The following is a 60,948-nucleotide window of genomic DNA, read 5'->3' as shown; positions in this document are numbered from 1 at the left end:
ATTTCAAGGTGGGAAAAATAGGAGGTGGCGTTTTGTGGGCTCCTGTGGTGGTTAGGTAGTTCTCAGAAGACAGTACTGGAAATTAGATAATTGCTGATGTCATATTTTTTACCAAAAAAATGTGTGTTTTGGGGGCTATAAAAGCAGCAACTTCTGCCTTCCCCTCACAAGCAGAATCATCGGAACAGGTAAGTGTTTCAGCAAACTTGCTAAGATGGGTTCGTTTGATGTGATATACTTCTTGATACCTAATGGTTTGCCTTTATGTTTTTGCTTCTTGTTCTCTTGATACCAGGTTCTCCTTTTCTAGTCACCATTTGCTCCAGTTAGAGTTGTCTGCGATGGCTGCCCTGCAGAAATGTGTGGACTCTTCCCTTATGGGGACTCTGGCCTCCAGCTGCCTCCTTCTCCTTGCCCTGTGGGTGCAGGGAGGAGCAGCTGTGCCCATCGGCTCTCACTGCAGGCTTGACAACTCCGACTTCCAGCAGCCCTATATAACCAACCGCACCTTCATGCTGGCTGAGGAGGTACTCATCTCAGTCTCTCTCTCTCTTTCGCATCTTCTCTACTTGAAACCTGATGATAGTTCCTAAAAATTTCTCCAGAGCGCTACTAAGATCCTCTTTAAGAACCCATCATCTATCCTCACTGGCAGACCAGAGATTATTTCCTATGTCTCTTTAGAGACTCTTTGGAGATTGGGCTTTACCAGAAGACCTTCCATTTTGGCCTTGATGATATGTACGTCGAGTTTTACTCCAAAAAGCCCATTTATGAGCCCACCTTGACTGTTTTTTCCCCTTACTCCTCTGTGCATTATTTTAAACTCATGCACACATCTGAATTCTTTCTTTAGGCTTCATGGGGCTGCTCTGGGGAGAATGGATAGAGTGCATCTCTACTCACAGACTTTCCTTCTATCTCCTCGATGTCCAGGCACTTAGTCTTTTCTTCTCTTCCAGGCTAGTTTGGCAGATAACAACACAGATGTTCGTCTCATTGGGGATAAACTGTTCCACGGAGTCAATGTAAGCCATAGTCATGATGAGCAGGGCAGTGTGGCATCCATGGTTATTTGGATGCTAGTGATGATGGTTTGGGTCTCCTGGATGCCCTCTAATATGATCCCTGCTGTTTCACTTTTGCCTGCAGGCAGGAAAGCGCTGCTATCTGATGAAGGAGGTGCTGAACTTTACCCTTGAGGAAGTGCTGCTCCCCCAATCCCATAGATTCCAGCCTTATATGCAGGAGGTGGTGCCCTTCTTGGCCAAGCTCAGCAACAGGCTAAGCCAATGTGTGAGTTCTTCTCTCAGCTTAGGCTCTCCACCCTCTCCTACTTGCCTGCCTGCCCCCCTTCTTCCCTTTAGAGCCCGTCTCTGCCCTGCCCCTTTCCATGCTGGCAGCAAGAGGTGCCTCAGCAACACCATCACAAGAGTCACTTGGAATCACTACTTTAGTTGAGTCACATTTTGAATATATGGTGATGAAGGGGGTCTGAAAGACAAGAGCACAGAAGGCTCCTTTGTCCCTGGGAAAAAACAACTCAGGTTATGTGAGACGAGAAAGGCATTGGGAACTGTAGGGAAAAATGCCTAGATGTGGACATAGATGCCCCGAGTATAAATGGAAGGGATGGGAGAGAGAGAGTAACAGAAAGATTTAATGTTCAGTGCTGGGTGGGCAAAGATGATTGCCCCTTGGATGTCAGGAGAAGTGACAAAGTCAGAGGTGTGTGACCTTGATGGCTCTGAACATTTAAAATTGTGAAAAAAGCCTGGAGTGGAGTGGACAGAGTGAAGGGACCTAGTATTTATTGAAGAGGGCCTCCTGTTCACACAAGACATTTTATGTCCGTTTCTTGTTCTGAGCATGCTTTTTTTTTTTTTTTGGTAGATTTAGGGTTTTATTCTTCACAGAATTTGCATAAACCACTCCATTCTTTCCACAAACTTAAACCTCAGTAGGATTTCCCAAAGATGAAGAGAGGTCCCACGTAAGGGAAATGACTGGATTTTGGCGTCCAAGGGAATTCAAGAGCTCTGAAAATCTAGGTCACTGGTGAAATCTAGGTCATTGTGGGCAAAATTGCTAAGAACTTTTAACTCCAGGTGCATCGTAACACACCTCAATTAGGGATACTGGAGTTCATAAAGCTTCAGTACAACAGTGTTAAAATAAGTGCTCTGGTTTTCATTTTGTAGCGTATTGAGAACAATGACCAGCATATCCAGAGAAATGTGCAAATGCTGAAGGACACAGTGAAAAAGGTACTACTACTAATAACTATTAATGCTAACCTATTAAATAGGAGAGACAAATGTTGTTTTTCTTTCCTTCCCTTTCTTTCTTTTTTCCCCTACGTATAATTTTCTACCTGATTTGCCTACATCAGTTTGATTATTTAGGTGTGTATATATATATATATATATATATATATATAATATACTTGTATATATTATATATATCTGTATATTTATAAATAAGTCTCCAAATTTTGCAAATCATAGAATGGCTGGGAAGTTAGGTCCTCTAATCTCATCACCCCATGTTCTGGGCATGACTAGTAGCAGAGCCAGGGCTAGAATGCAGGTCTCTTGAATCCCATCCAGCATTCTTTCCAGCAGCAATTTGTGTTCGTTTTAGTATGATTAATTCTTCAGGAAATTCGAGAGTCCTACTGATTCATATAACTTGAACAAGCACTTGTTCAAAAACAGAGGAGTACTTGGGGACAAATTTATTTGAGGTGATTTTGGAAGCCATTGACTTTATGATCTAAAACTTGGAGAAATAAACCCAGAACAACCATAACAGAAGAGTTGTACTTACCGATAGGATGAATTTCTGGAATGATTGATACTTATATTTAATTATCATACCTAACAGCTATTGATTTTAATTTAAAAGCAAGAGTGAGCCACCCCCAATTTCTTTTATGCAGTTTCAAATAGAATGGATTTATTAGAGTGAATGCAAGTTTGAACTGGAAATTCTCTTTTCTTCCTCTCTCTTTCCCCCTTCCTTTCTGGTTTCCTCCCTCCCTCATGTCCCCAGTGAGCATCTATCTGGTGTAGGCTAGTGTGCATTTGTACAGAGAATGATACTATCATGTGGCCTATTTAGGGAAAAGAACTACTAGTAAAAGGCTCAGGCTAGCAGTTGTGACTCACCAAAAACCAGAGGAATGATTGCTAGCAGCGAAAGTGATGCTCTTGCAAGCGGGTACAACTAAACCTCAGCAGCACGAAGGTTCTAGCTGATGGAATTTTTAGTAACAGGTGTAACCTCAATCTTCCCTTTCCCCCCCTTGATGTTTCTTTAAAAAAAAAAAAAAGTATTTCTTCTCGCTCATGGTTTATTGAATGTGACCGTTTCTGTGATCATTGAAGCCTTCGTAGTCTTTCACTGTGAAGATCAATTCTCTTGTCGTGGGTCTCTTACCCAGGTGAGGAGTGCTGAATATTAGGACGCCATTGCCAAGAAGTGCTTTGCACTTCCGGTTTGAAGAATTCCTGATGTCGGTTTACTTTGTTGGCCTTAGAAAAATGCAGTGTGAGAGAGAAACATCTGAGTGGGATCCATGTGGGGAAATAGATTTTAAAGCTTTTAACCCGTTTTGAGAGAATCGACGTTCACATTTGCAATAGGGTGCCATGTGGAAGAGCGGTTATGCTTCTTCTTCTTCTTCTTCTTTTTTTTAACCCAGTGGCTCCAGAAAGCATAGGTGAGAGAGGAATGTTACTCTGAGGAAGCTCAACCTGAGGGAAACTGGTCAGCACTGGCTGAAATGGGAGGGCGGTCTTGGAGGTGTTAATTCTCTGCCACTGGAGGTAACAGCAGAGAGCAGGCTGTGGTCGAATGCATGATAGACAGTAGGGCAAGAGAACTTGAAGCATTCTTTGCGCTCTTGGGCGTCTTTGAGATCTAAGAAGTACTGCTTGGCATTATGTGCAAGGAAGTATGAAAGGGGGAAAGATGGGAGACAGCAGGAAGAGAAAGGAGAACAAAGCATCGAGGACAATGATGGCTTATGGTTTTCCTTGAAAGAATCTACAGCAAATTTAATAGATTAGAGGAATTTCAGAGGAGGATGCTTTGGACTTGAATTTACCTTTGTCTCCTATGGAGTCTGGAAGTCTCACTCGCGTAGGACTTGGAAGGAGGAGGAAAGACGTGGTGTTTAGAATGTGTATCTGGCTTTCTACTAATTAAAGCAACTGGATGGGACTTATTTGGTATTTTCCCCACAAAAGTGGAAACCTTTTTTTTTTCCCCCTTTGTTAGGGAGGTGGGAACAGAAAAAACCCACATGTACCGGTAAATGTGCAGTTTTGATTCAAACCTGTGTGAGCTGAGCTGTTATAGTTAGTTGGTCATAGACTGTTGGCGAGGGGATGAGGCAGGTCGAGGCCTAATGGGGGGCATTCGGTCCTGCAGATGCCTGCACAGCTTCCATCCGCTTGCTCTGGGGAGGAAGTGACTTGAAACAGTTTTATTAGTGTAGATGCAATTGAGAGTGGTGCCTGCTGGTGCCCTTTCAGTTAAGTTAGCCATAATTGTAAGGTCTATGGCAAATCATATTATAGTCTCGCTAAAAGGGTATTATTAAGACTGTTTTACAAAAAGGCAAAAACTTGGTTTCTGTCTCCAGCAACTTCACCATCTTTTTCTAATTTGTTCCTCTTTAAAAAGCATGGTATAAATGCTCAAATGCTCGTGTGTTCTTACTTTTACAGCTTGGAGAGAATGGAGAGATCAAAGCAATTGGAGAACTGAATTTGCTGTTTATAGCCCTGAAAAATGCCTGCATTTGACCAGAGCAAAGCTGGAAAACAGATGACTAACCCTTCTTGCCTGTTAGAAATAACAACAAGATCCCCTACAGGTTTTCTTTTACCAGAGGGAAAATGGGAAGCCAAACTTTACAATCATGGGTAGGTTCTAAACAAATCCCTGCTTAGCTTAAAAAAGACAACAATGTCACCTGTGTCCAGAAGACTAGAAGGTAGACCTTCCAAGCTTATTGAGAATTACTGATAACATTTTATTGTAGTTGGTGTTTGGGACACAGAAATTGATTTTTTTAAAACAATTGTCTATTCCCATAAAAAAGATTACTTCCCCTTCCTTTAGGGAAAAAAAAAAACCCTAGATAATTTCATTTCCGGGATCAATACTTTATATTTATGAGTTTATTTATTATTGTCAGTACACATTTTATTTATGTCATTTTAATAATATAGATTTATTTATAGAAGCATATGATATTGTGACTTAAGTATAAAGCTAATATTTATATTTATGACAGTAATTATGGAGCTATGTTTATTTGACCTCAATAAACACTTTGATATTCCTACATCTTGTGTCTTTGTGATTTGTGTCCCTTTACTATCATCATCATCATCATCACCATCCTCACCATCACCACCATCATCATCATCACCATCACCATCATCATCATGTAATCATTCCCATTTGCTAAATGGGCCAAGGATCTCATATACTTTGTTCTTGACTCTAAGCCAATGAGGGCATGTGTGATGATGAGCACTGGGTGTTATACGCAACTAATGAATCATTGAACACTACATCAAAAACTAATGTACTATATGTTGGCTAATTGGCTGTTAGTATGAGCTCTATTTTAAAGGTGAGAAAACAGAAAATCAGAGACATGTTACAAACATTGGGGTAACTATAAGTAGTGGACCTGTATCGAGCGAGGTCTGTCTGATTTCTGGGCTCTCTGCTATATTGCCTACATAAATGTATTATGTTGAGTCAGCATGTAATTGTGAAAGAAACACAGTAAGACACTGAAAAGAATCCATTGGCCTCATTAGCAGTTGTGGATAAAAGAATGGAGTGCCATTGCCAGCAGAGAAATACAAATACAGTGGTTTCTGCTGGGGAGGAGCTACTTTAGCTCTAGTTTGAATCTTTTAGGGAGGGCATTCTTCAGTTTTCCTGTAAGTCAGGAAATAAAGTAAAGGGGAAACGGACTGAGTCTGGGGAGTCTTCAAAATTTGTGCAGTGGTAGAGAGAAGAGAGAAGCAGTAGAGATAGCTGGACTGCTTCTATATAGAAGAATGGACAAGTGACATCAGCATTGAGGGATGCGTAATTTTTTTTCCACAGAAAGTGAAAGTCAGTGGTCAGGAGAGCTCAGTGGGTCAGTGGTCGACTGTATATGGTATTTCCTTCTCTGAAAAGTCAGGAACCCCGGGTTTATTGTACAGGCCACTCACCAATTGTTTGTCAAGTTCCTGCAGGAGTAGGTCAAGTCTGGTGGTGATTGGTGAGCACACATGTAAATTGCAGGTTCACTCATGGGTAAAGTGGAGTTAATATTTTTGGCTTATGGGCTCCAAATGCTGACAGGTCCCAAAGCTAAGCTTCATAGATAATAGAATTATAATTATTTCTGGGATAAACTAGGGTGTAGGACTCTTTCTTCTTCCAAATGCATCTCAGTGTAATAACTTAGCAGAATTTGGGATTGTACTTATTTTTGACCAATTATGGAGTAATCTATTATTTGAGCCATAAATGGAAGAATGTCCTTAGAACTGGATTTATGAATGCTTCCATCTAGGGCAAGGAGTCTGAAATGAAGAGATTTTAAAAATTCTGGATGCTAATGAACATAAAGCGTAAGGTACCAGGATCTTCTTCAATTCCGAAGGGCAGTGCTGGCAAATTCTGCAGCTACGTGAGATAGTCCAAATTCCTCATAGGGAGTTTTGGCATAATCCTCAGTACCTGCTGAAGCAATTCCTTTGTGCCAGTGGCCGTGGGCAGCATTTGGCTGGCACTATCAACACTGCTCTTGTTCTTGGCATTGGCAGAGGCCTTGGGTATCTCCTCTCCCAGTAGCAGACGGCAACACCCAGGTGTTCAGGAAGACTCATCTATGAGGCTGCATGAGACATAAGCCCCCAGAGACACCAACCAGCATTTAGGACTGGTGAGAAGCCGCTGGAGGGTTTTGAGTGTGGGAAAAACTTAATATGACTTATGTTCGAAAAAGATCACTTTGGTGTTGGGTGGAGAGTAAGTCTAGGAGGGGTAAGACTAGAAGCAAGTTCAGCACAATAGTTTATCGGGGAGGTGATGATTGCACTGGGGAGGATGGGAGTAGAGCCGGAGAAAACTGGCATGTGACCCTTTCTGTGACACTCGGTTTGGGTTGCCTGGGAAATAAGGGCTACATGTAGGTCAGATTCACTAAGAGGAAAAGCGATCTGTTAGTTTTTCTTCTGGTTCTTCATTTACACTATATTATTCACTAGCATGCAGTGCTTCATATAAGTAAGGACAGACAGGGGATTTTGTTCTAAAAAGATTTTAAGATTTGAGCGAAGACACGTATCAGATGAGAAGCAGTGATACCAAAGGTTGGAAGCTGAGGTCCCTTTGTCTCTGAGGCAACCACAGCTCTAGTGACTTTATCTTTAAAATATACTTTTGGGGCTCCCAGGTGGCTCAGTTGGTTAAGCTTCCGACTCTTGATTTCAGCTTAGGTCATGATCTCAGGGTTGTGAGATGGGGAGCCCCACATGGGGCTCCTGTGCTGAGTGTGGAGCCTGCTTAAGAGTCTCTCTCTCCTTCTGCCCCTCCCCCTCCCCTCCACTTGTGCTCTCTTTCTCTTAAAAAAAAAACAAAGAAACAAAAAAATCCCCTATATATATATATATATATATATATATATATATATATATATACATACATACTTTCACGGAATGCTGGAAAATGCTGTTTGTTGAAAAAACAGGTGAAGACTGGGATGATGGATCCTGATCACCAAGAGAAAATCGTAGCACAGAGGACCACAGGGGAAGGGAGGGAAAACTGAACGGGAAGAAATCAGAGAGGGAGACAAACCACGAGAGACCCTGGACTCCAGGAAACAAATTGAAGGTTGCAAAAGGGCGGGGGTTGAGGGGATGGGGTAACCAGGCGATGAGCATTAAGGAGGGCATGTGTGATGATGAGCACTGGATGTTATATGCAAGTAATGAATCATTGAACACTACATCAAAAACTAATGATGTACTACACGTTGGCTAATTGAACATAAAAAAAACCTAATTACCTCAAAAAAATAAAATAAATAAAAGAGAAAAAAAAGTGTATTGCTGCTACACCACGAGGGCTGGGTAGACTGTAACTGGTCCAAAGACATGGACTGGATTGTCTTGTCAATTCACTCAATAGTCTCGTCAATGGAGAACGGCATCAGTTGAAAAAGACAGGATCATCAAGAACTCCATTTTTATAGGAATGAGGGTTTAAGTCACTTTACCAGGTGAAGGACCCCATCCAATGGAGGTGCAGTCAGAGGGTAAAGGGAAAATGGAATGAGTGGTGGAAGAAGGAATTCATGATTATTAATTTAGGTCATGTGAACAGCTATAAAAATAGGAACTATAGCAGATAAGCAGATAAGGGGCTAAGTGAATTAATAGGATTTGGGTTCACACCATGCCTTGGCCCTTAACCTAATATGAGCTGATAAGACAACTGCCTCAACACTCTGTACTCTTTCTCCTGCTTGAGTTTGGGCAGCTGACATCCACTAACACTTCTCACCACCAAATGCCTCACAAGAATTATGGGAAATGTGATGTTGCTGATGGTATGGAGTGAAATCCATTCAAAAAGCTAAATACAAAGCAATTCCATAGTTTCTGACACAGCCAGACAAGAGATGTCACCTGCTGGAGAACATCCACCCTGTAGGAGACCCATCCACAGCCTACCTGGCCCACTTTTGCTGATAACCTCTGACATGTGAAGTCTGCTGGAGAACCCCTGATTTAAAGCCATGGTAATATCATTCTGTGTTTTCTGTCCATGGTTTTGTCAAAGTCTCTATGCTTTCGTCTTTGGTGGGTGGTTCTAATGGACTGGGGCATGTCCCCAGAGCATGTGCAATCTGTTCTTCACTGTCTCCACAATCTTTGAACTGCAGTTTCTTTGTTCTTCAAATGAGGAGAGTGACACCTACCTTCATGTAAGAATTAGATCACTCCATCATGGCTAGAAGTAGAATTTCCTAAATTGAATTCTTAAAAAAATATTTCATTTTTATTTTTCTTTCTTCTTTTTTTAAGTAGGCTCCATGCCCAGTGTGGAGCACAACATGGGGCTTGAACTGACGACCCTGAGATCAAGACCTGAGCTGAGATCAAGAGTTGGCCACTCAACTGACTGAGCCACCCAGGTGCCCCTGAATTGAATTTTAATGATGTTCAGAAAAGAGAAATAAGGTGCAACACCCTCCAATTCCCTTCTCTCTCCCCAAGTGTGGAGCCCAGGAAGGCACCTCTCTGCCCTACCCAAAAAGTAGACACACCCCAGGCAGCCCGCCCCCACATCTTGTTGTCCAGATATGGTACATGTGCTCATGACAATCATTGGCTTAGATCAGGGATGGGAAAACTTTTCCTGTAAAGGCAAAATAGTAACTATTTTAGGCTTTGGGGGCCACATATTACCTTTGTTGCACATTTTTTCTTCTTCTCCATCATCTTCCTCCTCCTCTTCTATCCTTTGAAAGTATAAAAACCTTTCATAGCTCATGGGCTTTATAAAAATAATGTGTGAGTCAGATTTGGGCTGTAATTTGCCAACCCCTGGCTTAGATCACTCACAGTTCATTTTCTAGCACTAGGCACAAACAAAATTCTGTGAGAGGGATTAAAAGGGAATGGCTTTGTGGGCAACTAATAAGATCTGCTCTGAGTGACAGAATGGCCAATGTATTCAGCATTGAAGAGAACCCAGAGTCAACAAAAATTACATTTAAAATTAAATTTCCCTATCAACCATGAGTTGTTACAGCAAAACCATGAACTGTAATCATTACCATAGCAATGTTTTGTCTTGCTAGCCATTACAAAAATAGACTATTTTATTAGAGTTTAGGTTCACAGCAAAATTGAGAGGAAGGTATAGAGATTTCAAATATACGCCCTGCCCCCACACATGCATAGCCCCCCCCTGCACTGTTGACATCCCCAACAGAATGACACATTTGTCACAACTGGTTATCTACATTGTTGTTAGCTATTTCTTGTGAATTTCTCTTATTACAATAGAAAGTAAATCTCTGTATCCCATCTTATGGGCCGTCTCGGATTCTCTTGGCCTCTCTTGTTCCCAGCTTTGTTCATTTCTGGCTCCTTTTGCCACTTCAGACTCAGGAAAAGTGCCGTGGGGCAGACTGTGGAGTCTTTCTTCCCCTGAAGCGCTGATGGGCCAGGTAAAACTCAGAGGTGAGAAGTTAACTCCCTGTGAGGCAAAAAAATTTGCATATATATTGCATTTAAAAAGAATAAAAGAACACATTGATTCAGGGCAGAACATCTGGAAGACATTAGCACCAAAACAAGTTTGTGGGAAGGATGAGAGACCTCTTCCTAGCTGATTCCTGCCGTCAGAGAGCACCCAGGCTTGCACTACAAGAAACACAGGTGTGTTTAACTGCAGTAAGGTGAAGAGCTGGTGTGTAGGAAGTAACGAGAAAAGATACAGAACAAAAAGAAGTAGGCAGCATCACTGAACCCAGAGCTGCCGGCCAGGTTCCCATCAGACCCAGCCGGTCAGCTGCTCTGATCTGTCTATACACTTCTGGTTGGGTCTGAAATACAGAGGAGAGACAGGAAACAGTACAGAAAGTCGGTGGGGGGGGGGGGGTTGCCCACTATGGGTTCTGTAGACCTTCTAGGCAACAGTAGAAGATAAAGAGCTGCTTGTGGCTGCCCAGCAGAGCTCAGAAGCGGGTCGAGAAGAAACATCCGAGAAGCCGTCCCTGGAGGAGTTTATTGTGTCAGCACCAAAATTTCTTCCTCCCTCTTCCTCCGAAACCTGACAGCCCTTTGGTCTTTCTTCCCTCCCGGGGCATTGGGTGGTGATCGTGTTGGGTTGTATCCAGGAATCCAACACTATTTACTGAAGATACTATGCGCCAGGCACTCTTTAGAACAGGTGTAATAGCGATGAACAAGCAGACAAAAATCCTTGCTCTGGGAGAGTATAGATTTTAGTGAAGGGAGATAGACAGTAAACAAAATGCAAAAGTAAAATATATCATATGTTGGATAACGACAAGGGCTTTGAAAAAAAGAAAGAAAATGAGATAGAGGAGCTGGGCGTGGCGTTACTTCTATTAGGGTAGTGTATTACTTTGCTAGGGCCGCCATAACAAGCCCCACAGGCTGGGTGGCTTCAACAACAGAAATCTATTTTCTCATCATTCTGGAGGCCAGGAGCCTGACCTCAGGTGTCAGGAGGGTTGGTTTGTCCTCAGGAATTCCTCCTTGGCTTGCAGATGGCCTCTGTGGGTGTCTCTGTCTTAATCCCCCTCTTCTTATGAAGACAGCAGTCATACTGGATTAGGGCCTACCCAGAGGACTTCATTTTAACTTGGTCACCTCTTTGAAGACCCTGTCTCCAAATACAGTCACATTCTAGCGTAGTGGGGGTTAGGATTTCAACATGTGAGTTTTGGTGGGGAGAGGGGGACAACATTCAGCCCATAACAGATATCATGGGAAAGCCTTGCTGAGAAAGTGGTATTTGAGCAAAGTCTTGAAAAATTTGAAAGAGCTGGCCATGCAGAAATCTGGGCGAACAGCAAGTACAAAGGCCCCTGAGACAAAGGTGTGCTTGGTGAGTTGGAAGAGCAACGAGGAGGTGTTGTGGCTAGATCAGGAGAGCAAGGGGACCGCAATAGGAGAAGAGGCCAGAAAGGTATAGGGAATGGGCAAAATCAGGTAGGCCCTTAGGCCATTGAAAGGACTTGGGTTTTTACTCTGAATGTGAGGGGGAAGTCCTTAGGGGAGAAATCGTGTTGCTAGTGTAAGTTCAGGTTCAAATGCATTACTCAGTCTGAGTACAGTCTATAAGGTGTTGGTGCTGATTGCCACAGGGCCCCAGAGCTGAGGAGACAGACCAACGATTAATCCATTTTGATGGAAAAGGCACATCTATTTCTAAGACTCTCAGAAGATGATTTCTAAACTCCGTCTCCATTCTTGCTGTTATTACTGCAAAACTTATTTTTAATACACTTTGAAAATGAGGTAGAAAGGCTACCTTTGACAACACTTTGGAGGATGCCTGGATCTGTGTTGCGCTTCCTTCCTCTTCCTTTCCTTTAGCTGAGCTCGGGGAAGGGGACAGCAGCAGAGATCTGTTTTCTGTCATCCTTTGTGCTGGGTTATGATCATCTGCTTCTAATTTTTGATTTTGTATTTTTTAAGTCTTGGTTAGGGTATCATATTCTTTGCAGGATTTATGGCTGATGTGCCTTTCCCTGCCGGAGAATGAATGGCCAGTGTGGGTGGTACCAATGTGTCAAAGCAGCAAATGCTAAGACAGCCGAAAACCTGCAGAGCTATGAAGAAGATGGATACCGAAAAATAGCTATTGGAATGAATAATGATTTTTTTAATTGTAGGTTTATTTTTATACTTCCCATCAGAAGACCTTGGAGTCACACATAAATCATGTTTACTTATAAACCCAGAGGAAAAATGGTCTAGTGGAAATACCACTGGGTTTGTTTTTCGAAGACACGGGTCAAGCCTAAGTTTGCTCCTGCCTGGCTCCGTGCCTCGGGGGAAGTCATTTTTCCTCTTTCCATCTCAGCTCTTCCACCTGCAAACTGGAAAAAACAAGACCTCCTTCACCTCTTATAGAATGTTGGGAAGAACAAGTGAAGGAATACTTCGTGAGTTTAATATAAAGTTAGATATTTTTATAATATATATGCAAGGGCTGTCAAATACCACAAACAACTGTTTTACTCTTCCTTAGTTTTTTTCTTCTTGTTCCTTTTCCCTTAGGCCACTGTCCCATCTCTTATTTAAGTCTGTGGTGTCCATCACAACCTCCGATACCCCATGTGTCCTGTTCTCCAGGGCGGTGGGAGGCAGCACAGGCAGTGGGAAACACAGGGCTTTGGAGTCTCATCAACATGGATGGAATCCCCTGCCTTTTTGATCTAAGGGTCACTTGGGTGTATGATTGAACTTCCTTGGAGTCTGTAAAATGGAGCAATACCAGATGATCTAAAAACTACCTACATTTTCAAATATAATGAAAAGTATTTAGCTAGCCCCTGATTTTAGGATATGAAAGCAGTCTCCTTCCATCCAGCCTGTGGAATATTAAGTTGTCACACATGACAGTCAAGGCCTCTCTTAATTTCATGAATTCTAGGTTCTGCAGAAAATCAAGTAGACAGGGCATGATTTCACCTCTTAAGAAAGCATTCAGATGGATCTGAATATGTTTTAAAAATTGGATGAGGTAGGATTCTCTTCCTCTTAAAAATGTTTTTCTAGGGCTACTAAAATGTTCACATTTGCAATACAGTTAAAAAAAATTCTCTTCTGACTCTTAATCATAGGGAATAACCTGAGGGTTGCTGGAGGGAGGGAGGGGAGGGGATGGGGTAACTGGGTGACGGGCATTAAGGGGGACATGTGATGTAATGAGCACTGGGTGTTATGTAAGACTGATGGATCACAGACCTGTACCCCTGAAACCAATAATACATTATATGTTAATTAATTGAATCTAAATACAAAAATGTTTTTCAAAAAAAGGTAAAAAAAAAAATTCTCTTCTGGATTGAACAAGAAGGGAAGGACCACGACCGCAGATAAGGCTTGTTGTAGCTATGACTCAGGTGGTTGCTTTCCCTCCCGCTGCATCAGCGGCTGGGCTCCCCTTGCTTCTCTCTCTTTCTCTCCTCCTCCTTCCCGCCTCCTTCCTTTCCATCCTTCTCTCCTTTTATTGAGGTGAAAGTCACATAATGTAAAATTAACCACTTAAAAATGAGCAATTCGCTGGCATTGAGTACATTCATAATGTTGCACAACCACCACTTCTATCCAGTTCCAAAACATTTTCATCACTCCCGACGGGAAGCCAGCAGTAGCTCCCTATTCGCCCCCCCCCCACCCCCCTCAGCCCTGGCAACCATCAAATTGTTTTCTGTCTCTCTAGAGTTACCCATTCTGGATATTTCCCAGAAATGAAATCATACAATAGGTGATCTTTTGTGTTCAGGGTCTTTTATGTACCATACTGTTTTCAAGTTTATCCATGCTGTAGCGTGTCAGTACTTCATTCCTTTTTATGACTAACATTCCATTGTATGGATATATTATACCTGGTTTGTCCATTCATTCATTCACAGACATTTGGGTCCTGTTTTCTTTTTAAAGAACCGAAGTCAGATGGTGCACCTCCTTTGTTCAAATCTCCCGTATGACCAAGACTGAAAGCTGAAGTCCCACTAATAGCTTTAAGGGCTGTGACCCGCGTCCACCTTTCCTCATTGATGCCCCATTCTTCTGCCCTCCTCACTTGCTCTGGTTTGATCGCACAGGCTTCTGAGCTGTACTGAACATCCTAAGCATACACCTTCCCTAAGGTCTTTGCACTGACTGTGACTTTTGACTGAATAGGTATCTTCATGACTTACTCCTTTACTTCATTCTACTGTTGCGTAAATGTTACCTTTCCATCGAGCCTTTTGTGATCATCCTGTTTACAACCCCTCCTCCTCTGAGCACCAACCCTCCTTATTCTATTCCATTTTCTCCAAAGCATCTATCATTTTCCAACTGTGTAACTTACATAATAAATTATATTGATTGTGTTTACTTATTTTTTGTCTTCTCCCTCCTCCACTAGCACAAGAATGTTGTATGAAATCAGCAATTTTCTGTTTTGTTTATTGATGCATCCTAAGCCCCAGTAAGCCTGGGAGATAACCAGCACTCAAAAAATATTTGGTGACTGAATGAATGATGAAGGGGGAAAACATATAGAGTACAAGCCACCTGGCACAGGCAGGGAACACAGGCTGAGATTCTCAGAGGATTTTCATGCACTTTTCCTCTTCATGCTCTTCCATGAGTCCAGCTTCCATATCCCCTTTCTTTCCCATCCAGACCATTTACAGCACTCTTCATTCCTTCTCTAGCCTGGTCTCATCCATTTCTCTGATGATGTAAACACAGGATAAACATCTTTCCTGGGTGGAACTGTCTGACAGAGAGGGACCAACCTTTTCTGAAAGGAAAAAACCAAGATGTCATTGTATTAAGTATTTTGATCAATCTGTGACTGTTTCTTACCTATATCTTTTGGCTCTATCCTGGAAAAGACCTATTGTATTTCTGGGTTTTTTAATGGCATAACTGGTTTTAAAATAGATCCATCTACTTATTTATAACTTTATAGATTTTAAGATTTATGATCCTAAGGAATTATGCCAATCACTGAGGTCATTAATCATTGTATTTCAACAAATTTAAGATACCATACATTCAAAGTTGCACCAGTATTTTATTTATCTCCAAGAAAGGAAAAACTGCTGCTAATTAATCTATGACGTGAAGCTTTCTTCTTCTTTCTTCTTCTTCTTCTTCTTCTTCTTCTTCTTCTTCTTCTTCTTCTTCTTCTTCTTCTTTCTTTTTCTTCTTCTTCTTCTTCTCCTCCTCCTCCTCCTCCTCCTTCTTCTTCTTCTTCTTCTTCTTCTTCTTCTTCTTCTTCTTCTTCTTCTTCTTCTTCTTCTTCTTCTTCTTCTTCTTCTTCTTCTTCTTCTTCTTCTCCTTCTTCTTCTTCTTCTTCTTCATCTTCTTTCTTCTTTTCTTTTCTTCTTCTTCTGGAGATTTTAGTACTCCCTTATCAATATGTGATAGAATAAATTACAAAATATCAGTAAGGATATAGAAGATTTAAGTGACACTCTCACCAACTTGACCTGACATATTTAGATGATCCAATAACTGTAGAGTACACATTCTTTACAAGTGCACATTGAACATTCACCAAGATATATCTTATGTTACTGGGCCATACATAAAACTAAGAAATAATACTATTTACAAGAAAATCAAAGTGTAAACTACTTAGGAATAAATAAATTTAACAAAAAATGTGCAAAACCTGTACAATGAAAACTACAAAATATTATATAGAGAAATTACATATCTAAATAAATGGAATGGTAAATTGTTCATGGATTGGAACCCTCTATATTATTATTATGTCTACCCTCTCTAAAGTTACGGCCATCCAGTCAAAATTCCAGTAGGATTATTTTAAAAGAATTTACAAGCTGGTTGTAAAGTTAATGTGAAATTGCAAAGGATATAGAAGAGCCAAAATGATCCTGAAAAAGGATATTGGAAGACTTCACTACTTGATTTCAAGAATTACTAAGAAGCTCTACAGTCATCAAGATAGTGTAACATTGGTGTAAATAGATGAATGGAACCCAAGAGAATCCAGAAATAGACTCACACATATACAATTAATTGATTTTCAACAAAAGCGCCAGGAAAATTCAATGGGGAAAATGACAGTCATGTCAACAAATGTGACTGGAACAATTAGGTATCTACATGAAAAAATTGTCATGGTATGTTACATTTGTAGTATATATGACAAATTACAATTTTGAGTGTATGTTATCCACGCCCTAGGAAATAAGTCCTGCATGCAACTGCTATATGAGCTCTCTCAAATCTTAGGAGTTGTATTTATTAAGTGAAGCTTATTAAAGGGCTGCAATTGCATTGAGGACACAAGGGCATCATTTAGAAAATAGTTTGAAGCATTAAATACTATTTTATTTTCTGGGGGATATAAGAATGACCTTCAATTTTTATTTATTTTTAAAAATATAAATTCAATTAATTAACATGTAGTGTATTATTAGTTTCAGAGGTAGAGTTCAGTGATTCATCAGTCTTTGCTTTCTTACCATTTAGCACTCGGTTGTTGCCTTGTAAAAAAATATGTAATTTTAGTCACTCTTCCAGAGATAAATATTTGCTTCTCTAATAGCAGATTTGCATCCCACCGTTGTTCTGTGACTTTCTGTGAACACATTAACTTTTATTTCATTGCTGAATCATAGTGCAATCTTTCTAAAGATATTTGAATAGCAATTAAAAACACATGTAGTAACAGCCCCACACACAGTTCCAAGTAGGGGCACGACTGGAAGGGACTGCACAGGAAGGGACTACTGCACCAGGGGCTGACTTGGTGATGTAATCATCAGACTCCATGGATCATAAAACAGGTGGTAATTTCAGAGATATTAAAATGTGGGGGGAAAAAACGCCAAACCACAAATGTGTCTTAGAGTCCACGAAATGGGTTAACAATTTAGGAATCCCAATTGGGTTTTTTTGTTTTGTTTTGATTTGTTTTCCCCTCCTACAGAGGAGCAGATACAAAGTTGCAATCACAGAGATCTCCAAGTGAGCTGTGATTCTCTGCATGAGCTTCCCTTTGCTCATTGGATATGCTTGACCATCAGAAAGAGCAGCTAGCATTCTTTTGGGTATGTGGGGGTAGAGCTGAATTTTAAGGGAAATGGCTGCCATGGCGGCATTTGAGAATTGGGGTAGCCAATTATGCTTCTGGGCAGATCAATTGCTTTAATGTTCTCCTATACATTAGGTAGGAGTGGCAGCCCTAAAATATCCACCTAATGGTCCTAGTCTGCTTTCTGGATGTGTGTGGGGTAAACTGACTTCCTCATGCCACATACTGTTTGAAATATTGTCAGATCATTGTGCATCCTTCACTTTTCTCACTTTCTTCAACCATCTCTCCAAACTTCTGAAAGCTTGTGATAAACTTCAACATTATTCAGAGTATTTATTGCACATGCATTTTGCTATGGTCTGAATGTTTGTGCCTCCCTCCTCCTCAGATTTGTATGTTGAAACCTAAACCCCAAGGTGATGGTATTAGATGGGGCCTCTGAGAGGCGGGTAGGCCATGAGGGCTGCGTCCTCATGAATGGGATTCGTGCCTTTATAAAAGAGGTTCCAGAGAGATCCCTTGCCCCTCTACCATTTGAGGATACAGGGAGAGGTTGGCTGTCTGCAACCCAGAAGAGAGCCTTCACCAGAGTGTGACCATACTGACATGTGGATCTTGGACTGCCTGGCCTTCGGAATGGTGAGAAATACATTTCCGTTGCTTATAAGCTATCCAGTCTGTGGTATTTTGTTATAGTGCCTGGACAGACTGAGACACATTTATTATTTGAAAAATAATAATGCAATAGTAAAACCACTTCCAGAGTGCATCCATAGCTGGTATTGTGCTGAGCATTTTACTTATATCACCCTATTTGTTGCTCATGACAGCCCTCTGAAGTAGGTACAATTATTGTACCGTTTGAATGATGACAAAAACTGAAGCTCAGAGAGGATTAATAACTTTCCCATGGCTCTACAACTCATAGCATAGTTGGATCTGAGTTTCAAAACCAAATCTCCTTGTAATTAATAGCCATTTTTATATAGTTCTGTATAAGGAACTTGTGAAAGTGATATAATAAAAATACCTCCAGATGAGCAGAGCCTTTGTTTCAAACTGGTGCCCCAAGGACATTATGTACTTATTCTAATGGTTCTTCTGTTATTTGGGACACTTTTGGAGCCCCCTTTTGGAATTGTGTTTAGGACCTGAATTTTGAGTATCATCTTTATATTAATCATTATTCATCCTTTGAGATCAGATTTGATTGTTTGAAGAACCCTAATGAGGCAGATCTACCAACTAAGGCACAAGATCACTATGATAAACAGGGTGATATAATTTTCAGTCATAAGGAAATGACCAGTTCCCTTGAGTCGGTTGTAAACCAAAGCAGAGGCATCCTTGGGATGTGTATGATCTTCCTTGGGTCATGATGGTTTGAGAGACATGAGACATAGATGTAAATGCAACTAGCAGGAGTTAAAAAACAGAACATACACTGATTTCATTTATCAATATTAGCCATTTGCGTCGCACTTACGTTTTGTTGGTACACACCAGGGACCTCAAATTAGCTGCTCAAGGCAGTACATAGCTCCTGGAAGTATTTCTATGGTCCTTTCGGTGCACCCATTCAGTGTGTTAATAGGCAGCTTTTAGGCTTGGTGGCCAAATAAGCAATTTAGTCCCAATTGTCCTATATCCACCCACTCAGGGTGTTTATGTTAATCCCACACCCTCTGAAGGCATTTGGGCTTTTGACCCCTGGTGTTCCAGCTGTTTTGTGTAAAGGAATTTTGAATAATAGGCATTTACTCAGTTCAAACACACACACATACACACACACACACACACACGCACGCACGCATGCACCTTAAGGTATTTCATGTCCCAGTTCAAACTTAAAGCTTAAGCTACACCCAGCTAAAAATAATTCTCCCTTTTCCTGAATTTTTCTAAAATTTCAGTGACTCCCCCTCCCCCCCCCCCCCCCCCCCCCGTTTGCACTCCCAAGCAGCGGTCTTCTGCTGTAGCTCTTTGTAAAACAGTTCTCATATCACTTCAGAGGCTGAGTCTTCATCAGCAGAGGTGGTCCTGTGGAGATGAGGCTGGGGCCCTTCCAAATCTGCTTCCTTTTTGAAACAGCAGGAAATATTCCCACGTGTTTGGACCTTTCATTCATACTTTCTCCTTGCCCCTTTGCTAGCCTGGTTGTCTTGGTTTAGACATTAGTCTTAGATTCTGATGCTTGTAATCGACTCTGCCGAATTTTGAGGCACCTCTTGCTCATGCCCAGATCCCTAGTATTGCCTTGCCCAGGTCTACATTAACTCTATGCCTGCTAGGCTTTGGTGGCCTGTCTCTGCTTCTCATTATATGATTCTAGGCTACGTTCTCTTCTCCTTGGGGCTGCTACCTCAAATGAACCGTACCTACCACCATAAGGAGAGAACAGACAGAACCGGACAGAACCGAGGACAGGATTCCATGGAGCACCTGCCTTTATAGCCCCCTAGTATCTAGCACTGGTCTTTGTATAAGCAGAGCCTTGACAGAAATTTGTTGATGGAATAAATTGAAAAACACTGCAGTTACAGTAGCATTTCATGATGTGGAAAGTATTTAGTCAACTAATATTGGATGTACCTCTTTAGAGGAGGCACCATGGGAGATGCTGAGGATTCAGAGATGGAAAGTTTGGGTCTCTTTCCTCAAGAAATGTGCACACTACTCGAAGTTTAGAGCTAGAGGTGAAGTCTGGGTGGTCGTTTTGGACAGAGATGATAAGAGAATTTACTAAACTGTGAGCCTTAATCCCAGGTCCTGTGCCAAACAAATCTTCAATATGTTAGGGGGGTTACGATTTCTGAGCTGGAAAGATTCTTGAGAAAAACTGGAAAAGTCCTCTCTTGGGTCTTGATGCTGGCTGAAGAATGGTGATCCCTGAGGGGAGGGGGGAGCTGGGTGAAGGGCTTGGCCAGGGAGACATGTAACACCCATATGAGATCATGAGTGGGTTTCCCAGGGTTGTCCAATCTACCTTTAGTTAATTTTGGGGGGGGGGTATTGGGATATTGGTTAGAAAGGAGGTTTTTGTTTTGTTTTGTTTTTCCCATATGGGAATTAGAAAAAAATCACATCGCCTCCTGGAGATCAGTCTCTTACTGGCTTGGCATGACTTTTAAAAAATAATGAATCTGTTGTGATATGCAACTGAAATTCTGATATTTTTTTAAAAGGGGCCCCAACCTTTACCAGTAAGCTTGAGCTTTTTCTAAACGTCATAGATGGTGTGGTCAAAGTAGTTTTGGTTATGAAGCAAGCTCTAAAAAAACAGAACAACCAAAGTGATCTTCCTCTGTGTACACTGTAAGTTATCTACCACAGCATCTCATCGGAGAGGTGGCCTTGAGAGCTCAAGTAAGTAGGTTATCCGACCATCTCACCAGCACAAGAAACTCTCTGGCTGCCACAGTGACACGAGCCCAGAGTGGGGTGGAGGGAAATGCAGGTGGATTGCATTTGGAGGTCTGGGTTGCTGTTTGTTGCTCTGTCTCTTGCCATTGCCAAGCACAAACCATCTTCCTCCGCGAAAGGTTGTTACCCAAGGGGAACACTGTCCCAAGCTGTTGACACACTGTACGTCAAGGCAGCATGGCTCAAAGCAACAATTCCAGTAAGTATTGGGCTCTGCTTAAAATGATGGCCAAAAAGACATTTGTCATTCTGGATGAAACTTAGTTCTCTTTGTTTTATTGTAGGAAGACCACATAAAAAATATACGATTATTAAAAAAGAAAACAAAAAAGCTATTTATGGTAAGCCAGAGGGTTTATGTCTTTTTCGTTTTTCTACTTGCTTGATGCTTTCTCCCCTGCATTTTAATTTTTCCAGATGGTCATTAAGTAATAATCAGGCGGGTATTTCAGCGACATTTTACAAAAGTTACTGGTGCTTTACCTTAGGCAATTTCTTATATGTCATTTACAGAAAAACTGCAGATTCCAAGAACAGCTTCTGTCCTTCTTCATGGAAGATGTTTTTGGTCGACTCCAGTTACAAGTCTGCAGGGAAATACATTTTGTGGAAGAACTTCATAGCCTTAGGCAGCAGTTGAGCCGCTGTGTAAGTATGCACAGCAAACACGGTGAGTTTGAGCCTAGAAACCTACCTAGAAACCAGCATGTAGGAAGCTGTCTCCACACCGAAGGGTGAGTAAACGGGGCTTTTCAAATTGTTTGCTTGTGGTCCAAACGGACAGTTTATCGTCAGTGAACCAGCACTGAATAAGCATGTATAACTCATAATGCCACTCTGTTTATTATTTCTTACAGAGTGGCACCTCAGACATGTTGAAGGTCTAAAATGACACAGAATGATCCTCAATGTCTATTTACTTACCATCTCCCAAGAGATTCATTTGCTTACTTAATAAATATTTCTTAAGTTTGCCAGACACTATTCTAGGCTCGCTCTTTCTTTCTTTCTTTCCTACTCATATTGATGAGGGCTGTTAGATTACTTTTTTCTTAGTTATTTATCTAATTTTTTAAAATAGTTATGTCCTTTTTGAGGCATAGTCTCAGTCAAAAGTTTAAAAACTTTAAAAAAGGGCGGTATGTCTTCTTTGGTACTTAAATTATGTGATGCTGTGGTATAGTCACAGTCACCATAAACAATGGGGAATTCATTAGGAAGGTAAAAGTGACCAAACTTCTGTATAAACATCCACAGTAATAAAGACCAGTGCAGAAAAATGAAACAAAACAAAGCAAAACAATTAAGCCAGGATGAGTGCAATAGTAGTTGACTTGCCTCTGTGGGGAATGGTGGATCTTTTCTGTGATCTTGTTCGGGTTCCAACGATGCCTTCCCAGCCTCTTGTGCTTGCACCTTGCAGGAGGTGAGACGGTGGAGCAGTGATGATTATGGCGGTCCTTGGGTTGCCAGGTGGAGACAAGCTCCCTACCCTGGGGTATTATGGTCACTGAGACTTAAACTCTGGGCAGTTAGAGGCAGATTTTTATTTCTTTTTTTTTTATGTTATGTTAATCACCATACAGTACTTCATTAGTTTTTGATGTAGTGTTCCATGATTCATTGTTTGCGTATAACACCTAGTTTAGTACGTGCCCTCCTTAATACCCATCACCAGGCTAACCCATCCCCCCACCCCCTCCCCTCTAGAACCCTCAGTTTGTTTCTCAGAGTCCATAGTCTCTCATGGTTCGGATTTTTATTTCTTAAGAGCTAGGATGTCTTTTCCTCGTGGTCCATAAAAGTGCTCAGGATCTCGAGTTGCAGATCACAGCACAGTGGCATTTTATGTGGGTGAGTTGATCAGTTAGGTAAAGAATTTACACTCCTTCTCCTTTTCTTTGGTTAGTTTGTATTTAAGTTATGTCCTTGTTTGAGACTTGGGTTGCATGGTGTTTCATAAACTCTCCTATTCCATTCAAATAAGTGCAGTGAGAAGAATTACAAACCAGTACCTCTGTAGAAGAGAGAGAATGCTCTGGGCCAGTTCCCTTGCCTAAACTCGGGGAAAGAAACTTAGACTTATCTTTGGCTTTTTCTATCTTGACCTATGAGGTCATCTTATTAAGACAGTGAATAGTAGGGTGCCTGGGTGGCTCAATCAGTTAAGTGTCTGCCTTCAGCTCAGGCATGATGATCCCAGGGTCCTTGGATCGAGCCCCACCTCATTGGGCTCCCTGCTGAGTGGGGAGTCTGCTTCTCCCTCTACCTTTCCCCCTCTGCTCATCATCTCGCTCTATCATTCTCCCCCTCGCTCTCTCTCCCTCTATCTCAAATAAATAAATAAATAAAATCTTTAAAAAAAGACAGTAAGTAGTAGAGTCTCTTAAATTTAAGCTGAATTATCATATAATTTTATATTTCATTTCCCCCAAAACTTATTAAGTTGTTATTACCCTCCAGTAAGAGCATTTTCACCGCTGAAAGATTTGAAGAGAAAGAGAATATCCCTTGAAGGACTTGATATAGGGGAAATAATGCGATGTAAGTCAGTCACTATAGGCTAGAGTGAGTCTAAAAGAACAAGCCAGCTGCTCCCTGAATTTCAGTGTCTGGTGACAGGGATCCTTTTCAGCCTGGTTTTGTTTGTCTTTTTGTTTTTGTTTGTTTTGTTTTTTTAAGTGAATTCTGTTTCTCTCCTTTTTTGTTTGTTTGTTTGTTTGTTTGTTTTAACCCTGGTTCCTCTGTGTAGGTGCTATTCATTGTTTTAGCTATCCGATTTAATTTAATGTTATTTCAAATGAAGTTGATGGTGAGGCACTAGAATAAATCCTTGCCTGATACTGTAGCGTATCTGGACATCTGGAACCCCTAAGCCATGTCTGTTTTCCCATCAATTCGGTTTCCTCGCCTCAAATAGCTAGAGAACACGTAATGATAGCTGTAAGCGAAACCAAGCAATGTTCTACGGGAAACACTTAGAAAATATACAACTATCTAGTTGTATATTTGAGTTGTTTTTGGAGTTGTTGTTTCCCTGAAGAGACCTGTCAATCAAGACGCTTCTGTCCATAGAGATAATCTTTCAGGGACGTGGGCCGCACGGCGGATGGGAGCAGCGGGGCGCCTCTCACGCAGGTTTGGCTGCTTACCAAGGTGGCTGGCACCCCCTTGTGGCCACATACGAGCACACATCCAATCAACCTCCCCAAGCGCCCACCTAATTCGGGGCTTTCCTTCTTACTTTCTCCCACCTGAAGCCAACCGTTGCTAGCTCCAGTTAATTTGTTTCACAAACTGTGGAGTTTATGCCCTGGGGTAAAGTAAACCCTTCTGTGAAACTGAAAAAGAAAACCAGAGGATGAGCCTGAGCTTTGGAAAGCCTTCTCAGACATTGTTCTAGGGAAATAGATGCTTGTCTTGCGTTTACTCTTTTGGCCAATCATAATTTTGCATTTTTGATAACAGAAGCAGGTATCTGTTTAATATAAACTTACTGAGCATCTGCTCTCGTCAGTGAATGATTTCTTCTTACGAATATCTTCTCATGAATAAAAAAGGGAAGCGAAACAGACAAAATCGAGCTTTCCTGAAAATGGTGTTGTGAAGACAAACGAAAACCTAATCACCTGAAACGAAATGGCGAAAAGAAACGAGTCAGTTTTGTAAATTGACTTTTTGCAAGCTGCCTTACAGCAGGGTAGCCTGCTTCGGTATTTTCCAGGTCTGTGCTGAGTGAGAAAGGCCAGTATGATTTGGTCCCTACTCTCTGGAGGGGCAGGAACCGCAGGGGAGAAACTTGAATAAAGGCTTGATGGTATGACACGACACACCCTATTCAGGAAGCTGCAAGTAGTAGAGTGGGAATGTGAAGTGGCTTGGGGAATGGGAAGAGGAGGCTGGTTGGTAGACTTTTAGCCAGGAGACGCTGGTAAGGGCCTGGCTGAGTAAGGCATGACAGCTCTAGCCACGGAGAAGGACTGTATCCTGAAGAGAATGTAAAGCCACTGAAGGGCATGGCATAATCAATTCTCTATGTTTCCGAAAGACCTCTTTGGTGACGGTAGAGGGGTGTAGCTGGGGGGTGAGGCTTGAGGGAGAAAAAACAATGAGAGGAAACAATAATGTGCCTGGAGTAGAGTGGTGGCGCTCTAGTGTCAAGGGCGAGAGTCTGAGGAGGAGAGGAGAGTCTGGGATGAGGCAAAGGTTCTTGCTTGGGGGGCTGAGGGGGAGGGGGGGTCGTTCATTAACAGTATAGAAAGAGGAAGCGTGGAGGAAGGTAAACAAGTTGCTTTAGACCTGCTCAAAGTTTCAGAGTCCCATGCATCAGCGTAATCATAAAACTAGTACATACATTTTCCATCTATATTTTTGTGTCTGTTTACTATTTATGATGTGTTTCTTAACAGTACTGAGATATAGTTGATACACAATTAACTGAACATGTTTAAAGTGTATGATTTGGTAGTTTTGACGTACGTATGCACTTCTGAAGCCATCACCACAATTAAGACAATGAACATAGCCGTCAGTCCCCAAAGTTTCTTTGTGCCCCTTTGTGATCCCCTCCCTCTCTGCCCCGTCTCACTGTCCCCAGGGACAGTGCCTTTTGTCACTATAGATTTGTTTCCATATCCTAGAATTTAATGTAAATGGTGTATGAATTATACTCTTTTATGTCTGTTTTTTCCACCTAGCATAACTATTTTGATTCACTCATGTTATTGAGGGTATCAATAATGTATTCCTTTTTTATTGCCAAGTAGTATTCCACTATAATGATATACTACAATTTATTTATCTGTTCACCTACTGGTGGTTATCTCTTCCCAGTTTTTGGCTATCACAAATAAAGCTGTTATGAATACTCATGTACAAGTTTTTGGACAGATATTCTCATTTCTCTCGGGTAATACCTAGGAATGGAATAGATGGACTATAGGTCGGGTGTACATTTTGTACAAGATGGCCAAATTGTTTTCCAAAGCAGTTTGTACCATTTTGCATTTTTCACCAGGAGTGTGCGAGAGCTCAGTATCCTTGCTATCACGTGGTATAGTCAATGTTTACTGATGCCAGCCAGTGTAGGTGGAGGGTAGTGGTATCACATTGTGTTTTCAATTTGCATCTCCTCATTACTAGGGTTGAGCATCTCTTGATTTGCCTGTTTACCAACAATGTATCTTCTTTGGTGAAGTGTCTGTTTGGATATTTTGCCTGTGGAAAAAAAAATTAGTTTGGTTATTTTCTTACTGAGTTTTGAGTATGTGTGTCTTAAAATATATTGTGCATGCAAATCTTTGATCAGATACATAATTTGCAAATATTTTCTCCTGGCCTATGACATCTTCTCATTATTTCAAAAGTGTCTTTTGAAGAGAAGACATTTTACATTTTTTTAATTTTATTTTTTAAGATTTTATTTTTTTATTTATTTGACGGAGAGAGACACAGCGAGAGAGGGAACACAAGCAGGGGGAGTGGCAGAGGGAGAAGCAGGCTTTCCGCTGAGCAGGGAGCCCGACGTGGGGCTTGATCCCAGGACCCTGGGATTATGACCTGAGCTGAAGGCAGATGCCTAATGACTGAGTCACCTGGGTGCCCCCATTTTACATTTTTTAAAAAGTTTTATTTTTATTTATTTGAGAGAGAGCAAGAAAGAGAGAGAGAGAGAGCCAGTTCGAGCTGGGGGGGCAGGCAGAGGGGGAAGGAGAAGCAGGGAGCTCGATGTGGGGCTTGATCACAGACCCTGAGATCATGACCTGAGTGGAAGGCAGATGCTTAACTGATTAAGCCACCCAGGTGCTCTGACATTTTACATTTTGATGATGTCCAATTTATCAATTTTTTCTTCAGTGAATCATAAAATCATACCTTTTGTGCCATATTTAAGAAATCTATATTTAATACAAGGTCACAAAGAATTTTTACTATGTTTTCATCTAGAATTTTTCTAGTTTTAGGTTTCACATTTAGGTCAATGCCTTTTTGCATCTATTGGGATGATCATGTGATTTTTATTTTTTAAACAATTGATACAAATTACATTGATTTTCAAAGTTAAACCAACTTTGGATTTCTGGGATGCACTCTAGCTGGTAATAAAGTGTTATCCCTATCATGTATTGTTAGGTTCAGTTTGCTAAAATTTTGTTAACAATTTTTGCATCTACATTTATGAGGGACATTGGTCTGTAGTTTTCTTGACTTGTAATATCATTGTCTCATTTTTGGAATTAGTATAATGCTGGTCTCATTAAGTAAGTTGGAAAGTATTCTCTCCCCTTGAATTTTCTGGAAGGAGTGCATAGAATTGGTCCTTTGAAGCCATTTTTGAAGCCAATGGTCCAGTGATGCCATTTTTGCCTAGAGTTCTTTTTTTTAAAGATTTTATTTATTTATTTGAGCGAGAGAGAGAGAGAGAGAGAGAAACAGCAGGAGAGGGGAGAGGGTCAGAGGGAGAAGCAGGCTCCCCGCTGAGCCAGGAGCTTGATGTGGGACTCCATCCAAGGACTCCAGGATCATGACCTGAGCCGAAGGCAGTTACTTAACCAACTGAGCCACCCAGGCGCCCCTAGAGTTTTCTTTATGGGAAGATTTTAAGCTAAATATTCTATTTTTTTAATAGATGCAAGGCTATTCAGGTTATCAATTTCTTCTTGAGTGAGCTTTGATAGTTTTTCAATGATTATTCATTTCATCAGATCTACCAAATCTTAGCCACCAAGTTATTTATGCTATTTCCTCACTATCTTTTTAATGTTTTGTATAGTATAGAATGATGTCACTTCTCTCATTCTCAATATTGGTATTTTTTGTCTTCACCCTTTTTTTCTGAAATTTTATTGAAATTCATCAATTTTATTGATTTCTCAAAGAGCCAGTTTTTAGTTTAATTGATTTTCTCTATTATTTTCTGTTTCGATTTCCCTGATTTCCATTCTGAACTTTATTATTCCTTCCTTCTGCTACATTTGAGTTTAATCTACTCTTTTCTTTCTGGTTTCTTACATTGAAAGCTTGGGTCACTAACTTGAGATCTTTCAGTGTTTTCTTAAGGTGGAAGCTGAGGTTATCAGTTTGAGGTTTTTTTTTTTTTTTAATCTTTTCAGTACAGGAATTTAGCGTTATAAATTTCCCTTTTGGTACAACTTGAGCTACGTCCCACAATCTTTGATATGTTGTGCTTTATTTTCATTCACTTTGAAATACTTTCTAATTTCCTTTTTGATTTCTTCTTTGATCCATCGGTTATTTGGAAGGGTGTCATTCAGTGTCTGTATATTTGGGAATTGTTCCAGATGCCTTTTTGATTTTGATTTCTAATTTGATTTTATTTTGGTCAGAGAGCATCCTTTATATGACTCAAATCCTCTTGTATTTGTTGAGCCATGTTTTGTGGCCCAGAATTTGGTTAATTTTGGTAAAAGTTCTTTGTGTATTTGAAAAGAATAGCTGTCTTGCTGTTGGGTGGGGTTTTCTAGAAATATCCAGTAGATCAATTGATGGTTACTGTTTTTCAATTTTTCTATATCTTTGCTGATTTTCTTTCTACTTATTTTATCAATTACTGACATCTCTGACATTAATTGTGGCTTCTTCTGTTTCTCCTTGAAGCTCTATCAGTATTCATGGTAGAAGTTCATGTATTTTGAAATTCTGCTATTAGGTGCATAAATATTTATGACTGCAATGTTATCTTGATGAATTGACCCTTTTATTTTATAAAAGTACCCTATTGTCCTTTATAATACTCTTTGTTCTGAAACCTACTTTTTCTGATATAAATAGAACCACTTCAGCTTTCTTTTGATTAGTATTAGCATGATGTATTTCTCTGTCCTTTTACACTTATTTGTGCCTTTTAGTTACAATGGATTTCTTATAGGCAACACATATTTATGTTGTGTGTGTATTTATCTACTCTATCTTTTTATTCATCGGTTTAAGCCATTTAGTTTTAAGTGATTGGATTTTAATATGGTTGGAGTTAAGTCTACCACCCTGCTTGTCTTCTGTTTACCCAGCCTGTTCTTCGTTCCATTTTCCTCTTTTTCTGACTTCTTGATTGATTTTTAAAATGATTTCATTTTATCCCTTTTGTTAACTTAATAGTTAGTTATAGCTCTTTGTGTTTTGCCATTTTTGAGACTCTTCATTCTTTTGTGTAGGACCAGGTTTCTATCTGGCATTATATTCCTTTTCTTTGAAGGATTTCCTTTAACATATCTTGTAGTATGGTTCTATTGGGGATGAATTCTTTCAGGTTTTTTTCTTTTCTCCTCTTCTTCCTTCTTCTTGCAGTTTATTTGTTAAAGGTATTGGGTGATTTGCCTTACAAAGTTTCTCATAGTCTGTATTTTGATGATTGAATTTTCATAGATTCATTTAATATTTTTCTTTTATTTTCCATACATTGGTAATTATGCATAGATTCTTGATCAAATTCAGGCTTGATATTTTGGCTGAATCACTTCACGTGTAGTGTCATGTATTTTTCATCAGAGGTACATAGTATATGGCATTTAGGTTTATCATGTTAGCAGTCATTAATTATTATCTAGATCTATTTATTCATAAGGCATTGCAAACTGATACTTTACAAATTCTATTATACCTTCTTTATTTATAAGTGGGGTAATTCCATAAATAGAACTTACCCCTTACTACTTGGCTGTCCTGAGAAATTGATCATATAAAAAAGCACAAGTAGTTAATTCTTTTTCTTTACCAGTTTTCAATATAAGGAATTGCTTTTCTAACATTCTTCCAAGGTGATCAATGAGTAGTTATTTTGTCTTAGTGTTGTTATTAACTCATGGACTTGTATTATTTTTCATTTTTGAGGAATCTTTCTGATTTCTACAAGCTTCCTGCCTTTTGGGATTCTTTGTAAGTCCACTAAGTCTGCCATCTTATTGAGCCACTCCCAAGAGACAGCACCATGATAATTATCATGGTTGACCATTCGGTCTGGAATTCCAGTACCATTGTATTTGAATGTCATCTTCTTGTTTTTGGTAACATTCTAGGCATTTTGCAGTACCTAATAAAATATTATATATTAAAATAGTCTGATTTGGGTGATTAAGATGGTATAATTGTTCAAAGGAAATAAGTTATGGGTGATGTAAACACTTTTATTTTTATGATCTTTGCTAGCCATAGTATTTGGATAGTTGACCTATGTATATGTAAAAAACACATTAAAGATTCTTATAGAACTCAAATACTCTCAGACTTAAAAAGGAACTTAATAGTTGCTTAGTTGAATTTACAAAATAATTTGCCTAATTGCTAGTGATCCAAATTGAAACTGAAAAAAAAATTCCATTCGTTTTTGAGATTTCATGATCTACTTTAATTAACATTTTGAGAGCTTGAATAGTAATGGTGATTAGATACATTTCTTTATATTTATTGTATGTATTTTTTTAAGATTTTATTTATTTATTTGAGAGAGAGAATGAGATAGAGAGAGCATGAGAGGGGGGAGGGTCAGAGGGAGAAGCAGACTCCCTGCTGAGCAGGGAGCCCGATGCGGGACTTGATCCTGGGACTCCAGGATCATGACCTGAGCCAAAGGCAGTCGCTTAACCAACTGAGCCACCCAGGCACCCCTATATTTATTGTATGTATTTAATTTCAAAGTCTGGTAAGTCTTGGCAAATAGAGTATTGGTGTCTCGATTTCTTGTAGTGTGTTCAATAAGTAATTTGTATACCCAAGGGCAACTAACTTACCAACTTATGAAGCGTTGCCAATTCTTTATCCTGGTAATTTCAGTTTTTTGTTTTTTTTTAAGATTTTATTCATTTATTTTACAGAGAGACACAGCGAGAGAGGGAACACAAGCAGGGGGAGTGGGAGAGGAAGAAGTAGGTTTCCCGCTGAGCAGGGAGCCTGATGTGGGGCTTGATCCCAGGTGCCCCAATTTCAGGTTTTTAATTGCAATTGATTGAAGTAATAAAACCAGAATTAGGAAGTGAGACCAACCCTGTGTTATTCTCTCATTAAGTGCAAAGTCCAAAACCTGTCTTCAACAATACCAATAATTTCATCTTGTGGTTGTTGGAAGAATTAAATGAGATAATATACCAAAGTTCATAGCATGTAGTTGTTCCATAAAATTGTTAGTGTCTTTTCTTATCGCTTTCTTTACACGGAACACTAATTTTCTTCCAATTATACTTTCTCAACAATTTCCAAAGGAGTGGCTCACCTAAACAACAGATTCCTTTTCAGTGCCAACGTTAGTGTTAACTTGCGTAATATGTATAATTTACAGTAATCTTTAAAGAGATCATTTTTTAATAATTGAATATATTATTCACTGTAATTGAATTTTGAATAATTAAAAATATTAAATAAATATATTTAAACCAATATATTTGGTAATATATATTTTCTAATGATCATATAGAATAAATATATTTTCTTTTTTTAAATTTTTTATTATTATGTTAATTACCATACATTACATCATTAGTGTTGGATGTAGTGTTCCATGATTCATTGTTTGTGCATAACACCCAGTGCTCCATGCAGAACGTGCCCTCTTTAATACCCATCACCAGGCTAACCCATCCCCCCACCCCCCTCCCCTCTGGAAACCTCCGTTTGTTTTTCAGAGCCCATTGTCTCTCATGGTTGGTCTCCCCCTCCGATTCCTCCCCTTCATTCTTCCCCTCCTGCTATCTTCTTCTTTTTTTTTTCTTAACATATATTGCCTTATTTGTTTCAGAAGTACAGAACTGTGATTCAACAGTCTTGCACAATTCACAGCACTTGCCATAGCACATACCCTCCCCAATGTCTATCACCCAGCCACCCCATCCCTCCCACACCCCCACCACTCCAGCAACCCTCAGTTTGTTTCCTGAGATTAAGAATTCCTCGTATCAGTGAGGTCATAAGATACATGTCTTTCTCTGATTGACTTATTTCACTCAGCATAACACCCTCCAGTTCCATCCACGTTGTTGCAAATGGCAAGATCTCATTCCTTTTGATGGCTGCATAATAGCCCATTGTGTATATATACCACTTCTTCTTTATCCATTCATCTGTCGATGGACATCTTGGCTCTTTCCACAGTTTGGCTATTGTAGACATTGCTGCTATAAACATTGGGGTGCATGTACCCCTTCAGATCCTTACATTTGTATCTTTGTGGTAAATACCCAGTAGTGCAATTGTTGGATCGTATGGTAGCTCTTATTTTCAACTGTTTGAGGAACCTCCATACTGTTTTCCAGAGTGGTTGCACCAACTTGCATTCCCACCAACAGTGTAGGAGGGTTCCCCTTTCTCTGCATCCCCGCCAACATCTGTCGTTTCCTGACTTGTTAATTTTAGCCATTCTGATGGGTGTGAGGTGGTATCTCATTGAGGTTTTGATTTGGATTTCCCTGATGCCGAGTGATGTTGAGCCCTTTTTCATGTGGCTGTTGGCCATTTGGATGTCTTCTTTGGAAAAATGTCTGTTCCTGTCTTCTGCCCATTTCTTGATTGGATTATTTGTTCTTTGGGTGTTGAGTTTGATAAGTTCTTTATAGATTTTGGATACTAGCCCTTTATCTGATATGTCATTTGCAAATATTTTCTCCCATTCTTTCGGTTGTCTTTTGGTTTTGTGGACTGTTTCTTTTGCTGTGCAAAAGCTTTTTATCTTGATGAAATCCCAATAGTTCATTTTTGCCCTCGCTTCCCTTGACTTTGGCGATATTTCTAGGAAGAAGTTGCTGCGGCTGAGGTGGAAGAGGTTGCTGCCTGTGTTCTCCTTTAGGATTTTGATGGACTCCTGTTTCACGTTTAGGTCTTTCAACCATTTGGAGTCTATTTTTGTGTGTGGTGTAAGGAAATGGTCCAGTTTCATTCTTCTGCATGTGGCTGTCCAATTTTCCCAACACCATTTGTTGAAGAGACTGTCTTTTTTCCATTGGACATTCTTTCCTGCTTTGTCAAAGATGAGTTGACCATAGACTTGAGGGTCCATTTCTGGGCTCTCGATTCTGTTCCATTGATCTATGTGTCTGTTTTTGTGCCAGTACCATACTGTCTTGATGGTGACAGCTTTGTAATAGAGCTGGAAGTCCGGAATTGTGATGCCGCCAGCTTTACTTTTCTTTTTCAACATTCCTCTGGCTATTCGGGGTCTCTTCTGGTTCCATACAAATTTTAGGATTATTTGTTCCATTTCCTTGAAAAAAGTGGATGGTATTTTGATGGGGATTGCATTGAATGTGTAGATTGCTCTAGGTAGCATTGACATCTTCACAATGTTTGTTCTTCCAATCCATGAGCATGGAACGTTTTTCCATTTCTTTGTGTCTTCTTCAATTTCTTTCCTGAGTATTTTGTAGTTTTCTGAGTACAGATCCTTTGCCTCTTTGGTTAGATTTATTCCTAGGTATCTTATGGTTTTGGGTGCAATTGTAAATGGGATCGACTCCTTAATTTGTCTCTCTTCTGTCTTGTTGTTGGTGTATAGGAATGCCACTGATTTCTGTGCATTGATTTTATATCCTGCCACTTTACTGAATTCCTGTATGAGTTCTAGCAGTTTTGGGGTGGAGTCTTTTTGGTTTTCCACATACAGTATCATATCATCTGCAAAGAGTGAGAGTTTGACTTCCTCCTTGCTGATTTGGATGCCTTTGATTTCTTTTTGTTGTCTGATTGCTGTGGCTAGGACTTCTAATACTATGTTGAATAGCAGTGGTGAGAGTGGACATCCCTGCCGCGTTCCTGACCTTAGGGGGAAATCTCTCAGCTTTTCCCCATTGAGAATGATATTCGCTGTAGGTTTTTCATAGATGGCTTTTATGATATTGAGGTATGTACCCTCTATCCCTATACTCTGAAGAGTTTTGATCAAGAAAGGATGCTGTACTTTGTCAAATGCTTTTTCTGCATCTATTGAGAGGATCCTATGATTCTTCTTCTTTTGTTAATATATTGTATCACGTTGATTGATTTGCGGATGTTGAACCAACCTTGCAGCCCAGGGATAAATCCCACTTGGTCATGGTGAATAATCCTTTTAATGTACTGTTGGATCCTATTGGCTAGTATTTTGGTGAGAATTTTTGCATCCATGTTCATCAAGGATATTGGTCTGTAATTCTCCTTTTTGATGGGGTCTTTGTCTGGTTTTGGGATCAAGGTAATGCTGGCCTCATAAAATGAGTTTGGAAGTTTTCCTTCCATTTCTATTTTTTGGAACAGTTTCAGGAGAATAGGTATTAATTCTTCTTGAAATGTTTGGTAGAATTCCCCTGGGAAGCCATCTGGCCCTGGGCTTTTGTTTGTTGGGAGGTTTTTGAAGACTGCTTCAATTTCCTTAGTGGTTATAGGTCTGTTTAGGTTTTCTATTTCTTCCTGGTTCAGTTTTGGTAGTTGATACATCTCTAGGAATGCATCCATTTCTTCCAGGTTATCTAATTTGCTGGCATAGAGTTGCTCATAATATGTTCTTATAATTGTTTTCATGTCTTTGGTGTTGGTTGTGATCACTCCTCTTTCATTCATGATTTTGTTGATTTGGGTCATTGCTCTTTTCTTTTTGCTAAGTCTGGCCAGGGGTTTATCAATTTTGTTAATTCTTTCAAAGAACCAGCTCCTAGTTTCGTGGATCTGTTTTAATGTTCTTTTGGTTTCTATTTCATTGATTTCTGCTCTGATCTTTATTATTTCTCTTCTCCTGCTGGGTGTAGGCTTTATTTGCTGTTTTTTCTCCAGCTCCTTTAGGTGTAGGGTTATGTTGTGTACTTGAGACCTTTCCTGTTTCTTGAGAAAGGCTTGTATTGCTATATCCTTTCCTCTCAGGACTGCCTTTGCTGCATCCCAAAGATTTTGAACAGTTGTGTTTTCATTTTCATTGGTTTCCATGAATTTTTTTAATTCTTCTTTAATTTCCTGGTTAACCCATTCATTCTTTAGTAGGATGCTCTTTAGCCTCCATGTATTTGAGTTCTTTCCAACTTTCCTCTTGTGATTGAGGTCTAGTTTCAAAGCACTGTGGTCTGAAAATATGCAGGGAATAATCCCAATCTTTTGGTACTGGTTGAGACCTGATTTGTGACCTAGGATGTGATCAATTCTGGAGAATGTTCCACAGGCACTAGAGAAGAATGTGTATTCCGTTGCTTTGGGATGGAATGTTCTGAATATGTCTGTGAAGTCCATTTGGTCCAGTGTGTCGTTTAAAGTCTTTATTTCCTTGTTGATCTTTTGCTTAGATGATCTGTCCATTTCAGTCAGGGGGGTGTTAAAGTCCCCCACTATTATTGTATTGTTGTCAATGTGTGTCTTTGCTTTTGTTATTAATTGCCTTATATAATTGGCTGCTCCCATGTTAGGGGCATAGATATTTACAACTGTTAGATCTTCTTGTTGGATAGACCCTTTAAGTAGCATATAGTGTCCTTCCTCATCTCTTATTACAGTCTTTGTTTTAAAATCTAATTTGTCTGATATAAGGATTGCCACCCCAGCTTTCTTTTGGTGTCCATTAGCATGGTAAATCATTTTCCACCCCCTCACTTTCAATCTGGGGGTGTCTTTGGGTCTAAAATGAGTCTCTTGCAGACAGCATATGGATGGGTCTTGTTTTTTAATCCATTCTGATAGCCTGTGTCTTTTGATTGGGGCATTGAGCCCATTTACATTCAGGGTAACTATTGAAAGATATGAATTTAGTGCCATTGTATTGCCTGTAAGGTGACTGTTACTGTATATTGTCTGTGTTACTTTCTGGTCTATGCTGCTTTTAGGCTCTCTCTTTGCTTAGAGGATCCCTTTCAATATTTCTTGTAGGGCTGGTTTCGTGTTTGCAAATTCCTTTAGTTTTTGTTTGTCCTGGAAGCTTTTTATCTCTCCTTCAATTTTCAATGACAGTCTAGCTGGATATAGTATTCTTGGCTGCATATTTTTCTCGTTTAGTTCTCTGAAGATATCATGCCAGTCCTTTTTGGCCTGCCAGGTCTCTGTGGATAGGTATGTTGCCAATCTAATGTTTCTACCATTGTAGGTTACATATCTCTTCTCCAGAGCTGCTTTGAAGATTTTCTCTTTGTCTCTGAGACTCATAAGTTTTACTATTAGATGTCGGGGTGTTGACCTATTTTTATTGATTTTGAGAGGGGTTCTCTGTGCCTCCTGGATTTTGATGCCTGTTTCCTTCCCCACATTAGGGAAGTTCTCTGCTGTAATTTGCTCCAATATACCTTCTGCCTCTCTCTCTCTTTCTTCTTCTTCTGGGATCCCAATTATTCTAATGTTGTTTCGTCTTACCGTATCGCTTATCTCTCGAATTCTGCCCTCGTGATCCAGTAGTTGTTTATCTCTCTTTTTCTCAGCTTATTTTCCATCATTTGGTCTTCTATCTCACTGATTCTCTCTTCTGCCTCATTTATCCTAGCAGTTAGTGCCCCCATTTTTGATTGCACCTCATTAATAGCCTTTTTGATTTCGACTTGGTTAGATTTTAGTTCTTTTGTTTCTCCAGGAAGGGTTTCTCTAATAACTCCCATGCTTTTTTCAAGCCCAGCTAGTATCTTTAAAATCATGATTCTGAACTCTAGGTCCGACATCGTACTAATGTCCGTATTGAGTACGTCCCTGGCAGACGGTACTACCTCTTGTTCTTTTTGCTGAGGTGATTATTTTCGTCTTGTCATTTTGTCCAGAGGAGAATAGATGAATGAGAGAACAAAATGCTAACAGGTTAACAACGTCCCCAGCAAATATACTCTAAACAAATCAGAAAAGACCTGAAACCAGGGGAAAAGAAAGGGAAAGAAAGAAAAAAGAAAGAGAGAAAAAGAGAAAAAAAGAAAAAGAAAAAGATAAAAACCAACAAAAACAGAACAAAACAAAAAAAACAGAATATGATCAAATATGATCAGGCCAGTGCATAGATCAGTGCCACACACTAGATTTTGGGTGTATTTTGGTCTGTTAGAAGAACGTGCCTCCTAAAATTTTAAAGAAAGAAAGACTTATATATGTACAAAATAAGGGTTGATACAATGAAGGGATGGAAGATGACTGTAAAGATGAAAATTATAAAAGATTTTATAAAAGGAATTGATAAGAAATTGTTCGAAAAAAGAAAGAAGAAAATTAAAAAAAAAAGAAAAAAAGGGAGAGAATGTGATCAGGCAGGAGACTAGAACAAAGCCATACACTAGTGATTTAGGGTATATTTTGATCTGTTAGAAGAAACTGTATCTCAAAATTTTAAAGAGAGAACAACTTATATATATATATATATATGCCAAAAATAAGGGTAACTACTATGAAGGGATAAAATATGACTCTAAAAATGAAAAATGAAAATGTTTTTGTCAAAAAGGGATTGATAAGATGTTGGTTGAAAAAGGGAAAAAGAAAAATTAAAAAAAAACAGTTAAAAAATTAAGTTTGAAAAACTAATGAATCATGGTAAAAAAACCATGAATTCTATGTGCAGTATTCCCCTAGCGCTGGAGCTCTCCCATTCTCCTTGATCGGTAAACTTGGTCTTGGCTTGCTGGCTGTTCGTGCTGATCTTCTGGGGGAGGGGCCTGTTGCCGTGGCTCCCAAATGTCTTTGCCGGAGGCGGAATTGCTCCACCCTTGTCAGTCCAGGCTAAGCAAGCTGCTTGGGTTTGCTCTCAGGAGCTTTTGTTTCCTCCAAGCTCTCTGTACAGCTTTGGAGGACCAGGGTGAAAATGGTGGCCTCCCACTCTCCGCCCGGAGGAGCCAAGAACTTGGGGCCCCGCTCCTCAGTGCGCCCCCAGAGAAAAGCAGTCAGTCACTCCCTTGTCCCCGGTCTCCGGCCGCACTCCGTGCTCACCCGGCCTGTGACCGAGCGTTTCTATCTCTGGCACCCGACCCTGTGTGGAGTCTCCAAACCCAGCAGATCCCTGCGGTGCACTCCTGCGCCGCTCCTCCCGGAGGAGGAAGGGGAGTCTCCCCGGATCTGCCGCTTGTTCGGTCCCTGCTGGAGGAGCACTGGCCCGACTGGGCCGCAGATCACAGTTTATGGCCACCCCGAGCTGAGAGCCCGCGCCTCGGCTCCGTCTCTGCAGCCGGCTTCCCCGCTCTGATACCTGGGAGCTCTGGCGCACTCAGGCACCCCCGGTCTTTCTGTGACCCCAAGGGTCCTGAGACCCCACTGTCCCGCGAGGGTTCCACCCCCCGCTTAGCCACTGCAGCGACGTCCCTCAGCGGAGCCGACTTCTAAAAGGTCCGATTTTGTGCTCCGCGGCTCTAGCACTTGCCAGAAGCGGCCGGTGGAGGCCCCTCCCCCACCGTCTATCCTCCCGAATATCGCCTCGGATTCACTTCTCCGCACGTCCTACCTTCCAGAAAGTGGTCGCTTCTCTGTTCAGAGAGTTGTTGCTATTCTTCTCTTCGATCTCCTGTTGAGTTCGTAGGTGTTCAGAATGGTTTGATCCCTATTCAGCTGAATTCCTGAGACCTGTCAGGTCTCCTACTCCTCCGCCATCTTGCTCCGCCCCCTAGAATAAATATATTTTCTAATGATATTATAGAATCTCTTTGTTGGTGAGTTTACTCCTTGGTTAGTGATATATAACTTTTCTATCAAAATTATGGGGCACAGCTCTATCCTTCCATGTGCTAAATTACATGGACTTATTCTCTTTTTATTGATATATGATTGATGTATTACATCTTATTAGTTTCAGATGGGCAGCATAATGATTCGGTATTTGTATCAACTGTGAAATGATAAAACTCCATGCATGGACTCATTCTGATAAACAGTTACACTGAGAATTTTTAAAAATCTGCAATAAAGTTATACTACCCTAGTATCTGTTTGTATTTAAGGTATGGAAACTCTTTCTAGTTTTTTCTATGACTGGGACATGAAGAAATGTTGAATCAGGGTCTAGGATTATTGTAGGTAAGCAAGATCATACACACAAATCTATGTCAGATGATTATATTAGTTATGGAGACTATAGACATAAGACAATGTTTTGTAAACTCTTCTGATATATATTTACTCAGGAATTGGCTACCTGTCATTTGTTTTTTAAAATTAAATGTCTGATTATGAATTTGGCTAATAGTTTAGTCATTTTCCCTCCTTTCATGCAAGCTCTTTGGACACAAATTTAATTATGCTTTCTTACGCTAATTAAAAAATTTCCTTTCTAGGTTTCCTATAAACCTTTCTGGTCTTAGTAGTGTTGTATTGATGTCTTAAAGCTCAACGTTTGCCAAACTGACATTTAGTTTTTTCAAAATGGGCTACACTGATATGCTTTTCTCAACTGTTATTTTAAATGCACCTGAGATCGTATTTGTAAGACCTCACATAAAAAACGGCAGAAAGTTAATTAATAAGATTTGCTTAAAACTCTACATTTGCTATCATACAACAAAATTAAATTAATTTAATATTTAATTGAATCCCTTATCTATCATTTGCATTCTGGGGGAAAGAATGTTTCAGGAAACCAAGGTCATGGCCAGAGTAGGAACTGTGTTAACTGTTAACCATTAAGTTCAACTAAAAACAAAACCAAAACCAAAAAAAGAAGACAAAAAACAAAAAGAGATGGTTCAATCCAGTCTGAAGTCATATGCTGAGGTCAATATGTATGATTTTATACTCTTCCAGAGGTTGTGAAAATGCTGTATATGTTTATGATAGATGTAACATAATAGAACTCTTGAGAGAAAGAATTTGAGGTTGTTCATTTGAGAATACACTTGGAGCAATTAGTTCTCTGCAGGACTATACTGCAGGTAGCTGTCTAGTCCTTGACACACATTTTTCATTTCCTCAGAATGATCAGTGGAGACGGATTTTCCATTTGTGCTTTAGCTGTGACACACAGTACAGATTTGTATGATTATTCAAAACATGAGGAGATTGGGGGTCACAAAATTGCGATTGTATCTGTTTGCCCAATTGTTTTTAACAAATCAAAATGCTCACAAGTGCCCAGGATATTCATTCTGTTATTAAACCATAGGCTTTGTGAACCCTGAAGGTGTAAGCTGGTGCTTGCATTGTATTCATTGAGTCATTCATTCAACGAATATTTATTGAGCATCTAGTATTTGCTGAACACTCTTCCAGATGCTGGAACAACAAAAACTGACTGATAAAGTCTCTGTCCTTTGAGAACTCCTTGAAAATGCTTCCAGCCAGGTTCAGCTGGTCTCAGCTTCTGCTGGGTGCTGTGTAGGAAGCAGGCCTCAGGAGAAGATGAAGCAGGGCTGGAGGCTAAGGGCCACACCGCCCGTCATTGACTCTGGCCATTTTAGCTGAGACCGGAAGGGTGTCCAAATCATCTCTACTCGCTTCAGGCTGGAGCGCTGAGCTTCCTCTGCTTATCCCTTCTCCCTGCTCCTGCCACTTTATCTTATTCACCCTTCAAGGTGCAACTAATTGTTTTTTTTCTTCTGGAAGCCTTCTGGGATCCCACAGTCAGGCTGCCTCTGCTGTCTTAGAGAAATTGTATTTTTTTTTTAAATTACGATATTTATCACATAGTATTTGCATCACTGTCTGTCTCAGTAGATTGTGAGCCATCCCTTGTGCCCCAAGGCCATTTTTATCTTGCAGGCTACTTTTTAAAAAATTAAATTAATCGGGACGCCTGGGTGGCTCAGTCGGTTAAGCAGCCGATTTTTGGTTTCGGCTCAGGTCATGGTCTCAGGGTCCAGGGATCGAGCCCCACGTGGGGCTCCTTGCTCATCGGGAGTCTACTGGAGACTCTCTCCCCTTCTGTCTCCATATGCCCCTCCCCCCATGCTCCCATTCTCTCTCTCTCTCAAATAAACTTGAGAGTGTTGCCTGGTGTTAGTTACTCCATGACTATCCCATACTTTTCTTTGAGTCCTAGTTATTCTAGTCCTACTGACAAATGGCCTGGAGTCTAGATCATATCTGCTTTGGTCAAGTCTGTCAAATCATGCAGCCGTTCCTACAGTAAAACAGCTGACCCTATGTTGTGCATCGCTTTCAGCAAATGCAACTATACACTGAAATAGAAGGTAAAGGAAATCATTCCTTTAGAAATTTCTCTTTCCGAGATAAGTCATCTGAATTATGACTGTAAAACCTGGCTGTCCTCCTGGGTCTGTAGACATGTTTACAACAGTGAGGAAAAGGAGAACCTTCTTGCAGGATCTTTAGTAGGACATCATTTACAGTAAATGGAACTCGAGACACCAGAAAGCATCCCGTAAACCAGCACAACCCTAGTGGCCACGCCCGCGCCTGTAAGTGGTTTTTGCTGTTGCTGTGGTGATGGTGGTGTGGTGGTTTTGCCAAACCTCCTTTTCTCCTTTTGTACTCTTCTTGCTCTCCTCAGATGGAGAGAAGTCAGATGCCTTTCTTGTCCTTCCCATCCGGTGTGGGATGAACTGCAGGTCGGCGTTCTCTGGGCAGAGACATAGCAGGAATGCCTTAATGATACTTAACTTCTGTACTGTCCAGAATTTGGTTGGTTTCTTTGGCTTCTTCGGTGTTAAATCTTTAAACCCTAGCACACGCATGCTTGATACTATGCCATCTGACTTGCTTCTGGGCTTTGTAGTTGATCCTCTGCATCTAAGAACTTGGGTGTTGTGCCTTGGAATTAAGCAAGTATTGATTTTCTTGATGTTCTCTTTCATCCAATTGCAAGATTTGGACCAACTACTTTTATATTAGATGATTTCAGGTTAGAAGGAATTAGCATCTAATCAAACCCTCTATTTATAAATTAGTGGGAAGACTTCTCTAAATTCTTTCCATAGCTACTACCTTGGCTGGACTAGACTTGGTTATTTCTAGAATTTCCTTTTGTAGTTCCAGTCTGAAAAACAAATGATGAAGAAGCACACATGCACACACAACAAACACGGAATTTCTTCTATTATCACATCATCCATTTTCGAGTTGAAATCTCTGTCTCTGTCTCTCTCTGCCAATCAGCTTAGCCCTTTAAAGCCATCTCCAGCATTTCCCTCCTGTAATGCAGAGCAAAGATATTTAAGCTAATCTCTCTTTGGAACTGGACTTTCAGTGTTTTCAACAAGAGACTGGCTTAGTCAGAATATCTTTTCCAAGTTATGCTGGTTGTTTTTTTTTTTTTTTTTTTTTCCAGTATAATAGAGTGGTTCTAAGTACAGACTCAGGAGTCTGAATATTTGGGTTAAGATCTCAGCTCTTCCTCTTACTGTGTGAACATAGGCAGAATATTAACTTCTGTGTTCAGTTTCCTAATCTGTAAAATGAGGATAACAATAGCACCTATCTTGTAGGATTGTTGGGAGGACCGAGTGCGTGAATATAATCGAAGCCTTCAGATTAGTGCCTGCTACATAATGCTAGCGTGATAACTGTTGACTGTTATTATTTTCCCCTAACAATCTCCCCAGTATTTTTGTCTTCACTTGAAGGGGAATTGGGATAAAGAAGAGAGGTCCTGGACCTGCTGAATTTTTACCTTCTAACCTTGATCTGGTATTTCCTTGATTTTCCTATCCACAACTACTATTTACTCTTTTTTTTTGTCTTCATGTCTTTAGCGTCTGGCACTAAAGCCTGACACACAATAGGCACTTCACCAACTTTTGCTTAATGAATGAATAGATTCTTTCTGACTGTACTCTCCGACATTGGCTACCACTGTCCGGGATCTCTCACTCTCTGTTTCAGCCTCCCTCCATCTGGTCTGGGTTGGAATGTCCTCTTCTTAATTCAGGGCTTTTATCACAGGGCAGTCCAATGCCATGCTTGCAAATCCTGCAAACCAGATCTTTACCGGAACGTTCTGTGTCTGCAGCTCTTCTGTGCTTACTCAGGGAAACCCGCTTGACAAGAAGGATCTCTTCCTTCCTATGCGGTGTCTGACCCAAAAGCAGAGTTCCCATTTGGGCAGTCGTGACACCATCACCACCTTTACGCCCCACAGCAGCATTTGGGATGTAGCTGGCAAATCATTTCAGTTGTCTCCTCTTGATAAGGAAAGGAGCCTGCATGCTGCCCATTCTCCCTGCTCTCCTCCTCCTTGTGTTCTGGCCTCAAGGGACCTGCTGGTTGACATTGGCCATGTTTTGATTGTTTCAACAAATGTTGTAATTTAGCTCCTTCCATTTTGTGAGTTTTTACTGTTATCTTTGTTGATGTGCCCGGCCCTATTTTATCACTAGGATAGGACCTCCGTGACACCTTCGGCAAGTAACTTAACCACTGGGCCTTGGCTTCCTTTTCTGTAAATCGAGAAGAATTGGCCTATACAATCTCCTTGGTCTTTTCCAGCACGAAGCTTCTGTGAGTAAAGACTAAAGAGATAAATTAGACATTTTCACCTTTTTCTTCCATTTTCTCTAATGAACCCTATAGAAATGTGAGGGTGAATAGAGGACAAAGTTAATGTCCTCCCACTTGATTTCTAAGCAATTTCTGTGCTCAGATAGGGACTGGAAATTCACCTCCACAAAGGAGGCTGGCAGTTTCTCCTGGCCTGGCTACTGCCCATCTTCTCAAAATGTCAACCTGCTCCTTCTCCTTTTGTAGAAACTAATATTTCCTGGTCCTTTCTCCTGGCAATCAATACCTGAATATTGTACTATGCAATGCAGATAGCAGACAGGGTGATTTTTCAAAAAGGGAATTTTTTCTTGTCAGTTCCCACATCTTCCACGCTTCCTACATCTCCCTGCTTAGATTGCCCTAGCCATGCTGTCATTCTTTTATTTTCTGGGAAGCACTAAGTCTTTCCACCTCAGGGCCTTTGCACGCCTTCTCCTCTACCTGAGTTTTTCTCTCCTGTGCATCCTCCCCAACACCCTCTTTCCTTTCTTCACTTCCTCATACAGCTGGCTCCTTCTCATTTTTCAGATCTCAATTTAAATGTCATTCTTCGAAAGAGCCTTCTCTGACCATCCCGTTGAAAGTAGGTCATTCCTGTAAATTCCTATCATAGAGCCCTAGGCCATACAAACACAGATTTCATTGTAATTTATAATTTGTAACTTTTTGTTTTTAAATTGATTACCTGCTTCTCCCATGAAACTATAACCTCTGTGATGACAGAAACCAACTATTATTTACCTGCCAGTGCACACCTATGCTCAGGACATTATACCTGCTCAGTAAATGTTTACTGAATGGATGGGAAAGTATTATTAGAGCCTCTTCAATAATATAATCTGTGTTTTCTGTTGATTTATTAGATTTCCTGTGCTTCCTCAGCTAGAGAGATGAAAACGATTACCAGGATGAAAAGAACATTTTATGGGGTAAGTATTTCAAGTCATTGTTTTTGAGTACTCTGTTTTCTATTTTTTATTTATTTTATTATTATTATTATTTTTTAAAGATATTATTTATTTATTTGACAGAGAGAGACACAGCAAGAGAGGGAACACAAGCAGGGGGAGTGGGAGAGGGAGAAGCTGACTTCCCGCTGAGGAGGGAGCCTGATGTGGGGCTCGATCCCAGGACCCTGGGATCATGACCTGAGCCGAAGGCAGATGTTTAATGACCGAGCCACCCAGGCACCCCGAGTACTCTGTTTTTTAAAATGTGAAAAATTTCTGCTTTTATATCTCCACTTTATCTGCAGATTGGAAACAAAGGAATCTACAAAGCCATCAGTGAACTGGATATTCTTCTTTCCTGGATTAAACAATTCCTGGAAAGCATTAAGTAATGCAAGGAGCCAAGTGCATGGATTGGATTACTATTTTGGAATATAAGGAGAACTACTGGAAATACATTTGTAAGAGTCTATTTCTTTAAAAAAGTTTTTGTACAAGTTAGATGATGCAGAATAGACTATGGGAATTTAACATAATAAAGTTTTGGAGATACGTAAATTGTCACTAATATGTACATTTTTCTTTATTTTCAAAGAATGCTTTCATCCTGAACATGTCTTATTATTCCCAGATACATTGCATAAATTTAATTTAAAGCTGTATAATCAGAATTGACTCACATAATATTTGTGGAGGAAAAATGACAGCTTTCTGGGATACAGTATGTTATTGCGACTCACATAGATGCTGTGTATATGATTATTATCTATTTAAGTGTTTGACGATTATCAATGCCTGGTATGAACTTAGCTCCTAACAGATTTTTTATTTTAATTAAATACACTGTCTTTCTTTCTCCTGGATGTCCTTTCCATGAAAGCATGCTAGAATTTCATGGAGTGCAATGGGTGACAAGCAGATCAGATCACATAGGACAGACATGTAAACGAACTGCTTGGAATCATTTACCAGAAAGGCCTTTGACAGATGATAACTCAAGCCACAAAGACCACAAGTTACCAAGCTGAGATGATGTGGAGCTTGATAACGCTCTTTCCAGCTGCTGTGCAGTTAGGAAAGTCAACAGGGGCCAAATAAAAGCCTCAGGGCAGTTCAGATTCCTCCACAGGAAACCTTTCAGTGCTTAAAAGCCTTCCTTGCCCAGCTAGCCCTTCAGTTAAATGACTAACATGGCCAGACCTCTGTGTTTGCGTTACATGGACTTGGCCCCTCAGCTATGGCGTGCAAGGCGTGGGCTCTTTCAGGGAGCAGTGGATGGGACCCACGGCCAGTTCGCTTCCGCAAAGCATTCCTCGTGCCTCTGCAGCACACAGATACCACCGTGATTTGGTGTTTTGTGATATGAATAGGCAGGACTTCCTCCAGGCCTGTGTGGATTTGGGCACCTCTTCTTTTTTTAAAAATTAAATTAAATTAAATTAAATTTTTTTAATTAAAACAATTTTTTTAAAGATTTTATTTATTTGAGAGAGCATGAGAGATCACGAGCAGGAGGGAGGGGCAGAGGGAGAAGCAGACTCCCCACTGAGCAGGGAGCGGGTACGGGACTCAATCCCAGGACTCTGGGATCATGACCTGAGCTGAAGGCAGACACTTAACTGACTGAGCCACCCAGGCATCCTTGGCACCTCTTCTTTATTGCTTTTCTGCCATCCAGTTCTTCTTTTCAATAGTATAGTAATGATTCTCTTCACTAGGGACTACCCTCTCTTTGGATTATCTCATATTCCAAAATTACTTCTTTGTTCCCTGCCCCTCATCCTCTCTGCCTTCCCCATCAACATCCTGTGGTCCCATGTTTTATTTTATCTCTACTGGGGACTCCCTTATTAGACCAATCCACAGGGAGGGACAGGTGTGGAGAGCCGAGGGGAATGGTGAGGGGGAGACTGGAGGACTGTCTGTCTGCATCTCATGCTGTTAACCTAGGGCTTCCCAGTGCAGCTCCTAGGCCATCAGTTATGGGAAGCTTACTTTGTTCGTTTGTTTGTTTATTTATTTATATTGAAGTATAGTTGACACACAATGTTACCTTAGTTTCAGGTGATTTGACAAGCCTATATATTACACTCTGCTCACAAGGGCAGCTCCCATCTGTCACCACACAGCATCATTACAGTACCATTGACTCTGTTCCCCGTGCTGTGCCTTCCATCCCCGTGACTTACTCATTCCATAACTGGAAGCCTCTACCTCCCACTGCCCTTCACCCATTTTGCCCAACCCCCAACCCCTCCCCTCTGGCAACCATCAGTTTGTTCTCTGTATTTAGTTATGGTTCTGTTTTGGACACCCTACTTCCTTTTTTTTTTTTTTTTTTAAGATTGATTTATTTGTTTGAGAGAGAGAGGGAGCGCGCATAGATGCGTGAGCAGGGCCACGGGCAGAGGGGGAGAGAGAGTCTCAAGCACACTCCCCGATGAGCGTGGAGCCCAATGCAGGGCTGGATCTCACAACACTGAGATCATGGCCTGAGCCAAAATCAAGAGTCAGATGCTTAACTGACTGAGCCACCCAAGCACCCCTGGGTACCCTTCTTTCTTGGGGAACATTTGGAAGAGCTGGGATCCTGGGGGTCAGGAATATACACCCTGGCTTTGCCATGGACTTGAGAGGAGGCAGTGTACCCATGGCCTCATTGTCCCACTTTTAGGGAGCCTGTGTCTTCGAGAGGAGCCTTCACAGCTCAGTTTGACTATGCTGCACTTGCACAGAGCCCGCGTCTCCAGTCTTGGTTGCAAACCATTCCTAAGCTGCTGCATTACGTAGGGACTTCAGACATGAGAGGGGCTGTGAAATATTCATTTGCTGGTCAGCAAACTTTAGGTCCTTCGGGATAAAATTTCCACTTGTGCCCCCAATACGTTTGGTGAATGAATTTAATTTTTTTGTTTGTTTACATCCCCAAATCTTTGGTTTGCCCAGAACAGTGAAAAGGCTGCTAAACTCAGTCAGAAGCACTCTAGGAATGTGAAGGTCATCACCCAGTAAGAAACAAATATCCATGTTAGTGCCTTTTCACAGACTTTTTAAATGCCAAGGAAAAAGTGTGGTTTTAGTAAAGACTGGTATATTGAAAAGGCAGCTAAGAAGGGAGAAGCTGGTGTCCTTATGCACAGTGAGAAAAAGTGTTTGGTGGAGTCACTGGGCTCTGGATGAAGACTTCTCTTGAGTTTACAGGTCTTACTCTGGACTTTGTCAGAACCAGAGATAGTTACATTTTGGGAAATGGCCAGAGCCCCCCAAACACCCACAAGATGCTCTGTGAACCCTAAAGACATTTAGCATTTATAGGTAGAGATTTCTTCTGATAGATCCTTCCTGGATCTTACCTGGAAGACTAAATCTCCTGTGAAGATGTGTATACCAGCATACGATTAGAGCTAAAGGAGTTGCATCTGCTCTTAGCAAGGGGTAGAACAGAAGGAGCCTGAATACCAGTGAGCAGCATGGAGTGGTGGGTAGAGCCCTCAGTGAGGTTAAGAGACATGACTAGTCCCAGCTTCCTTCAGGCCTCTGCCCACAGCATCAGCTGGTCACCCATCACGAAGTATCAACCCCTTCCCAAGCCATCCTCTCACCCTCATCACTGATCTAAACCACTTCTCTCCCACTGACATGCTTGTATTGACTCAGCTGTCTCCACCATATCAGAATATAGGGTCTGTGGGGCAGGATGTTGTCTATTTCGTTCCCTGGAAGATTCCCAGCACCCAGAACAGACCTCAAATACAGGACACTACCTAAGCATGTGGTAAATGTATGGACCCAGGAGAGAATGGATTGAGGCCTTGGTCACACTGCTGTTAGGATGTGTGGCCAATGTCAGGTCACTTTGCCTCTTGGGCCTCCATTTCTGGATTGGTCCTAATTGAAATTACCATAGGCAATCTGTACTGGTATCTGCAAAATGAGGCACTGAGATTGTCCCTTACTCCAGCTACATTGTACCTCTGGGTCTCACACACCCTCTTCTCTTCCCACCATCTGCCTCCTGTATCACCCCCAAACCCCAGCTGGCCTGGTTAATTTCTTCTGATCCTTTAAGATTTCGTTCGAACATTATTCAGCTGTTAATGGTTTCATACATGCTTTATTTCTTCACAGACACTATCATAATTATAATTCCTCTGTGTATCTGTTTCTCTCACTAGACTCTCTGATTCACTGCAGTTCTACTCAGACCCTAACACACAGTAAGTGCGGCAATAAATATTTGTTGAATGAATATTCAGTGAATAAAGTATTGAATTAGATAGCCTCCAAGGCTTCTTCTGGCTCTGGCATATCTCCTGCCATAATTTTTACTGGTCGGTGTGAGTCTTGAGGAATGTAATTTAACAGTGCGTCTTAACCTGGTCCTCTAAGAGTATCTATACTATTATTTGCATAACAATGGATTTAAATCAACTTATTTTTTTACTTGCCCCCAATAAAAAGGTAACTGTAAATAAATATACGACTCTTAAAATAGGTTGCTAAACTTAAACAGGTACATTTTTAAAATTTTATTTATTTATTTGAGAGAGAGAGTGAGCACAAGCAGGGGGAGGGGAGGGGCAGAGGGAGAGGGAGAAGCTGACTCCCCGCTGAGCAGGGAGCCTGATGCGGGGCTCAATCCCAGGACCCCAGGGATCATGACCCAAGGCAGATGCTTAACCTGCTGAGCCACCCAGGTGCTCCTTAAACAGATACATTCTTTTTTTTTTTTTAAAGATTTTATTTATTTATTTATTTGACAGAGAGACACAGCGAGAGAGGGAACACAAGCAGAGGGGAGTGGGAGAGGGGGAAGCAGGCTTCCCGCGGAGCAGGGAGCCCGATGCGGGGCTCGATCCCAGGATCCTGGGATCACGACCTGAGCCGAAGGCAGACTTAAGGACTGAGCCACCCAGGTGCCGCTAAACAGATACATTCTTAACTAAAATACATTCATTTGCATACCATGTAGAATCATCTTGCAAACCCCAGGCGGAATGTGTTTTACACTTTGGGAAACACTGCATTATAATGAATTTCCACTGCCTCATTCTGGTCCAACTTAGAAATTAGAACTTGATCATTTTAACCTGCCCACAGATACCAGTGTAGAAAAAGTCAAGCCACGACGTTCAGGTTTCAAACTGGTTTCTGAGTTCGTGTCATTGTTTCCAGAGATAGAGGTAGGAAAGCACACTCACCCAGTCAGTCATTCCGCGGGCCTTATGACTGAGGCTCTCGGCAGAGGATTCTGGGATAGCAGTATGGCGCTGGTCGTTCCTTCTGCAGGCTTTTGGGAGGGCAGCGTCTGCCCGGGGAGCCGTGGTGGATGCCTTGGGAGATGCAGCTTCCCAGGGAGGAAGGCTACTGTCCTTCCCCTTAGGAGGCTTCTGGAGCGCTCAGACGTGTACAGGGTGGTAGGAACAAAAAGTGAAAGCTCAGTCAGGCTGAACAGAACATCTCAAAAGCAGACGTGGAATGTGCTGTGAATTACTACACATCAGAAGAATTCGTAAGAATGGAGTCCTTCGCCAGGACTGTGAGTTATTTAACTGCAAGGAAAACCAAGCAGTTCTATGAACGCTGATTGAATGTGTACCAGCTGCTTGTCACATGGTCATGGCTGAGGTAATAAGGATAAATAAAACTACGTTTCTCTGGCAAGTTAGGACCCAGGAAGGGAGATAGGTAGGAATATAATCACATGATGAAATACAAGCAAAATGGAGAAGTATACAAAGTGCAGTGGGTGGAGGGCAGGACATGCTGCACTGAGGAGGTGAAGTCTGAGGTGATTTATCCTTTGAGACTCAGCTCAGGTGTCACCTCTTCCAGCAAGCCCTCCTTGCTTGATTCCCTCCTCCAAGTCCTCACTCCCAGGCTGTGCCCCTTGCACAGCATATTTTCAGAATAACATTTAGGACATCAGATTATAATTTTTTGTTTGCTTGCTTATCTCTTTTTTGAAGGCACAGACTGAGTCTTATTCAGTGTTGTGTCCTCACTGCTTAACATGGTGCTTGTCATAGAACAGTCATTCTGGAAGTATTTTTGGAATGAAACATTGGGAAAAAAAAAACAATGACAGTGAGGCTGGAAGAGAGGAAATGGGTTTGGGTGATATTTAGGAGGTAAAATGGATAGAACTTGGAGATCAGTTGGTTGAGGGGGGATCAGTACTTAGGAAGTAGTCTAGGATGACTCTGGGTTTTACATTTTCTCCTGATTTGTAGTAAATGAGGACTCAGAAAAACACTGTAAGGAGCTTCTAGCATCGCTTTTTGGCCAAACATAGAAATGCTTTGAAATTTGCACTTCATAGGAGTATAGAATCTCATCATTTGAAAGGACCAATCAGACTACATTGTCCGATTTTGCATCTTATACCAGAACCTTCTTTATAACACTGTTCTCATCTAGCATGTGCTTGAGCACTTACACTTAAGAAAGACAAAATACTTCCTGGAAAAGCCCTCTCTATCTCTAAATAATCCTGCCTGTTAGAAGTGTGTTTAGATTGGTCTGAAAACCTCTTGAAACTTGTCATCTATTTTCCTAGTTTCCAAATGTGAGGTTTCGAGTACTTCTGTCCTATCTTGCATGGAACAGGTGGATGAGTTAAGAGGTATTTTTGTTTAAGATTTTATTTATTTGAGAGAAAGAGAGAGAGAGAAAGAGAGCGCACAGAGGGAGAGTGGGAGAGGGAGAAGCAGACTCCCTGCTGAGCAGAGATCCCGATGTGGGACTCCATCCCAGGACCCTGAGATCATGACCTGAGCCGAAGGCAGGCGCTTAACCGGCTGAGCCACCCAGGTGCCCTAGTTAGGAGATACGTTGGGCAAGAGGAGGCTCTGCCCCTTCCTTTTAAAGGTTCAGCCTGGACGTTACATGCACCCTGTGTGTGCCCAGGTGAGGGCCAGAACTTAGTTACGGAGTCACAGCCGGCTCCAAGGGAGGGGGGAAACGGCGTCTGTGTTTGGGGCAGCCATGCAGCCAGTTAAAAATCAAGGGTTCTGTCCTGTGGGAGAGAGGCGGGAAATGGACATTAGGTGACACCCCCACATACGAAACCCTTGCAAACAGTAATCATTTCCTCTTATTTCCGCTTCAGCTTCATCATCTCTTCCCATCATTTCTTCCCACGCAATCTCTTTTCCAGGCAACATGGCTTCACATTTCCCCACTTGTTTTCCAATGGCATGGTTTTGGGTGCTTTCAATATCTGAGACTAATTCTCTTCCAAATGTGTTCCCCACTGTTCTTAATGAAACCCTGTTGGGGTCTTGGGCCATGTTTTCTCACAATCGTTCCCTCGCTCTTTTATACTTTTTAACAGTTTTTAAAAATTATAAAAATACTGTGTATTGTTGTAGAATTGAAATAATATCTAGCAAGGCATATAAAGAAAATCATCATCTCTCTCTGTCTCTCTACCTCCACCTTCCCGATGAGCCAATGATGGTGGCTTGCTAGCCTTTGCCTTATTTTTCTGTTTTTGTCAACAACAACAATGAAAAATATATATACACATATCTTTCCATTTTTTAGAATCACAAATGGTATCACATTGTTTATTGTACCCTTCAACTCTTTCCACGCAACACATCAGGGGCACACACACACACACACACACACACACACACACACACACACATATGTATATATACACATACATACAATTTTATATATGTATGTAAAATTTGGAAAAACATTCATTTTAATAGCTATAAAATATTCCATAGAATGAATACAGGACAATTTATTCAACCATTCCAGTTTGCTATTTCGGTATTTAGTCCATACATAACAGGCTATAATAAGCATTCTTGTATGTATATCCTATGTTTTTATTTTTGTAGGAATGCTTTCTAGAAGCAGGATTGCAGGGTCATAAGATATGCTAAATGTTGCAAAATGATTTCTTATAATTCTTATATTGTTAATTTCCCCCAAATTCTTCCTAGCACTGGCTATTACCAATATTTTTCCATTTTTGCCAGCCTGATGGTTGAAAACAGCATCACATTGTTATAGTTTGCATTTCCCTGACAACTTGTCAGATGGATCATCTTTTCATATGTATACACCATTTACATTTTCTTTTTCTGAGATACATAGCTCAAAATGTCCTATGGGCTATTTATTTAATAATAAGTTTGAAATCTTATCCACGTCTAACTACAAATGGTACATTGTAATTGATTTTAAAATTTCAAATAATTTAATAGAGAGAAGCAAGCCCTGGATAATACATTGTGCTTTCTCTCTACCCATCCAAAGCCCACTTTGCTCAGCAAGAGATTGGGGCTTCTCCCCCTGGCCCCGGCAAGATTGGGGGGGTGCTGCACCCCAACTGCTGGCTGCTCTGGGTGTTCCAGGGAGAGGGAGAAGTCCTGCTCTAAACTCAGGTGTTTGCATCTGCTGCGGGAAGTAGAGATGGGGACTGAGAATCCTCCAGGGGGAAGGAGACCCCACTTGCCTATTCAGCTCCTATCCAAAGCTTCCTTCAACTCCTTCTGCTCCCAACCCTTCAAAACTAGACAACCCATATCCCAGGTGATTTAGGATGAATTATGCTTGTTCCACGTTTTCAAGAATGAACTCTGATCTGTGCACTTCCAGCAGCCTTTGAGGACCAGGGATGGTACTTTGATGTCCTCTGGAACCCCACTTCTCCCCTTGCATTAAATGTCTTCATGTATCACTGGTTGGAAAAAATTCTTCACAAATAAAGGTAGCTGGCACAGAAAAAATTGTCTAAGAGGGCACCTGGGTGGCTTAGTCATTAAGCATCTGCCTTTGACTCTGGTCATGATTCCAGGGTCCTGGGATCGAGCCCCACATCAGGCTCCTGGCTCAGCAGGGAGCCTGCTTCTCCCTCTCCCTCTGCTGCTCCCCCTGCTTGTGCTCTCTCTCTCTTTCTGTCAAATAAATAAATAAAACCTTAAAAAAAAAGTGTCTAAGAGAAGTGGCCATCCTCTTTAAAATTACACACCTCCTACTATGGCACTCCACATTCCCTTTTTCCCCCCCTCTCCATAGCATGTATCACCTTTAATATACTATACAAATGACTTCCATATTATTTCTATTTAGTGTTGCCTGCCTCCCTCTACTAGAATTTAAGTTTCATGACAGGAGGGATTTTTGTATGATTCTTTTACTATTGTGTCCCCACGTACCTAACCAGTGCCTTATCCAAGTAGGTGCTCAATAAACTGCTGTTGAATGAATCAATGAGTGAGAGAATGGTGTATTCAGAGATAAGGGCAAAGAGCCAAAGGAGCCCTGTTGCCAAGAATGCTGGAAGTCCTAACCATGGCTGGCTCCTAACCTTACCCTCCATGACAAGATAGGAACTTCAGCAAGAGTGGGTGAATGGCTTCCCAACCATGTGGTTGCATTTCTTTTAAATAGAACTGTTTCCAAGGCAGTTAATCTGAAATGAGGCTCTGGTGATTTTCTATTTTCCATTTACGCATACCATTTATGATCGAGTCCTGCCCCATTCAGATCAACTTAGAGTATCTTAGACTGAGAAGGCAGATTTAGGGCTTAGATATGGACCAGCACGAGTGCCAACAGCCTTTGCATGGTAGGATAATCTTCTGACTCTTCGGCACTGGTGAGAAGGCATTCTCTTCGTAGAAATCAGGTCCCCCCCTAGCCACAGTGATTTTGAAATTCTGGTGAGAATGTCATGCAAAGTACAAGCTATAGTGGGTGGTGGAGTCCCAGCTTTTCATCCATATATTAGGGCTCCCTAGTCACAGTGACTGACAGAGAATTCTGGAATAAGCCCATGATTCAAGAAGGTCCAGTCAGAGTGAATTCCAGGATTCTCTCCCTTGTGCATGGCGGTGGGGTGGGGGGGGGTGTGTACAGGGAGGGGGAGAATCTCTCTCTTCTCTATGAGCCTTAAGCTTGAAGGATATAGGCTGAACTGCCGCAGCCAAGTTGCCACCATGAAGACAAAGCCTGGCTGAGAATAAACTAACACTTCAATCGCCTAGATTCTGGAAATCCACACTCCCCTGGGGTTCTTTCTACCTCACTTGGATACTGCTTCTCAGGCCTTCAAGTGAGTTGCTATCTGAAAATGACAACTTGGAGGACCCCAGGGCTTGGCTTTGGGCCTCTGCTAATCCTTGTGAGAAATAGCTATGAGATATAGCCAATTCCACCCCAAGACTTGAAATACCGTCTGTGTGCTGATGACTCCATCGATGCCTCCAGGCTGACCTATCCCCTGAATTCCATACTCACCCATGCAGCTGTATACTTGACACTTCCATGTAAGACATTTCACCAGAATGTCAAAAGCAAAAATTTTGTTTCCTCTTCTAAAATCAGTTCATCCTTTTGTCTTTGGCACCTTGGAAATACCAGATAAAATGACATGGTTAGGCACACAGACTCTGCAACCAAATGCAGCCTGCATTCAAATATTGGCTGGAATTTAAAGGCTGAGTGAGCTTCATCTCTATCCCTCCCTTTCCTCATCTGTACAGTAGGGATGATGGAAATAGTATCTATTTTTAGTGTTGTTTGTGAGGATTAAATGAGGTAATATATGTAATGTAGTTAGAGCCCATTAGGTGCTCAACAAGCATTTGTCAAATGGGTGACTGAATGACTTTACCAATCCAACACTCGCCATTCCTTGACATGTATGCTTCCCTTGAGGTTGGTCCATTTTTCAAAAAGCCCCCCATATAAGACAAGCTTTTTCTGCTTTTAGGATCTTGTATATGCTGCTTTGTCTACCTGCTATGCCCTCTTGACCCTTCCATGTCTAGCCAAATTCTGTATTTTCTTCATGATCCTCCCTGATCTACAAAGTCTTCTGTGACTACCTTAGCCCACAGTGACTATTCTTTACCAGTTAATTTCCTGATGACAATTGGCCATAAATATATATTGAGCTTTCATATGTACCTGATTTTATTGATTTTATTTCCAATTCTGCCACTTTATTCTAATATCACTTTCCAAGGGTTTACATAAATATTACTACATTGCATTTTTTTTATTCCAACGAAGATTGATTTGTTTTGTTGGTTATATGTCAATCTCTGTTTTACAAGTTAAACAGGTGAAAATACCATTCTAGTTGGGGGGATACAAACAATAAACAAATAAAGAAGTAAATATAGAGGTAACTTATAAAATGGGAGAAAATATTTGCAAAGAACATATATGTTAAGGGGTTAATATCCAGAATATATGAAGAATTCACACAACTCAGTAGCAAAAAAACAAATAATCCACTTTAAGAATTGGCAATAAGTTGAATAGCTATTTTTCCAAAGACATACACATGGCCAATAAGTACACGAAAAGGTGCTCAACATCAGCAATCATCAGGAAAATGCAAATCCAAACCACAATCAGATATCACCTCACACCTGTTAGGATGGCTGTTATCAAAAAGCCAAAAGATCACAAGTGCTGGGGAGGATGTAGAGAAACTGGAAGCTTTGTGTATCCTGTTGGTGGCAATGCAAAACGTTCAGCTGCTATGGAAAATAATATGAAAGCTCCTCAGAAAATTATAAATCTGACTACCATATGATGCAGGATTTCCCATTTCTGGGTATATATCCAAAAGAACTTAAATCAGGATCTCAAAGAGATAGCACTTCTATGTTCACTGCTGCATTGTTCACAATAGCCAAGATAGGGAAACAATCTAAATGTCCATCAACAGATGAATGGATAAAGAAAATGTGGTATATCCATACAATGGAACATTATTCAGCTATGAGATAGAAGAAAACCCTGCCATATACAACAACATGGATGAATTCGGAGGACATTATGCTAAGTGAAATAAGCCAGTCACAGAAGGACAAATACTGTATGATTCCACTTACATGAGATATCTAAAAAATAGTGGCAGGAAGTTGAATGGTGGCTGCCAGGGGCTGAAGGAAGGGGGAAAATAGGAAGTTGCTGTCCTGAGTGTGTAGTTTCAGTTATACAAGATGACTAAATTCTAGAGATCTGCTGTATTGTACACTTCAACTCTATTGAGGGTAAATCTCATGTTAAATATTCTTGCTACAAAAAAAGTAAAAATAGAGTATGTCAGATGATGATAAGCATTAAGAAAAATCAAGGTGGGAAGGAGATCCGGGATGAAGGCGGTCAGGAAAAGGCTCACTGATGGAACTACCACTTTTGTACAGATTTGAAGGATCCTCCCAATGACTGAGAAGTTGATGGCAAAGGTATTACTGATTTTGTGGTTTTGTGGATATAGAAATGGAGGCTTGAATATTTTCAATAAGATCATATATTATTATGAAATAGACTAAAACCATAACCTACAAGACTTTACACTTCTCTGAGCTGCCTTTTGTACATTAGTTTCTCTCAGGTGAGTATGTCAGTTATCTGATAAATTGTAATAAACAGCAGAAGCAGTTTCTTGAAAACCGTATTGTCTTGATTGACCAAACTGTTTTTCTGTGTATGTAGTGAATGTGTTTTCTGAATCAAAAATTGGGAAACAAACTCTGAAGAGTTCTAAAATGCTTAGAGGGACAATGGGACCAAGTAACTGAAATGGATGCCAAATCAATAATATGTGGCCACCATAATATAATAGATCCTTTGGACCTAACAGCATTAAACACAAACAAAGGCGTTCCTCGCTATCAAGAAAAGAGCAAATGTGACAGACGCCAGTATTTCTCACTCTGTTCCATGGAATATTAGCATTTCCTCAACATGTTAATGTATACTTTTTTTTTAACTTGCAAAAGGGTTTTCTTATTTAGCAAGTTTGGGAAAATGTTGCAAACTATATTTTCAATCTGGGAATTATATCTTACAATGGAATATTAAAGGCTTGGAGGGGTTCTACGTTAAAACAACTCTAACTTTGTTTCACCTGTTTCCAGAAGTTGTTTGATCCAAGAATATGTTAGCTTTATCACTCAGTAACAGTTTGTGTCTTTGTTTCATAGAAAATAATTTGAGAAACACTGATCCACACAAATGATAATCTTGAGATGAAGCGAGCTAGAAAAAATTTAGTACTTCTGATCTAACTCTAGATGTCACTCAAGGAAAACAAGATAAGGGTTAAAACTGATTTGCTTTGTTTCTTAAATAAGAGATAGAAGTGAGTTTGTTTTTCCAGTTACATTACTTTAGGAAAAGAGTGTGCAGTTCACACCTCAAACTATCTTTCTGGATCTCTTTCCTCAGCATATGATTATGTAGAAAGCTCTCTTCTTACAAAAAGAAACCTGTCCCACACTCACAGTCTTCTTCAAGCCAGAGCCCTATCATTCTTTTTTCACTTATGGCCAACTTTCCTGCAAGAGAGGTCTATGGTTGTCCTCTGCTTCTTCAGTAGCCATTCACTACACACACTTCTACAAACATCCATCCATCCATCCATCCATCCATCCATCCAACAAAGAGTTATTTGTGCCAGACACAGTTCTAGGCACAAGCAACAAAACAAAGTCTCTACCATCATAGGGCTTATATTCTTTTATGGAAATAGACAACAAGTAAACACAAGTATATAACAAGTTGAATGATGAGACCTATAGAGTAAAAATAAAGCAAGGAAGTGGGGAAGGATGAAGATAAATGTTGGTCAATGTCTTTGCCACAGTGAATGGTCCAGTCAACACAGGACCAGTGGAATTAACCTGGCTATGGAAATTCATTCAGAGAGAGTCCAATCATTCTGAAGCTCTTAAATTTTGATCAATAACCGAACGGAGGAATATCATCCCTTCCTGATGTGAATGATCGAGATTGTAATACCAGTTACTGCTGTAGGCATCTCGTTACCAAGAAGAAATTTAGCCTAAGAATGAAGCCAATATGGGGAGGCCAAAGTTTAGAGAATCACAAAGAAATGGAGTTGGCTTCTAAATTAAATGATGCCCCAAAACTGCCTTATGTTTTAGTCAAGTGTTGTAATTAATCCCCTCCATTGTTTTAGGCCAATTTGAATAGAATAGTTTGTTACTTGCAACCCAAATCTTCCTAACTCTATCAACTCTCACAGACATGGGATCTGTGGCCGTGGATACAATTTTTGGGATTCTAAGTTATTCTTAGAGATTCCTTTGTTGTCCATATTTCCATATTACTGCCCTCTTTTTTGACAGTGATGATGCCTCCTCAGGTGCTGGAACCAGTTTCTAAGGCCCACTGGCTGCTTACAACTATTCTTTGTTTAGGTGCTGGTGCCCAGGCAGCCATGGATCCAGGGCTACATATGTCCCAGGAGACAACTTTTGAAGCCTGAATGGCCCCACAGCTAGCCCTTACCATCCATTCAACCTCATTTTGCAACACTCTTTCCCTGGAATGTTCTTGCTTTTAGTCTCTTAGATTCTCAATTCCCTCTTGTCAGGAACATTTGCAAGGGTCAGAGTTGAAACACAAAACTTGGGCATCAGCCCCTCAGAATGGATGGTGACTTGAAAATGGCTGGCACACTTCTATTATTGTGTGAAAGCATTAACCCCGGGAGCCTGTGCATTCTGTTTCCTCTCTGTGGAACACATTTCTTTCTCCTTCAAATTTCTATTTTTTAAATTTAATTACTTAATTAATTAATTTTTGGTAAAAATCCAGGGACCTGGCACTATTTTAAACACTTTATGACTATCAACCTATATAATCCACATAATAATACCATTACTGTACCCATTTTATAGATGAAGAAACTGACACACAGAGAGTGTAAGTGAAGTACACAAGGTCACAGAGTGGCTGGCCAGTAGTGGTTACTGGCATCTTGGTATTCTAGCTTCAGGTCCATCTCTTCACGCCTCCTCTAAGCTTTTGCAACCTCTCACTTTGATCAGAAAAGAGTAGATCAGAATATTAACTTTCTAGACAAGGCCTTTGTCCTTTAAGAAGCTATGTCACTAGAAAGGCCAAAACAGAAATATAATGAATGAAAAGGGAAATTCATGTAACTTCACAAATAACTAATTTTTATTTGTTCTCAGGAAAGTCAATTATCATATAGTTTCCCTTATTTGTGGAACATGAGGAATAGCATGGAGGACATTAGGAGAAGGAAGGGAAAAATGAAGGGGGGGAAACTGGAGGGGGAGACGAACCATGAGAGACGATGGACTCTGAGAAACAATCTGAGGGTTCTAGAGGGGAGGGGGGTGGGGGGATGGGTTAGCCCGGTGATGGGTATTAAGGAGGGCACACTCTGCATGGAGCACTGGGTGTTATACAAAAACAATGAATCACGGAACACTACATCAAAAACTAATGATGTACTGTATGGTGACTAACATAACATAATAAAATAAAATAAGATTTTTAAAAAAGGACTCCTAATTCAAAATTTCTTACACTTAATCTTGTATTTTATTAATATCTTAGCTGGATAGAATGTGACCCATGGATTATACCTCTGTGTCCTCAAATACAAGACCTAAGAAATATAGATATTCCAAAAGAAGAACTTCTCTGCCCTTCTGGGAATGGTAGCAATACACAAAGGCATACCTGCAGATAACTTTCCAAATTTATACAAAGGACCTGAATATGTAAATAAGTATGTTCCAGTCAAAATGGAAGTAATTAACTGATCTGAGGTTGATGACCAATTTTGTAAATACAAAGATAAGCAACATCATAAAGAATGATCAGTGGGTCTTATTAAATCAAATTTTAAAAATTGTACTAAAAAACTCCTTTTAGCAAATTTAAAAGATAAAAACCATATTGGAAAAAGATTCTTTTAGAAATCATGGCAAAGATTTAATATCTTTAATATGTAAAAATGTCTTATCAACAAATAGGTATACACAGTGGTATAGATAAATGACATAAGCCTAAAAGGATATTTTTTTCTAAAAATAGCAGGTAAGGATGTGTATCAGTTTTTTTATGGTCACAAAATCCTGTATAACAAACATCCACCAAATCTTACCATCATACATAAACACTCATTTGGATCTTAAGTCTGTAAGCCATCTGGGGTCCATTGACGAAGGTTTGACTTAGCTAAATGACATTACTGATGATGGCTTGGCTCTGCTTTCAGTATCTCTCTCTTTGTCTGAGGATCTAAGAGGGCGAATGTAAAAATGTGAGGTCTCTTAAGGTCTAAGCTGTTAAGGGTCAGGCTCAGAACTGCCAAGCTGGCATGTCCTCTTTATGTGATTGACCACTGCAAGTCAAATCCAAAGACAAGTGACAGGACAATATTTCTGCCCCTTTAGTGGGAAGAATGGTAAAGTTCCATGACAAAGGGTGTTGAAGAAAGGATGAAGAATTGGGGCCAATAACATTATCTATGATAAGAAGTGACAGTTTGGAAGCTGCATCTAAGAAGTAATCGGTGAAGTAAGAGTAGGTATCAATGACATGCCTCCATTTGCAAGGGCTGCAAGAGCAGTGTGATGGAAGAGAGTGCTGGAGAATGTGGATGGTATGGATGGCTTGCATTCTGAGTAGTAGTTAAATCTGACATGGATACAAAGTATCAACTCACTAAAGGGTTCTTATGAGAACTTTAATGCAACATTGCTTTGAAGATATTGGAATGTCAGTGTGAACTTGTTCTGAGGCCACCAAAAGTAAATTCTTAATCAGGTGAATCAGGGATAGGATAATTTTCCAGACCCTTCCATCATGTGAAATTAAAAGTAACTCCCAAAGGAAAAAGGACACAAGTGTCTCTTGACAGAGTTTTATAACCTGCATTAGGTATACTTGGGTAATTGGGGAATTTTCATTGACTGAACCCTGGTTCATTGCACCATGGGCTGCTGGCGTGACCAAAATCTTCCTCAATTATGCAAATAACAATGACAAGTTCACTGATGAAGAAGACAGAGGGAATAATTTCACTGAACTT

The 60,948-nt window shown here is 40.6% G+C and overlaps 2 protein-coding genes across 2 annotated transcripts; both read left to right on the top strand.

Moving 5' to 3' along the window:
- Positions 1-341: 341 nt before the first annotated feature.
- Positions 342-4,814, top strand: IL22 (interleukin 22). Its single transcript, XM_028110753.1, has 5 exons — positions 342-527; positions 963-1,028; positions 1,153-1,296; positions 2,202-2,267; positions 4,737-4,814. Exons 1-5 carry the CDS (start codon positions 342-344, stop codon positions 4,812-4,814), a joined length of 540 nt encoding a protein of 179 aa, XP_027966554.1.
- Positions 4,815-20,824: 16,010 nt separating this feature from the next.
- Positions 20,825-44,473, top strand: IL26 (interleukin 26). The gene is made up of 5 exons (XM_028110791.1): positions 20,825-20,995; positions 21,081-21,137; positions 21,310-21,444; positions 43,995-44,060; positions 44,387-44,473. The coding sequence occupies exons 1-5, from the start codon at positions 20,825-20,827 to the stop codon at positions 44,471-44,473; spliced, it is 516 nt and encodes a 171-aa protein (XP_027966592.1).
- The last annotated feature ends 16,475 nt before the right edge of the window (positions 44,474-60,948 follow it).

The sequence above is a fragment of the Eumetopias jubatus genome, unplaced genomic scaffold (genome assembly GCF_037043125.1).
Source record: "Eumetopias jubatus isolate StellerSeaLion01/CBP00866 unplaced genomic scaffold, mEumJub1_p1.0 scaffold_8, whole genome shotgun sequence".
Lineage (NCBI taxonomy): Eukaryota > Metazoa > Chordata > Mammalia > Carnivora > Otariidae > Eumetopias > Eumetopias jubatus.
The sequence above is the reverse complement of the archived record's forward strand: the minus strand, read 5'-3'. Positions and strand labels throughout refer to the sequence as shown.

Bases quoted from the DNA above. Each gene is read 5' to 3' on its own strand.
- IL22 (XM_028110753.1), top strand. From the start codon at position 342: ATGGCTGCCCTGCAGAAATGTGTGGACTCTTCCCTTATGGGGACTCTG. The intron at 528-962 runs GTACTCATCTCA...CTTCTCTTCCAG, and splicing joins CCTTCATGCTGGCTGAGGAG to GCTAGTTTGGCAGATAACAA. The intron at 1,029-1,152 runs GTAAGCCATAGT...TTTTGCCTGCAG, and splicing joins AACTGTTCCACGGAGTCAAT to GCAGGAAAGCGCTGCTATCT.
- IL26 (XM_028110791.1), top strand. From the start codon at position 20,825: ATGCAGGTGGATTGCATTTGGAGGTCTGGGTTGCTGTTTGTTGCTCTG. The intron at 21,138-21,309 runs GTAAGCCAGAGG...TGTCATTTACAG, and splicing joins AAACAAAAAAGCTATTTATG to AAAAACTGCAGATTCCAAGA. The intron at 44,061-44,386 runs GTAAGTATTTCA...CTTTATCTGCAG, and splicing joins TGAAAAGAACATTTTATGGG to ATTGGAAACAAAGGAATCTA.